At 36.0% G+C, this 72089-nt stretch overlaps 3 protein-coding genes and 2 long non-coding RNA genes across 8 annotated transcripts; 3 read left to right on the forward strand and 2 right to left on the reverse strand.

The window, feature by feature from the left end:
- The first annotated feature begins 4719 nt into the window (after positions 1 to 4719).
- LOC130054622 (uncharacterized) lies at positions 4720 to 6281 on the forward strand. The gene is made up of 3 exons (XR_008802943.1): positions 4720 to 4936; positions 5526 to 5660; positions 5840 to 6281. It is a non-coding gene; the product is annotated as an uncharacterized LOC130054622 (long non-coding RNA).
- LOC130054623 (uncharacterized) lies at positions 6054 to 10150 on the reverse strand. 2 transcript variants are annotated; one of them, XR_008802944.1, is made up of 5 exons: positions 9664 to 10150; positions 7774 to 8508; positions 7337 to 7470; positions 6850 to 7086; positions 6054 to 6512 (listed from the first exon to the last, which is right to left on the reverse strand). It is a non-coding gene; the product is annotated as an uncharacterized LOC130054623 (long non-coding RNA). The 2 variants fall into 2 exon arrangements; XR_008802945.1 differs by lacking the exon at positions 9664 to 10150 and having other exon boundaries at positions 7798 to 7970.
- A 7313-nt stretch (positions 10151 to 17463) lies between these two features.
- Positions 17464 to 20713, reverse strand: LOC125652383 (uncharacterized). Its single transcript, XM_048881578.2, has 5 exons — positions 20690 to 20713; positions 19761 to 19899; positions 19113 to 19336; positions 18578 to 18755; positions 17464 to 18144 (listed from the first exon to the last, which is right to left on the reverse strand). Exons 1-5 carry the CDS (start codon positions 20711 to 20713, stop codon positions 17918 to 17920), a joined length of 792 nt encoding a protein of 263 aa, XP_048737535.2. The 3' UTR covers positions 17464 to 17917.
- A 6612-nt stretch (positions 20714 to 27325) lies between these two features.
- Positions 27326 to 27973, forward strand: LOC125651096 (uncharacterized). Its single transcript, XM_048879688.2, has one exon. The coding sequence runs from the start codon at positions 27326 to 27328 to the stop codon at positions 27971 to 27973; it is 648 nt and encodes a 215-aa protein (XP_048735645.1).
- A 10461-nt stretch (positions 27974 to 38434) lies between these two features.
- Positions 38435 to 45439, forward strand: LOC125652385 (uncharacterized). Of its 3 annotated transcripts, none has more exons than XM_056165002.1 (2): positions 38435 to 38673; positions 43475 to 45439. In XM_056165002.1, the coding sequence occupies exon 2, from the start codon at positions 43520 to 43522 to the stop codon at positions 44207 to 44209; it is 690 nt and encodes a 229-aa protein (XP_056020977.1). In that variant the 5' UTR covers positions 38435 to 38673; positions 43475 to 43519; the 3' UTR covers positions 44210 to 45439. The 3 variants fall into 3 exon arrangements, with proteins under 3 accessions (XP_056020977.1, XP_048737537.2, XP_056020976.1); XM_048881580.2 differs by having other exon boundaries at positions 38463 to 38632; XM_056165001.1 differs by having other exon boundaries at positions 38463 to 38611.
- Positions 45440 to 72089: the final 26650 nt, after the last annotated feature.

Genomic DNA, 72089 nt, shown 5'->3' on the forward strand with positions numbered 1-72089 from the left:
CACCTGTCAATGCCGACATTTCCAAATTCTCGTGAAACGCTTTGTAAATTTTTATACAGACGTTTAACTTCGCTAAAATGAATTTATGATACAGAATTTTAAGATGAAATTGTTTTACCCTTGTAAACAAATTCTCACAATTTAGATTTTAATCATAAAATATTTTCTTCCCATTTTTGGTGTTATCCTAGCTACATTAATCATTCTAATTCTTAGATTCTTTTCCGTCTTCCGTTCCGCGTTTTAGCAACACCCGATGTAGTACTGGGTCAATGCGAGACCATCATATCGATGGCTGATGGCGGACCAGGGGAGATGATATAGGGTTATTGAACTTGTATTGGTGAATATTGGCACAATTTGGCTGGGAAAATGCACGAGCTTACGAGTGTATTTTGACAGCCAACGAGTGCTAATATTCACCAATATAAGTTCAATAACCCTTTTATTATATAGCTAAAGTATTTAGTTGTTAAATTATATCCCTTTTCACTCAAAATACTCCAAAATAGACGAAAATTCATCAATATTGGCAGTGTGCAATATCAGCATGCATTTCTTAACTGTTCAATATTAAACCAGTCATTGATGCATGAAGCAAACTGATTTTGTGAATGGGGACATCATAATTTATGTACAGTAAAACATTTTGTTTAAGTAAATATCAAATGGCTCTGTCAGATTCGGAGGACCGTCGTCTGCCATTTTGGCTTGTTTACATCGTTAGGTAGCAGGGGACAGTTGCGCACTATAGGCCCGGTCAACTTTTTAAAAAAAATGGAAATACCCCATATTTGAAGTGATATTACATGTGTTAAAATGTATACAATAATTTTAGGATGCATGTCAAATGTAGCTGAGTGCTTAATAAAAATGTTGATATACAACATGTAGGTGTTACCATGATTCCTAGCATACAGATGAGTGCAAATACGAAACTAAGACATGTGGTCAGTTGCTGAAGAAATTCCGGTGAAAACATTCAGGGTCCAGCAAAAGGTCTGTAGCTGTGAGGGAAGGTGGATGTCCCCATATGAGAGGTATATTTTTGAGAAGGGCAGATAGGGTTCTTGATTGTGCAGTGTCTAAATCCCCATGTTTGGTACTGTGATGGTGTGGGTGTGGTGTGGATTAGCCCAAATGAGAGAAAATCACAGCAGGTTCTGCTCAGAGCATGTTTTGTGCACCAGCACCAGTATTTATAGATTACATGTAATTTAGGGTCATAATTTATTAACTACACTAATATGAAATACAAGTATTGACATAAAAGGGAAATATGATTTTTCATTAGTCTGTCATAATCTGACTTTGATGTATACCCCCCTATCCATATGTTTCAGAACCAAAGAAACTGTCCCCTGCCACCTTACGGTAAGGTCAATATTGAACGCTCATACTCGGAATGTTTCGGGCGCACACGATTTACGCAATGCAAAGTTAGCGTTCAATAAATTCTCAGGATATTGAACGCTAACATTCTCTAGATTTTACGCAGCTTTTATAATCGACTATTTATTAGTTATATAATAAAAAGGAATATCTGGATCTCATCTGCATGACCTGTTGTTCCTCCTGGGAAGAGAGCACCGACCTTCCGAAAGTAAACTGGGAAACTTTCCCACTTACTGGCGCGAGCGGGATTCGAACTTGCGCCGACAGAGTATTTTGCCAAGACACATTTGAAATAATAATATTACTAGAAATGTTTCGGCGGAACTGACAGAGTTTTTTTTTTGGTCGTTTTTTTTTCGTGAATTTCGACACCTAGACAGGGGTACCTTAAACAGATACTACCCCGTGGGGATCCGAGTTCGAATAGGTCCTCAGTACCCCTTGCTCGTCTTCAGAGGCGACTAAATGGGGCGGTCCTTCGGATGAGACTGCAAAAACCGAGGTCCCGTGTCACAGCAGGTGTGTCATGATAAAGATCCCTCCCTGCTCAAAGGCCACAAGCGTCGAGCAGAGGCCTAAATTTTACAGGCCTTCCCTGGCAACAGTGACGTCTCCATATGAGTGAAATATTCTCGAAAGTCAATATTCAATCAATCAATCAAAATACTAATGTAACTTGTTCTTAAGATTGTAACCTTTCAAAATATTTTTTAAAAATCTTAGGGGCAGACCCTCCTTGAAGGACTACAAAGTCAAGATTCATGTCAAAATCGGTGTTTCCATGGGGAACATGCTGTTTAGGCCAACTTTGAAGGTTAATTTCAACATTGTAGATAATAAATTATGGGTTCTAAATGAAAATAAAACAAATTCCTGTATTTGTACGACAGAAAATGATTATAAAAATTTGATATAACAATGACTTTTTCTTAATTTTTAAAAAGTTTTTCTCCCTATAGAACTTTCCTTTTGTTAGCCTGAATTGATCATTTTCAAATATCTGTGAAAAAGAACATAAATTGATATTTATTAATTTAAAGTAATGTGTTTTTAAAAGGGTTTATCTTGGACTCGTCCCAGAAAAATTCTCGTTGAATTTAGAGATGGAGTTTATTTTGGCCTTTAAATCTTTACTGCATTTAAAATCCAAAAATTGCTCATTGGACACCTATAAAAACTTGAAAACATGAAGAATTTCTTCACAAATAGTTATATCAATTTTACATACGTATCACCAATGTGTCATAAAATAACAAACAAACTGGGTTATTATCCCACTAATATAATTAACCGAATTGTTACTACGGACATATGGTGTTATGTCTTAAAAAACTATCCTACTAGTGAAATAATTAAAATGATGAATGTAAAACGTTTAAATAAATTACAAAATATATAATGTAATATTTCTATGGAAGTTTTGCTAGTGCATCGAGTATACCCCAACATGCGGGGTGTAGGCTACCGAAGGGGCAATATCGATGGTCGAGGTTCGTTTTTGCATAATATCTCAATGTAACGTGCGAGACCCGAACGGCCTCTTATCAAACGGGGTCGTACTCGGTTTGCCCGAGTCTTACAATGTTAAACGATAATGAATATAAAATATATAGATAAATTTCACCTATCTGGTTTTTATCTAAATACAAGAAGTACAAAAAGTTACAATATATACAAATATACTTTACACCTGCCTGGTGTTTAACTTAAACAAATATGTCCCCTCTCATTGGGCATACAGTGAACACCTTGGTCACTTGTCTCTTGCTATACAGTGAACACCTTGGTCACTTGCCACTGGGTATATAGTGAACACCTTGGTCACTTGCCATGTGGCATACAGTGAACACCTTGGTCACTTGTCTCTTGCTATACAGTGAACACCTTGGTCACTTGCCACTGGGTATATAGTGAACACCTTGGTCACTTGTCTCTTGGTATACAGTGAACACCTTGGTCACTTGTCTCTTGCTATACAGTGAACACCTAGGTCACTTGGTATACAGTCAAAACCTTGGTCATTTGCCATTGGGTATATAACTTATCAGTAAGCCACTTGCCTATAGCTACTTGCTTCAATATGCTAGTTGCATATGATCACTGTTGATACCCAGAGTTTAATAAACCACAATGTCAATTACATTGACACCGGTAAAGATAATGAGTATCAACCTAATAATATGTTCAACTTACATAGGAGAGTACTTTTATTGGGATACCATTTAATTGAAGATTGCAGCCAATGATACTTGCTTTGTCTGCCATTTCACAATGTTATTGAATTATCTTTCAAGCAATTGTGAGAATTGAAAACACCAATTTGTACTTTACATAAACATATATTTATTAAACAATGACATCATAAAAACATAATACACACAGTGTTGGATGATACTGGCCGCAAAATTTAGTAGGAGTCAAGGGAGACAACTAGGATACCAAAAACCAACGGGCAAATTAGTGGCCTCGCTTAGATACGAGTGCCATGGAACCCCATGCCTGACACGCATGGTGGCTAGGCCCACAAGCTGCACAGCTTTTACACCCTGTCTCTGGCTTGCTACCAGGTTTAGAACTTTAACACCAACCAGCATGTAGCCTCTCCTCCTTCAATAGAGGTAGAGGGGGTCTGAGCATTGAAATGCTGCAGACGCCAAGCAGTTTCCAGTTATTCCAAACATTTGCTCAATGGCATTTAACTTCCATGTTAATATACACAGCCATGAGACATCCCTCATGCTTTGATGCAGATGCGCAGAGACAACAGGTTAAGCTTGTACAGGAATGATGTCTCCCTTGACCCCGCCACAAACATCGATATGATGTTCCCCACCAAAATTGCTCTGAGATAATATCTATCTACTAAATTAATGACATGTTAAAGGAACCAACCAGAAATGACAAGATCCTGCAAACTATTGAGGAGGGAAAACGTTGCCCTTTCCCCCAAAAATAAATTCCAAACCACCCTGTGTATAATTTAAGTAGGCCTTGTTTCCATTTTTAGCTTAATGAGTTCCGTCATACCTAAATAAAATGGTTTGATGAACATTGATATTTCTGTCATGAACAATGCAAGCTAATTAACTTCAGACGTAACAAATTTTGTAATAGCCTTATTAACCTTGCCTTAGCAATATTGGGTAACAGCAGATGTACTGTTCTCACCTGAAAATTGTTTAGTATTACTGAATTGAGTTTAGCTTTCAAATGAACTTTGGCCGGTCACATACATGTATAGTAGCCAAAATTCCTGACTGATAATGTAACAGGGTGTAATAATAACAATAACTCCGGTGTCGTGGGTTTTATCTTTATAGGGTCTGTAAGTCTCGTTTGGTTTCACTTTCGGTTTTACTACTTCCGGGTACAACAACGTGTGGAATATATACAGTCGTAACAGAGAGTCGGTGCTAATATGTAATTTGGTGTATTGTTAAGCGATTGGCTGCATACATGAGACTGGGAAAACTCTGCCATGTAGTTTATTTAAGTTCCTAGTCGATGCTACAGTAAGGAAGCGGTGGATACAAAGATGTAGGTACGTAATATTATCATAATTCAACGAATAATCATGTCAAATTAACACACGTATGTATAAACTGACAGAATATACTGGACGTGTTGTTTAGATAAATCAGAGGGGGAGTAGGCCTACAAAAGATTTTGACAGACGAACTGATAAAAATAAAATAATGGGAAAAGAAATTACATGTACTAAAATTTCATAAAAGGGGGGGGGGGTAAAGTTTTTCTTCGTTTATTGATTTCAACATTTATTAACGTCTTTTACTACATAATTCCCTTCTGCCTGAAAAGGGGAAGGAACACTAATTTATTGTATCAATATAGAAAAAATAACCTTGCTAGGAAAAGGTTGACAGGATACCCTTGATACTACTTGCCTTTATATAGGTTCCTGCATGATTAAATATTGTATTGTGTTTCAAGAGAACTGGCATATATCTTTATTGTATAATTATATAAAAGTGACACATGGCTTTGATAAGAATGATTGTAACACTCATATCCTGTGCTTATTTCAGAAACTATAACTTACATTTGTTGTGTAGTGAGCCATTTTAAGTCAATAAAAACATCAATTTATGGTATATTACTTTTTTTCATAGATACAAAGTTACGAAACCTGCTGAAGCAGAATCATTTGCTTCAAACGTACATGTAGGAACCGAAGTTGATCCTGCTACCAATATATCTGTACCAGACAACAATGATACAGCATCAAACCCTCAACATTTAAAAAGGTACAGTGTACGATACAAGTATTGTCAATACCAGATATTAGTACATCAAACCAGGAAGTTACAGTGGTTGTTAAGTTTAGTGTCAGGTGGTTTTCTGTATTTTCTTCATTCTCATTTCAGTGTTATCTAAATTTATATGCACACCAAATTTTATAATGGTATTGTTTTTGTTCTGACAGCTTCCCTTGAAGACTAGGATGTTGTAAACTTGCAGTGAGAAATATACCTGCATAATTAAAGGAAACCATCCATGACAATTGGGAACATCATATTTATATAAATATAAAGCCTTTTATATTCATATGAAGCCTTTTGGAACGTCTCCATCAGAATGAAATATTCTCGAGAGGGACGTTAAACAATTTACAATCAAACATAAAGCCTTTTGTTCTCCTGAAGGTTTTCAAATCTGCATTATTAAAAAAGAAGTAAAATCCATTGTTTTTAGTGAATGCATGTAATTCAATGATTTTCGTAAAGCTGGACACTATGTCTATACAAATTTTGGTTCATCTAAAATAAGAAAAACTCTGTCTATAATGTTTATTCAATAAATATACTTGTAATTACATAACTTTGATAGATGCACCACTGATATCATAATAAAGTATATGTACATGTGGTTATGTGTGTGTGTTCTAGACTGCAAAAATACTTTATTATTATAATTAAACTCTATCACGCTTAAAAAGTTGACCATAATACATCTTTGTCAATGTATTTGAGTGTCACTAGGAATCCACACTAGCAAATCACAGCATTGGGTGTCTTTCAGGTGTTGTTGTCCTTGAATCTGATGCCAATATTCATATTTTGTTTTAATGGGCAGTGAACCATCTCTTACATCACATTCTAAAATGGCAATTGTCATTACATGTATTGATAAAATATACATGATTTACAAGTGGTCAGATTAGTGGTGAAAGTATTATACTGCAATATGCATACTTCTTTTGACATAGATGTACTGCAGTATTCAAAACTTGATGCAAGTAAAGTTTATAAAGAACATTAGCAGTTCAATATCACAATGAAGCCTAAGTAGTATTTGTATTTCATTCATAAAATGTTACTTTAAAGTTATAATAAACTTGGATACATCCATAATAATATATATGAATACATATATGTACAGCTAATGTACATGTATTAGGTACACATAATTGTTCAATCTATAATGCTGACTTACCAAGAGGGAAATCCCAACATTTGCACAGGCCTCTTTAATTGTCATTGTTCGAGCTGAAAATGGGCACTTAGCCTCAATTAAGAATTTCAGGGGTTGCTGAAAATGGCCTGTTGCCCTGCGGAATGAGGATGCAGTTAATTCCTCCATTGTTGTTGTGACCTTTGACTGCCGACTTTGGATGTTTTATCCAACTACTGGCGTATTTTACATTGAACAGTTTTATTTGCCTTCTTATATCTGAAAAATTCCAATATATCTACATGTAAAAATTTTATTTTCACAGTTCGAACCCATTTATTACTTACTTTGGGTATAAATAAGTTTATTCCAATTTGGGCCCAGAGGGCATAACAGCAAGACAGTTTATAAAGAAAGAAATTTCTAAAAAGAAAGAAAGTTTACAACATATAATCTTATAATTATTATAATCATAATAAATATAAATCCAAACATGTATTGACATTATTTTTATCTTTAAATTGTGTACCTGCCTTTGAAAATTTGCTGCCATATGAAGATCGACACTTATACTGCCCCACTATGAGCATACTGGCATCAGACATCCACATTAATGATGACTGCACAATACACAACACCTTTATCCTCAGATTCAAGGCATATCTATAAAATAATTTTCAAATATTAAACAATCAACCCATCTGTGATGTAACTGATATAGATATTTACATTTAATGAGCTTTGTTTATTGAATATGTATACAACTGTACACTGCAGGTACGTACATGTAGTATCGTTGCCCCCCCCCCCCCCTCCCCCCCCCCCCCCTTCTGATCGTACATTCGTATAAACACAAAGCAAGTTTTATGCATAATCCGTTTTTATTTTCAAGTATTGATATATTTTCAATTGGAATGATTTGAGAATATAAAAACGTATCGTACATCTCATTACGCTTTTACCAACCTGCTCTTTATCTGCAAGACGTACCCTCGTCGATGCTTGTACACTGGCGGTTATTACACGTAATTCGTCAAACACGAAGCGAAGAATCCTCGACCACTCCACTAATGCTTCAATTCCCATGTTTATCTCGTTAAACTTCCACATAATCGATTGATAACGCTATATCTATGTATACCACTCTCTACACAGGTCAGTGCAATCTGAGATGTTGATGTACCCGGAAGTTAATAATCTCGCTAATTCTCGGCAATCACATGACGAGACTTACAGACCCTATTGTGGTGATGTACCTAAAAAAATTATTGTTGCGTGACCCTGAAATACAATTAAAGTTATGAATACAAGAACAATAACTCTGCATAAGAATTTTACAATCAAGGTCCTTATCAAAATATTAAAAGAGAGGTTAAAATACATAGAAATTATGAATTACAATAATTTCTTGAATCAATAATCTTTCCCTAAGCTTAGCATGAATAAGCTTATCATAGTAAAGAGTTTATGATATACACAAACTGAATAAATTCTAAATAATAGATAATTCATGCTAAACTGCTAAAGTACATGAATTGAACAAAAAGAAAACTGACTATAAATCCTTTAACAATTTGCAAGTGAAATACTGAATTTATAGTAAAACTTACAACATTTCTACAATTAACCTTACCTCCCATGAGGTGCAAAGGTCGGTGCAAATATTAAGCAATCCTCCTACTTTATAGTATGTGTTGATGTCTAAATATAATAAAATAGGTATTTACTGTAGAGTTATAATTTATTGCATGAATGAATATTTACTCTTAAGTATTTATAAAGTGTAATACATTCATTCTCTCCTTTAAAAGTTAAACACATTAATTTGAATCTTGTTCTATATCAATTATTTACAGCATTCGTGCAAACTTGCAAAGATCATTCACTCCTCATATTGTCTATCATTCAAACATTCACTCAGACAAGATAAAGTAGTGAAAATAAAGAAATAGTGCATCCTAAGCTTAATACTAACCTGATCAAATAGAATAAATCTCCATCCAATAAATCAATCCACTAGTAAAGAACAATTGCTACTATATGAAACTTTTATCCAAAAACCCTTCCGTGCCACTTAAGCATGAAAACAAGAATACCTGTCCTCAAAAGAAATTTCCCTCCTAAAAACCATGTGACCAAACTAGAGTGATCTATAAATAGTAACAATTATCCTAAAGAAAAACCTGTTCTGCATGGTAAGCAGTAAAATTTAATAAGTAATGAAATAACAAGACAAAACAAGTCATAGTTATAATAATGATTTCAATTAGATAAAACTTTATTCTCATATCAAATTTCAAAACTCTGTAAAGAAATTGAATTAAAGCAATTTATTTTCAATAAATGAAATCCCTGAAATAAAGTATTAAAACATGTAAAATTTCACTCTATTACAATAATACCCCAGGAGGATTCAGGATGGCTAGCTTTGCAGAGACGGTATTGCTCATCACCTTTGAGCGTACATAGTGTATGAAAAGGGTGCTATATAAATATGGTATTATTATTATCATTTAATAATTTTTAAAGTGATGACTTATCAACGATGCTGATTGATTGAAAAATTCGTTTGATTTCTCTGTCAAAATTTCGTTCGGAGTCCATCAGCACTAAGCACGCGGGACTACTTTTCTCTGGAATGCGTCTTCCCCGTTCTAATTTTAGCGCTATTTATAGAACGGGATTTTCCACACAAGCATTTATATAACGACATGCATTCGTTTGATTTTTGTTTTTCATTGCTATCAAAAATAAGCACAACTAAAGATATGAATAAAATACAAATTAATTTAAAGAAAGAACATACATAAGCGATAACGTGACAGAATAGTCAACTTGATGACGTAGACCACTTACTGGTAGAAGTAGACAGATTACACGAGTTCCCGGTATGAATCGTATGCTTTACGAGATCGATAACATGACGGAGCAAGTGGCGACTTCTGATCTGGTAAATATTAATGAAATTGAACTGCGTTATATGGGGCTCAGTCAACGAGTGCGTTTTAGATGAAGAGGTGTTGAACTTTTTACTCAATATTGAAATGGAGCCGAGTTGCATTCCACCGTTCTAACGACACAACCAGCGTTCAACGTCTCCTCCAACACAATGCAGCATAAATCCAGTCACCACTTGTTATCTTCCTTCATATTTAATTCAGCTTTTAACCATTGCACCTTTAATTTGGCGTATAATCCATTTAAATCTGCACAGTAACGGTTCCTGACCTAAACGCACAGCCATGCCGTTTTGTTGTTGTTTTCATTCTTACATATATGTATTCCTACGCGCCATTTCAAAAACGTTAATTCAAGCTTACACGCATTGATGAAGTTTTCCGTCCAATGTTTCGTTTGATACATGCATCAAACAAAGAATTATAAGTTTCATTTCTTAATTCGTCTTGCCCCCCCCCCCCCCCCTCCCCTCCCATACTATTGTCTATCTCTTTTGCTGATTTCAACAGCAAACTTAAAACAATAAATTGCCCATCCCAAATTTTTTGCTTAAGTTTCAAAGAGATGTGTTGATCTACATTATCAAAATAGCTAATTTCTGGTACAGGAGTGAAGTCAGAAAAACCTAAATCTAGAGAAAAAGCTGAGTTATCAATATTACCAAAGTTGGCAGGCCCAAACTCCCCCAAATCTGGTGCAGCCTCACTCCCCGGCACGCTCTCTGAGGATTCCTGGGCCTGGAAGGGGGGATGATATCTCGCTTCAACTCCAGCCTTTTGCTGCCTGGTGTTTTCGCGAGACCCCCCTTTTTTTTGGTCCTCTGCCCCGGGCTCGAGAAACCATTCCCCCATCTCTTTTCCTCTTGGTGGCATTGAATTGGCCTTGATTGTTAAAATGCTGTAACGTGCTGTTATTGCTTCCACTTGAGTGGGATGTAAAGAGAAAGAGGAATTTGCAATATTACTTAACTCCTGCTGATGCTGACTTAAAATAAGTTAGCTTGCACCAAGTTGAGTCCTATTGTATAATGCTATTCACTCAATTAAATGAGATTGTCTCATATCCATGTTAATAATCTATATTGTTTTCACCAGCTAATTAAACAAGTGGTTGTTCCCTATATATTTGTCTCTACATGCCCTATCAACAGGCTATACGTTTTTCCATATCATAATCTAATTAGGGCTCAAAAGTCTTCGTGTTTATTCACAACATAAGTAACTATTTTTGTTTTTCTATTTGTCTTATAATATTAATTCTTATTAACTTTATTTAATCAACACAGATATTAACTACAATATTTACACTGATTTGATTACATAGTCAAAGGGAGATAATTCACTGTTTGTTTCACTTCCCTTCCCCTAAGAACATGCGTCCCGCATAAGCCAAGTGACACTCGAAGTTTCAAACAAATGTCAACAACAAAAATGCCTATTTACAGCCCCATCTTCTCTCTTTTTACTGTCACAATCTTGCGACCTTGTTCCCTGACAATAGTTGTGGTCTTAATAGACTTGGTGTACAACACCGTGTCCGTTTGAAACTTTTGTCTACTGTTTTAACTGCAACATCTGTGATCACATTCTCCAGTCAAAAATTATATGGGAGTACCTTTCTCAAACTGCGAAATGCACCGGTGAGTGGATTTATTTGCAATCGGTGCGTTAACTACGGAAAAGGTTTTGTCATTGCCGAACATACATACGTAACTTAATCTTTGATTCGTTGATTTGCCATCGCGACTCTGTGCAGCAGCCAATCAAATGACCCGTGCCTATTAATTAAATACGGTGATTTTTTCGGTGAGTTTGCCCACAGGTGATGAGTAAAAGACGAGATCACCCGTGGGTATCCGACGATGAGGTATATAACGAATTGATATATGAATAAAAATTATTATTGTTAATAGATAAAACGTCGTCGATATATCTTAATGTCGCATTGAAGGCTACAGTAAGATATTTTTAACTAGCAGCAACATGGATATACATTGTAGAACTCCAGACACCATATGTTGTCAGTGAAGAGATAGTTACCACTGTATCCGAGTTGGATAGTGCAGATTCTCTCACCATTTTCTACATTATACTCATTGTCACTGTGTTACTGTTTAAATCCTTGCTCAATTTATTAATTAAGTGGAAATTATTTAACAACAACCTCATTATTAAATGTTTTTGTTGGTTTTTGTTTTTTTGTTGTTTTTTTTTTTTTTACATATCTACATGATGGGCGATTAACATTTAAGACAAGAACATGGTGAATATCATTTAATGCAATATTACACTGTAGTGCTAGTACTCTATCATCATATAACACTAAAATGATATGCATGTGATTTTTGGGGATACAATATCCACCTGATCACATTTATATTGCTTGTCACCACAAAACATCAAGGAAACAGCTAAAATGGAGGTACAGACATATATAAGAATGGAAGAAATGAAAGAGTTCCTAGACTTGAAGTCGAAATGGTGTTTATCCAGAGAGTTACATATGCATCCAGTGACAGGAGTGTGAAACAGTATACTGGAGTGCAAATGAATATTTACACGTTCCATTATCGCTGTAATATATTCGAGATCGCTACAAACGATAAGAGGATTGAATGAGAAAAATGTCAGCTTTAAAGTCCTGAAATAACAGTAAAATATTCACACACACACCTTTACCCCCCTCCCCTCCGGGGGGTGGGGTTCGAATCCCGCTCGCGCCGGTAAGTGAGAAAGTTTCCCAGTTTACTTTCGGAAGGTCGGTGGTCTCTTCCCAGGTATAAATGTATCTGGGTTCTCTCTTCCACCAATAAAAACTTGGCGCCATCACATAACTGAAAAATTGTTGAGTGTGGCGGAAATCATCAATCAATAAACCCCTCCCCCCTCCCTTGACAAATGTGGTATGTGTCAGAAAAAAAATACAAATTCTATTCTCACTCCCATTGATTATCTTTCAGTCATAGATCGTTTTTCAAAGAGGGGGGGGGGGGGGGGGGGGGCAGATGATTGTTGGTGTCCCGTCGAGAATTTTACACTCATATCGAGACATCACTAGTTGTTGGTGAATTACGATCATATCAGAAAAACCCATGATTCTTACTAACGGAGCTAGATTCTAAACCTTTAACAAGAATTATTTTTAGACGCCAATCCCAGAAGTCCTTTGTCAGAAATGGCCGAGATCTCGCTAAGTCACGTTTTGGACTATATGAATTATCATCCAAATCTTGTGGTCTCCTAGCTCCAAATTAGGCGTAATGTTTAACGAAGTGCAATGTTTATGAAAGGCAGAGTAAGATTATGCAGTCTTAAGGAAGACAAGTCCAAGTTTATGATTTTATTCAGCACAGAACCTCGGAGATTGAGGGTACAACACTGAAAGATCAATGAAAAACCAAATTAACAAGTGTGCATACAATGGCAAAATCTTACCAAAATTACAATTATGTCACCAGGTGGTTACCATACATTGTAAACCATAGAATATTCATGTGATTGATCTAACAGTAACCGTGTTCAAAATATGCGAAAAATATCACATAAAAATCACAAAATACACTTAAAACATTCAAACAATTACGATCTAAAGCATTTCAAAACATGTAAGTCAAAATTGAGAAAAAACGCACACATTTCGATTATGACAGCATTTGTGTTCCGTACAAACTGAGTAGGACAAAATTTAAAAACCAAAATTTAATAGACCTTCCTCCGAAAAGCTACATCCGGTTTGGTTTTCGCTTTTATGATATGTTTTATCACGTGATACCCGACATATGTTTACTCGATATAAAATGGACGTTAGTACAATCCGTGCATCAACAGTGTGTAATTTACAAAATTTCTTGAAAGAACGGGGGATTAGCGCTCAGAAATTGAACAAAGGACACCTTGTAAGGCTTTGTGAAGCGGTACTTCATCTTGACTTACCAAAAAATCCCGAATATATAAATATTTCATCAACTAATGACGTTATTCGCAAGCTCGATGCACTGGGGTGCAAGGATCCTCTCACTATGGATGGGTTTTCAAATACTCTGTCTGATATTCCAAATATTACTCTTTATGACGTTTTTAATTATCTAATAACATCGAGATCTGACTACGACAGAAAAAACTCAAAGCTTACAAATCATGCGAGGATTATAGACTATATTTCGATGGTCATGTGGATGATTTGGAGTACCACGGTCTCTCTAAAGAAGAACCCTTATGTCTCTTCAGAGCAAAAGTTAAACCAACTCAACGAGATAAAACTTACTTGAATGAAAGTTACTATAAATTATGGATCTGCATTGGAAAACAGCATGGCAATGTTAGATCAGCATACTGCACATGTATTGGAGGGTAAGTAGAGATTGGAAATGAATCACAGTGGGGTGTACAACATGTAATCTGTGATTATTTAATTAATGAATGGTAAATTGTTATCATATGAGGGGTGTTTACTATTTACCATTATGACTATTGGTAGTGACATATGTACATATACATACTCTCAATGTGTTTTGTAGTGCTGATGGTGCATGCAGGCACATAGCAGCTGTACTGTATGAAATAGAGGCGTATGATGAGAAGTCATCCACTGACGGGGAGAATAAATGGATCAAAAGACCAAGACATCATGATTGTCCAGTTCCAATTAAAAGATTAAAAATTATGAAAGCATCATATCATAAAAAAAGCTAACTCTAAAATATACTGTACTTTCAATATTCGTTCAATGTGTGTGATTCAACACATTTATCAAAATTAAAGTGTGGATATTGCATATATCTCCATAATTCTTACCAATATCATCAAAAGAATCAGTTGCAATATCCTCTACGTCATCTATCACAATAAATGCTGCCGGGGTAGGAACGGTTTCGATATCAACATTACGGGAAAGCTTTGTGGTGGTTGCGGTTTCGTGATTGTTAGCCTTTTTAGTTGGGGGTTTTCTCAATGGTTTTCCCTGGGATGACGATCCTGCAATAACCGGGTACGGATATTTCTCTGTAGGCTGACCTTCCACAAAGTGCTTGCTGCATACGTAGGCATGTTTGTTTACGTTTTTCACAGTGAAATGTTTCCTATTGCATGCTTTCACCCACACTAAAGTTTCGCGTAATCTTGTTTTGGGCTTAGGAATTGGCCAGAAAGTAACATCTCTCATATATTCCTTGTCTTTGTAGCGCGAATCACTGTTACAAGTGCCCCATGCACATCGTTTTACCATATTTCTTCGATTTGTACTTTGTATTTACACCGCCTCAAATGTCGGGTATCACGTGATTAGTCGCTTACGTACTTATAAAAAGCCGCTTAAGATATGTATAATTGGAGGAACGACTATTGGACGAACAGGACAGGGATTGTCAATTATCTTCATATTTTATCACAAAAATGTATAATTACTCAAAAATAAACAAATTAACGGGTATGACGAGGAAATAATCGCTGATCAGTAACACACGTTGAAATTCACCAATTTACACAAAAAATACAACAATTACAAAGCGATTGCTTATCCGGCGATCTCCTATAATACTAGTAATAACAATAACTTACTCTATGGTATCTAGCACCAAAAATAAAGGAAATTCCATAATTTCACAAGAAAATGCTTTAACACAACAAGTGGGAATGGATTGATTACACGTACAAGACGTAATGAAACATGACTGCGGAACCGTATAAGTTTCGGCGGGAGTCGGCACAAAGATGATGTGTGACGTCATTTTTACGTTTTGGCGTACGTCATAATAAGACTGACAGTGGCGGATCTAAATACTTGTTATTTCCATTTGTAAAAGTCATACTACCGGGAGAAAACATGTATAGGTAATATGGCATCGAGTACAAATTGTGTTTAATCTACTGCAAACTACTAATCTGATTAAAATACTATAGTCTCAAAAGGAATTGATTATTCTAACAACAACCAAAAAAAAAAAAAGAAAAAGATTAACTTGTTGAATTATGTGAATTTAAGCTATTTGAAAAATTACAGCAACAAAAATAAATAAATAAACAGAATTCGGTCGGATCGAAAACATTTCTTTTGAAATTATTGGGGTTTTTTTAGCGACCGTTTTTTTTAGCAATTTTTAGCAACCGGCGCGAGCCCCCCCCCCCCCCCCCCCCCCTAAAATTTTCAAGTTTAAAGTAAATAGTGGTCTCTTGTTTAGAGAAATATATACGATAAAAGAAGCCATAATTTCCTCCACTCTCAGAGAAATAAATGTCTGACAAAATCTTTTGATTTATTGAATTCCTTTTAGTGGGAGAACTGCTACTTTTTCCAAAAACCCTTAAAATTTGCGTTATTTTATTAATTTCACCTTATCAAAAATGACAGAAAATAATAAAAATGACTACATAGGAGACATATTTTAAGCCCTAAAAAATCTGTAAAATCCAGGAGTTTATGGGGAATCGCCCCCCCCCCTTTCAAGGCGGCCCCCAGACCCCTGCCTCATACAGTTGCACCCCCTCCCAACTTCAATTCCTGATCCGCCCCTGAAATAGCTTATAGAAACCTTCTTATTGTCATGTTCAATTTTCAAAGAGGTAATTTGGGAATGCTTAAACATTCTAAGTTATAAAAAGGTCAGTAGTTTATCTCTGCTGGCTGAATCTTTCTTCTCAATGCACCGAGTGCAATTCATGACGTCTATGTTCCTGCTCATTCTTTCTCCTCCATACCATGCAGTATATTAAAGGGGTTGGGATGTAATGGAGACATTTGTTTTAACAAATATAAATTGTATTTCAATTTTTTTGTGGGGATTTTTATTTGGGAAAACTCTTGATATTAATTATCAAATATGATGACGTATGATAAATCTATATTCTGAGTGTAAGTGCACAAAGGTCAACAACGAGAACTACAACAAAATATAAGCTAAAATTTGAAATACATACTTTCTGTATTATATTTATTAATTTAAAAAAGGTATTACAAAGAATCTTCGAATTTCAGCAAGCTGTTTTTGATGGATTGTTTACAACATCTTTTAATAACCCTTTTTCTTACGAAAATGTGTAGTTTGTTAAAAGGGAGTGGGGTTAGGAATTTTTTGCTAGTTCCATATTGAACCCCATTATGGTGTATAATTTTTTTCATATATTTTACTTACTAATAGACTGACCACTTAATGAAATAAAATAAGAAATTTGATTGGTAATTTTTTTGCAGCTTAAGCAAAGGTATGACCCTGTGTGCAAATATTGTGCACTGTTTTAAGGTAATTGGCCAATGTAGCTCTGTTGAAGTAATGTTGTTGCATGTTAATAATGATTGCTGAACTTGAAATTGATGTGTAATATACAATTATGTGAAAGGTTGTTTGGAACCATATATGACAAATTATGATCCTTTTTACAATAAAAATGTTATAGCTCTATTTGTATATTGCTCTCTACTTATTTTTCTTCACTTTTTACGCTTTACAAGGACTAAAGAAGGTGTTGTTAAAATCGCCATATTTCTCAAAAACAAGGTCGATTACCTACATTGATTTTTTATTATGTTTTATATCGAAGCTTCATCATAAACATATATCAAAATAAAAAAAATTCAATGGTTAATTTTTTTAGCATCAACCTATCAATCTCTACCTTAATTCGCATTAAATCGCGACGTCAATTTTAATTCGAAGTAAACTAAGGCCACATTTAAAAATATGTTTGCTTCCCCTCTCCTGACCCTAAATTTCACATATGGGTAGGTAGGTAGGTAAAAAGTTTTTTTTTTCTACAACAATATTTTTGTACTAAATTTCCATGGCAATATACTAAGACATACTACAAGGTAGTATGCTTTAAACCAATCAGTGAATACCTTTAATAGGATGACCTGTAGAAGTGTAATTGTTTGTTAATATTTGTCATTTTGTTGATGGTTGTCTCTTTGACAATCATATCACATCTCTTATTGTTTGTATTGCTTTCTGTTCATATATTCAAAAACAATTATTTTCAATGCTGATTTACCAAACAGAGAAAGAGACCTGATAGTATTTAGTCTTGTATATTGTCTTGGAAATTTACAATAATTCAGTAAAAATAAAAAAACGATTAAACTTTTATTTGATTTTATGACTAGAATGTGAATTGACTAGACAGTGTCAGACTCATGTATTGTTTCTGAAAATTCAAAACTGTCATTTTTTTGGCATTCTCGTTGGTATCCCTTTTGGTACACAGTTTTGGCAGACTGGCAAAACAACTCTGTGTGTTTTCATGGTATTTTCATCTTTTCCAGCATTTGGTGATGTGCAATGGCAACATATATCAGGTCTTCCAATGTTGGAAGAGTAAAAGGGGAATTCAATATGGGTTCCACATGACATCTGAAGCCTCACAAAGACTTTTCCCTGCATGACATCTCCTGTGAAAATAGAAGAAAATATTCATATACCTGAAACATCTGATAGTCTTATTAATAAGATTAGATTTTGAAACTTTTAAACAATTTGCAGTAAAATATTTTCATCAAGATATGTGTGATCAAAAGCTGTCAGTATTAAAAAGGAACTTTGAAAGACCAATCATGATTAAAATATGATTGCTTAAAATTTAAATGTCAGACATGATGAACTAACATTCAGACATATTACATGCATTAAAAGGTTTAGAATGTTTTTAATAAAACATTAAAGAACTTCAGTTTTATGTATTCATATCTAATTTTAATTTAATATCAAAAATGGACACATTGAACATCGTGAGAATAGAGAAAAGAAATGGGGAATGAGTCTGAAGCAGAACTTATCAGGTATAAATTTGAAATCAGAAAATGCAAATATACTTGAGAGTCTTACCATCAGGTGTGATGACTGACCCACAAGTGTAATCGTATCTCTCTAGGGTGTGGCGTAGTGACCGAATGTCTCTTGGGTTAAGCTTTAACTTTGAATACACACACCTTGGTTTTTCACATTCTTTACACTTCACCGTCATTCTTACATTTTGTGCGGTTAACAAACTATTCTTGCATCCCTGAAAAAAAAAAAACAGAAGAAAATTGTGGTTTACACACATTTGACAAATTGTAAAATTTAGTAAATGCCTGTCTGACAGATATTGTGAATCAATACCTGTCTGACAGAGAAATTATTAACACCAGAACACTTAGAGGAAAAACTTATATTATTATTTAACATAGTAAAACATTCAATGTCAGACTAATTTTCTCTCAAGAAAATCATCATTTAAAATTAACATAAAAATATGTTTATATTATTACAAAAAGGGTATTTATAAAAAAAAAAAACAAAAATGCATGTGATGTCTTGAGTAGCTCATACCTGGGTTCTGAGATCTTGTTGATATAGCCTGTCAAAATGTAAATAATACCTGTTGTTCTTGGGCTACTGCAGCTAATGTTTGGTTCTGGCTAGATGGCCTGTCCTTCTCAGAAGTTTCTGTGCCAAATACAGTTTCAAAGGGCTGGTAATGATTACCAGTGTTGTCAATCACTGGATCTGGTAACCATGACCACTTGGTTCCTGGCTGACAGCAATCAACATTGTCACACCTTCTGATCTGGAAACTGTAGTGGCGTTCCAAACAATGGGCAGCTGGAATAGAGCATTGGAGAAATTACAAATTTCTACAAATACCAAATAGCCTCTAAAATACATCCTCGTAGCAGATTTTTCTGTCACAAAAATGTAAAATTGATATGTACTTAATATTCTTAAATAATAAACAACTTAGATATAGAAGAGGGAAAAAAGCTATGGTATATATTGCAGCTCGTTATAAATAAGATGTCCTTAATATCTGGTTTATGTTTGATGGGTTTTTTTTTTGTTTTTGTTTTTTTGTTTTTTGGACATAATATCAGAATCTGTCAGATAGAACACTGAATTCAAGAGGGATACAAATTGTAATATTTTTACATGTACAGTTGTATATTAATGAATGCATCTGCAAATATACATCTAATAGCTGCAGTAAATTTTCAACTTTATTTTAATATATGTGCTTAAAAATGCATACCTAAAAACTGCTTATACTCTGCGGCATGAATAAGGTTTTGTTGCTGGTATTTCCCAATAGCAATAGCGGGATCAATCAAAGTGACTTCTGCTTCATAAAAGAGCAATTCTCTGTAAGGACCAAAATATTGCGGCACGCACTGAAATTTTTTTCACTATAAATGTCATCATTCAATTGAAATACATAAACTCTTTAAAAAATACTGTTACACTTATTCTGAAAAGTGACTCGTTTCCATAGCAACGGGCTATTTATATAGAAAAAACAGGAAAATTGGATTTTGGGAATTTTTCAATTCAATTTATTATATCACGAATAATTGACAAGGAATTTCATGTTAAATGCTGAGACAAAGTAGTAACAATCTCTATCAGTATGTAAATTTATCTGGAAATGGTATCATTATTGTAGCACAGCTCATAATTCAGGCTCAAATGACCAAAAATTTGCAGTTTTACTGTGTACTTTGACCAACTCCTGAGCAAAAAGCCAGCCATATGAAAGATAGTAAAATATAAATTTAAGAAGGAGGTAAATAAGTTATATAATGCAGATAAAAAAATCAATGGGCAAATGACAATTTATAATAGAAATTTGGCATGGAAAATACGAATTTGTTGAATTTTGCACCTTGAGTTATCTCCCTTTGTGGAATTTCTAATGTAGGAGATAATTATTAGTGGTATTGTGAACAGGAGGGAAAGGAAAGAAATGCAGAAAACATGTGTTTTTAGGGTATTTTAAACATCTTTGACCATTACTATATATGTACTGGATGTATTCAAGTGTGAAGGAGTTCATAAATGCACACTGCGTGTAGTGAAGAAGGTTTCCTGAATAATTAACTTCATTGAATATGAATTCAAAGCTCGGCTTGTGTCTACATGTGTGTATATATATATATATATATATATATGCACCCGATTTACGCTGTTATATGGTTCGTTCTGCATTTTCCCATTTATTGACGGACACTTGCAAACGGACACTTGCAACCGACATGTTTATTCAACAAACACTGCTACTACGTAAAAAGTGTATTCATGCCAGTTGGAGAACACAAGTTTACGTAAGTACTGCTTGTAGATACATTGATAATGTAAGATTACTTCACAATGACACGTTCTGTTTCTCAGTAAATTAGTGATCATGGAAATGCATGCAAAATTTATGTTATTTCACTGGGCCAGGGTGAAAATATAATACATATTTTCTAAAGGAGATAATGCTTTTGAGACAGAAGGGGGGGGGGTAAAAGAAAGGGGAGGGGGTTGTATTGTAATCTTAAAATAAGTGCTATATCTGACAGGTTTATTTAACATTAACATTGTTAATTTCACCTACTTTTCAATATTTAAGGTTATAATAAGATAAATGTTCTGATAGTGTTCCAAACATTTGTTCATCACGTACATTAAAACAGATTGTTCTATTCATGTGAATTATGAAAAGGAAACTTTCAGTTTCTCTCTCAATCACCTCTCTCTCTCTCTTTCTCTCTCTCTCTCTCGCTCGTGTTATAATAGCAGCGATGATAATAATACTGGAACAATTGCACATGTATTGGAAAATGAATTTTTATTAATATTTTTTACATGTATCAGATATAAATTTCTAGTAGAAAACTTATCAAGAATTGGAATATATTGTATGCATATGTGTATGTATGTGATATTTGTGTGCAATGGAGATATTCATTCTACATGAAGTTTTTATGTGATTTAGGTTATAGGTTACATCAACTAATGTCAACTAGCCAGACGTACATAACCAGGATGCACAGTCAGAAGGAATCCAGAGTATTCAGATTTGTCAAGTCAGTTTGGAATAACCTCAGTTTAATGATTTTATCAAGACTTAAAAGTTGTTTTTTTTCCAACTTTTGTCAGTGCACAACAATGCTTTACAGTAGCATTAGGAAGCAAAACAATGTGAACTTTCATTATCTGATTATTGAGCAGAAGACAAAAAGTGAAATCTTGCAAACATGTACTTAAGTACTTGAAATTCGGATTAAGTTCTTAATTTGTAAAGTTGTATGATAATTTTAGGTCAATATTTACTTTGAAAAAAAATGGATGTAAAGCTATAAAATTGAAGTCTAATATTCAATGCTAAAAGAAAACACAGCAAATATGCACCACTATCTTTATGTTTCCTGCACTCTTGTGTTAAATCTAATAGTTAAAAGAATACATCTTTAAAACTGATTTTGTTGAAAGGGTTGCTATGGCAACTAATTTTTTTTTTCAATTGATATGTTGAAACCTGCAATTCTGAATTAAATTTTATTTTGAAGTTGAATTTGAATATTCTGATTGTTGAAACTGGCTGGTTTATCAATTCAATATTAGACATAATTATATTGTTTTTTCAAGAGTTTTGTTGCCATAGCAACCGTTTTATCAGTTATATTTTGATCTCTTTATGTCAATTTTACTGTTGAAAAATTAGTAATCAATCATTTTGATAAGATAGTCTTGTGATTATGTGCATAATAAAAATATATTCAAACTTTAATAAAGAAGGAAATTTGAAAATTTGAATTTTATGCATTTTTTGTATATTTATAGAATTTTCGTATATGATTTGCCCACTGATTTTATTCCATAATATGCAATACTGAGCTTAGTTCTATGCAACTGTAATTTTCATATTGCTGTAAGGTGCTGGCTTTTCCTGTGAATAGGTGATGAACATAGCAATTTTCATCAATTTTTGTGCACTTGACAATGAGCCGTTCAGATGTGTTTCCATGACAACGTTAGCTAATTCGTTGTTAACGATAAACCTCAAACTTATGTGAATTTTCAGCTATTGATTTGTCAATTTACCTATACTGATTTTCAAAGATAGAGAAGAGTTGCTGCTAATTTATTTATTGTGCTTGTAAAAATGTAAGTTTTTACAATTATAGCTATGAATTAGAATGCCCCCAAAGGTCAAAATCCACTACCATGGTTTCCATGGCAACCATGCATCACAATAATAAAATATGTTTGATTTCTGTCATTTTATGGGGTATTTTCTTTAATCTGTAAGTTTTATCAAAATCTGAGACCATGTGTGCCGGACCCCTTCAGAATTTTTTTGGTCGTTACAGAGAATTGCTCTTAAAATCTCCGTGTGAACGCGGTTCAGATTTAATTTGCATTAACTTGCGTTTAATGCGAATTAAATTCTTCGTGTGAACGAGGCATTAATTCACATTAAATCGCGACGTCAATTTTAATTCGAAGTAAACTAATGCGCATTAAAATCTCCGTGTGAACGGGGTTCAGATTTAATTCGCATTAACTTACGAGAGCTAGGAATTATTCAATCATATAATAATACAAAATATATGTAGCTGCGCTCGCTCAAACGGTAGCACCGTCAACATATTAGCGAGCGAAGCTCGCGTTGCGACGAGCTCGCTTCAATTATTACGCATATGAGTCACGTGATTTGCTCTTCATAATGCTTCAGGAAAAATGTCGCCGCCACTGTGGTATACTTAATCCCGTAATCAAAATAATTAGATTGTTTAGAAAGTACCATAAACGTTTTTGAATTCCAGACAAGCTTTCTCATAGCTTCAAACGTTTTGTTTTTCCTTGGTTTGAGAGAAGCAAAAAAAAATTGCAGCTAATATGACGTCACAATGTAAATGTTTACATCAACCGCGTTATATTTTCCGCGTTAAATGAAGAGGCGGATAAAATAGTCGTTCAAACTTCCACCAGAGTTCGTTTGCTCATAAACCATTCGTAGGTGACGTAATGAGGCCTCGACGGGGAGTTTGATAGTCGTGTTGCAAGATGTTAAGGGGATATGATTGTGACGTTTTGAAGTCACTGCGCAACTCGAACTAACGTACGTAGGTCATGATTGTCGTGACATATATTGATTATGACTTTGACTAAAGTCATATTTCAGAAATACAAAAGCATAAATCATAACAGCTGGGGCCTTATTTTGATTGAATAATTTTGTATGAATGCCGTTATGACGTGTTTTTAGGAAATATGAGGTAACGACATAAGCGCATGATTTTTGACGCCATGTTTACGTTGTTTACGTTGACAACAGACAGAGTTTGACAGATGTCACGGTATTGCATGTTATTATATATTTCTAGACCTGTGTATTCTTTTCAAAATAGACTCAAAATAGAAATGAAAGACGGAGTCGCAACACGTCGAACAGAATCTCTGCACAATTTTAAAAGCACATATACCCAAATCGAACGACAGTAAACTTAGGGCTAAAAAAATCTACAAAATTTTTATCATGCTAGAGTAATAATAAATATTTTGTATTATATTCCGAGATTTCGTAAATAATAAAAATAATTGAAAAATATATTTACCCGAGGACTAAACATTTTGTCGGCACAAAGGTACATGTGGTACCGCTTACGTATATACCGGTACATGTACAATTGTATATACTGTGTCTGCGTCTTGTGAATTCATTGGTTCTATGATACATGTAACCTCATTTACCATAATAAGTAGAGATATACAAATCAGGCTACGAATTATTTAGCACTGATTTCTGCGTATGCATGGCGGAATTTAATTACCGATGGATTTATTCATCAGAGAAAATGAAGTCCAAATGAGGTGCATGCATGCATTTTTTGCAAACATAATTGAAATGTACGTAAGTTTAATTGCTTATTTGAATCAAAATTATATAGTGTTAGATGTTTGGATTTGAAATTAGATCGGCCGATACGTGTTGAAACACCTAGATGTCATAAAACGGAGGAAATGCGGAATAGGCATAATCAAAACTTACTTTATCATCCTGTTGCTGTTCTCATCAAATAATTATTGTATGCTTTAAATCTAACATAGTACATGTATTTTACCCATCTAATTTTCATTTGCAGATCGGGGGGGGGGGGGGGGGGGGGGGCTTGACTTAAACGAGTGCTCTAGACTGCCTCTCCTCTACTTTGAAACGGGCATACATGTTACCCAAATTCCATATTCAAATAGACCCAATCCCACCCCCTCCCCAGATTGCGTAGAAAGAAAACCAAACATTTGATTATAATTCTTGTATAAATTTTTAAAATAATAAAGTAGTCTGATCTCACTTCTAGTATGTCCAGGGATCCGTGTTTGTCCAACTCTTTATTTTGTATTCCTTATAGGAGTTATGAGATTGATCACTGTTTGTTTTCTTCAACTTTCATTAATAGTTTTATGAAAATGTTTAGTGCGCCCAACTTGTTACACCCCCTCCCTTTTCGAAACATTAATAGGTTTCACCAGAATATCAGTTGAAACTTTAGAATAGTTAGAATCAATAGCAATCAAATAATTTACACATACATCTAAAACAATATTTGCAGTTTAGAGGGGTACATGATGTAGATCTGCGATACGCGTCCATCATCCGTTGATTCATGTCAATTCTATTGTATTTTTCACAGTTTAGACTTTTAAATGAATTATATGCACTGATTCAATTACAACTAATGGCACAAGACTATCTTAGATTATTAAATACTAAGGCGCAATTACGGTATCAATATCGGATGTCCGATTGCTACTTGTTTGAATTATTTTTTCAAAGCAAAATAAGGCTGTGTTCAAAACAATTCGAGCCAAACATTTGATTATTGTGGTTAACGATTCACTAAAGTATTAAAGTTTTTTAATGAGATCAGAACATTTAGGTTGGTCGGTGATATGATTTTAAGTGGTTTTTTTTTTTTTTTTGGTTTGGTACCTTTAAGCATTCTCTATATGAAATTTCTAATATTCTATATACATTCATACCGGATATAATTTTTTGGCGTTTATCTGAACAATTAACGCCCAAAATGCAAAAAAAAAAAAAAAAAAAAAAAAAAAAAACACCAAAAAAAAAAAAAAAAAAAAAAAAACTGACAGAGGAAATTCAGACTGTTTTCTTTCCAAATTAAATTCGTTATCATACCAACTAAAACATTTTCAGAAATTAACCGCTTTTAAGAACATAAGATTTAAACGTTGTGTTTGATGTTTTTTTTAAAAAAATGTGTTTTAGAGAAAGAAAGAAAAATCAGTCCGATTTATTTGTAGCAATTTTCAATGACCTCAGATGACCTTCAGTTTATCATATCTTTTTAACCAATTCATTGACATGCCAATATTTTTGGTTAGTCCTTTAGCTATGGATGCCATCTTTAAATCATATTAAAATAATTAAAATCTAATTACATTCAGTAAATGTTTTTGACCTTTTCCCTATAAAACTCTATCCTCAAAAAGATATTTTTTAGAGGCGCTGAGGAAATTCGGACTGAATTTTGGGCAATTTGTTTTTGCGTTACGTGGAAAATATTTTCACATCATAGTGTCTGCACATAGACTGTTTGTATGATGGCCATTAAATATAGCCATATTACAACCTGTTTGTTGTACATATTTTTGGATCTACAACTGCTAAATTTTGGCCTTTTGTGTTTTTTCAACATTGTTAGGTTCAGGGGTTGTTTCCATGGAAACGAACTCATTTACATATATAAAAAATTGTCATTTTTCAAGCAGGAGAGACCTCCTTTCTATGATAAAATGATTTTCAGAAAAATCTAATTACTTTCATCTCAGCATCATATCCCCTTAATGGGCTTCGCTCGTTTCAACGGTCACACCGTACAACATATTAGTTATTGATACATTGAATTTTGGGAGATAAAATATTGCACCATAGAAGTCTTCATTTCAACGGAAAAATAAGTGATGGTTTATTTCATGGAATTTACATACTTAGACGGTAAGTAATACAGCATTAATAGTGATACAGATTTGGTTTAATAGTCAACTAACTGATTTGAAGCGAACAGCAGTGTCACCTACATGTAAGTGCACATTAATATGCTACAACCGGTCGAAGCTGAAAGTAAATTTCTAGACATGAATTATGAAGGACTGCTCCCAAATTCGGTGAAGGCGTCAGTCCAAATATTCAGCACAGCCGAAACTCAACCGAGATTACATTGTAGTAGTGATACGAATCCGAAAATTATGATTACGCTAATTATTGTCAAACATTGAAATACATCAATTACGAAAAAGAAAAACAGTAAAACGTACAGCACCACATTTTACGGATAAATTTAGCAGAAACTTATCCAGTATTAGCCCGCGTTGTCAATGATTGTCGAGTTAGATCTCTACTTTGAACTTCTGTATGTAATGGAAGTCCCCACTAATTCCTCTATGAAAAAGGAATGGGTCAATAACCCTTGCTAATCCTTTGTAAATCTAGATCTCCCTTGTAAAACTCAATCAATCTAACTACAATTATTACTTGGGCTTGTCAACCTTGTTTCACATAAGACAAAAAAATAAAGCCATATAAATATTTCAGAATCCTTTTCTGGTCCTTTCACTTTTTTTCATTTAATTTAATTAACTTAAATAAATACGAATGATACCAAGTGAGTGCTTAGTGTTAGATTATGATTAATAAGAACTTTGTGTTAACCCGCTTAACGTTGAAAATCTCCTTTTTATTTATCGGGATACAGTAAATGTGTCGTACCACAGGTTAAAATCATGGTGGTGTAGTTGATATTGAAAATGGCATCTCGTGCACCGACAGGATGGTCAACATCCCGGAGAGCGATGCACTACAAGGCCGTCATTCCAGAACGAGATGATGGGCTATTTTTGAATCTTCACAAAAGAGTAAAGAAGAGTCTGTTACCAAAGGGCAGTCGAGACGACGAAGAAAATGGGAAAATAGCTAAAAGAATATTATCCAGACAAAGACGGATACACGAAAAACAGCGCCAATCTAGGTGGAACAAGAGTGATTCATCTAATCTGGACTTAGTGTCATATAAACCAAAGTATGACTCGTCTGTGTCCACTGTTGCCCCGTCTACGTCACACCTGATGCACAAGCGACAAATATATCTGCCACCTGTCGGTCGGACCACGTGCATGACTTCAGATTCAAGCTACACCTCGGACGATATAGACCGCATAGTGATGAGACTTACGATGTGCGATTTAGCGAGGGTTCCGGAATCCAAAGGATACGTAAAAATCACTCCACAAACTAAACGTCGTGGTAAATTCTATAGCCAGAGGGAAGTCACAGGCATTGTGGACCGACTCTCAGACTTCGACCAGGAAAAGCACCCACCCGAATCTCGGGGAAACACTTCAGCCGTAAGGAGAATAAAAGAATGGAAAAAACAAGCAATCGTTTGTGACAATTGAATTTTTTTTTAATTCGTAAATTGTGGAATCGTAGATTGGGAACATCTAGTATTAGATCTTATTAAAAATATTGTATGTTCAGAATTAGCCATCTCGCAGGACCGTTTGAACCCGTCTGTTACAGAATTAGCCATCTCGCGGGACCGTTTGAACCCGTCTGTTACAGAATTAGCCATCTCTCAGGACCGTTTGAACCCGTCTGTTACAGAATTAGCCATCTCGCGGGACCGTTTGAACCCGTCTGTTTACAAAACCTTTTCTTTATTAATCAGATTGAGACTAATTTTGTGAAAATCTAAACTAGTTTGATACAATTTTTGTCTTGATTTCTCTTTCAAGCCGATGCCTTTTACAACATTTCTTATTTTGATTTTTGAAATGGGTACTGCTAGATGTATGCACAATAATAGTTTATTTCAATGCTATTAAATCCCAAGCGTGTTGTGTTTTTAAATATTTACCGACTACAGTGTACATGACTAAGAAATGTGTAAATCGTATTAGTCTGGGGGATTAACTGGCAGAGAAAATTCTGATCATCGACTGTGATCTGTGGAAAATGTCGTTGGAGATGATTTTCGCTGCATCAAATCAAAAGTTTTCTGTCACTACAAAACTTCATAGCCTATTGGCTTTCTGAGATGTGTACAAGATACCATAATAAGCATTGCAATGTGTTCAGTCTAATTCAAACAGTGGAGTTTTGAGTGAAACATTTAACTTAAAAATCATGCTTATGCCTTGGAATAACATTTTAAGTCTTGCTATAGTTATAAGGTCTAACTTGGAAGAATTGTTTTAACACACTAAAACTGATGTCTCCCCTTCCGTTTTCCATAGTTTTTAAAAAGATTTTTCGGGAACATCTTTAAAGTGGAAAATTAAGAGTTATGGTACATACCAGTCGCGTATATGTATATGAGCTTCAACCAAGGAACAGTGTTGTGAACATATGATAGTAAATTAAACTTACCAACATACCAAATATCAAAGGTCTCTGTCAAAAGACAAAAAAGTTATGGTTCGCAAATAAAAATGTCCAAAATTCTTTTATTTGACCTTTACCTAACAGGTCAAGGTCATTAAAATACTGTGTGACACATCGTCTTATTCACATACCAAATATCAAAGGCCTATGTAAAAAGATAAACTTATGGCCCGGACAAACTTTGCATGCGAAGTGCAAGAAGAATTCACACTAAAACAATATGTCTCCCTTCTGGGAGGAGGGAGCATAATAACTACTGTCGTTCGGGTAGAATTCGAACAACTCGAAACACAGTCACGAAAAATACACGCCACTACGCGAGTTATGCTATGAAAACTGCCCACAAATGAAAACTCTACACTTCTAAACATTTGAATGATACGACCGCAAATAAGAAGCGTATACATGTATGGCGTAGGAAATTGTCTTTAAACCCCCTATTTGTAAATTAATCATTAAAATCTGCTCTTAGCACCAACGAAATACCAGTATAATTGATTAATTATTCATTGTTGAGTCGGCAACATCTAATTTCATTACTACTAACTAGTAATTATCTGTGGCTGGCTCCTTGTACCATAATAAACACAATAACAATCCAGGTTAGCATTTTATGAGGCAAGAGGTTCATGGGTCACAATGCTCACAGTCATACTTACCATGCTGTTCTTCATCAGAAGACTTTTGAAATATTTTTACCTGAAGCCCTTTATTCCCATGAAAATTGTTGACCCCCATATAATGATCCCACAGGGCGATATCTCAACCAAATTTGAATCCACACAGCATAATAACATGGTCTTGTCGTTGTGTTCTAGAGGAGTAAAAGGATTGGTTTGTTTAATATATCTATGTACTATGTAAAATTTATCCTACCCAACTCCTAAACCAATGATCTATCATTAAAAAAAAGGAAGACTAGTATTTGCGTTTAGTTAATTTGGGAATGTTTGCATATAAAGATGATCTTGGTCTTGTGTGGTTCTTGAACTCTTAAATAAAAGAATGTTTTAAAATTCCCTCTATATATTCTCATGTAAAACTTCATCCATATTTTAGTCCCACCCTAGCCCCAGGGACCATTATTTAATCAAATACAAATCTGCACTCCATTGGAATGCTTTCATATCAATATGGCTAATGATGACCCGTGGTTCTTGAAAAAGGTGTTGCACGTCCTATGTTAATTTCCATTAAGATGTTGCGTAAAAGATCGATAAAATTGAGTTATTCAAATATATATTAAAACCAATTGAAACTTATGTCTTGATTCCAACATTTTTGAAAATAAGTTTAAAAGACGCGTATTGACAAAAAATAGCCAAAATAATTTGAGTTTAAATCAAGCAATAAGCGATTTATATGGTTTTTAGCGTTGAAATGGAGAGTATCCCCGAATTTCAGAAAAACTACCTTCATGAAACAAAATAAATTCAGCATCAACATGTTCTTCGAGATTTCCACTTAAAAATATCGTTTTGAAAGTTTGTTTCACAGGGGAATTTTGTTTTGTAAATTTCAAAAAATCGAAACGATTTCACTGATCATATTTTCAACTTTACCTGTACGTTAATTTTCCATAGTATTTCATGATTTACTTCTTACACTTATGGCATCACATTGTTTCCAGGATTTTATTCCAGACAAGTATTTTTTTTATAACCTGCTTAATGTTCCAATAGATTTGTTCCTTTATGTCTCAATTCAAGGTGGTTCACTACACCCTGAAATAGTTTCTCAAATCAGTACCAATTGATTTAATCATAAAAGATATGATATATAATAAGTATATATGCCAAAAAAGGCAGAAAATATGCAAATTTGGATAATAACACGATATACAAAAAATATTTCGGCACATATGAACAAAAGACTCTGGCGGATTTGAACTCGTGATATGCGGTTCATCAGTCCATTGCTTTCTTTTTTTTCTTTTTTTCTCTTTTATTGATTAACATTTAAACAGATATCACAGACTAATCATCAGTTACAATCACATTTAAAACACTTTGTATCTAAAATATGAACAATAATATTCCCTCTGTTTCTTTCAATAGAGGATTTCTATGTAAGAAAAACTTTTTAAACAGGTTCATTTTCTTTTCTAAAACAGTCAATTGATAATGGTTATATGAAATGTAATGTCTCAATGTATATCTACAAAGCCTTTCAATATCTATTTTTTTTTCACTTTGCAAAAAAATCTGTCTTCTTCTATAAATACAAAATCTGCATACTGATATAAAATAATTTACAAAAAATACATTCACGTTTTTGATACCCTTATGTAATGCTGTCATGAATATTTCTTCAAAGTTTAATCTGTTAAAAACATCACTTTCACAATCTTTCAATAACGATTCAAGATGATAAATAACAAAATTGTTCTTAAATTCAGCCAACTCTTTACATCTAATAAATAAATGCATTATATCCTCGCATTCTAGCATACAAATTGGACATATTTTAGAATCAGACTTCCCTATCTTAAAAAGTTTCTCATATGTAAATATAATATTGTGAAAAATTTTGAAATCCAGTTCAGTAATATCTGGTGTTTTGTATAACACCCATACCGTTTCCCATCGCTTTTCAATGATTTATCATTGATATCAAGTTTATCTCGCCAATAAATATTTGACACCGGTTCTTGAAACATTTTTTGAACTAACAAATTATAAAATATTTGTACTGTACCGGATTGGAACACTATCCTTTGATCTCTATATGAAATATCAAAATTTGGCTGAAAGCATGTTCTTTTGTACTCATTTTCATGAACATAATTTTTCCATTCTTCTGGAATAGATAATAACAAATCCTTATAATTTTTTGTAATCAGTGAGACATTTACCTCTGAATTTTGTTCTTGAAAAATCTCCACAATACATGATATTGGTAAAAATCCCGGAATTACTTCATATGAAATATCCTTGACATGTGTAATACTAGCACTAATAAAATCTTTCCAATTCAACATTTTGTTTCTTCTTTGTACTTTCGGATTAAAAAACAGACAATAATTAAAAACATCATTTTCTTTTTCTGTAACAATGATATAATCTTTTATGGCATACCATGCACAAAATAATTCATTGTAAAACTGTGGTAGACCCTCTAAATCTGTTTTCTTAAACTGTAGTAAAAATATCTCCATTCCTGCTCCTAAATTTTGAATCTTTGATAGGAAATATCTAAAAATATGTTTCCACAGAAAATCTTTATTACAACAAAAGTGCTTTGCAAGAAACTTTAGTCTAAATGATAACATTTTTAGATAGATATCAGCTATTTTCAAACCACCATTGTGTTTTTCACCAATTATTGTTTTATAAGATACCAAGTGTGAGCCAAAATTCCATAAAAAATTGGTACACTCCTTTTGAATACTGTCTCTAGCCCATTGTGGAATCGATATAACTGACAATGAGTACCATAATTTAGACATGAACAAGGTATTAATTAAAGTGGCTCTACCTTGAACTGCTAAGGATCTCTGTCTCCATAAATTAAGAGTTTGCTTAATGTTTCTAACTTTGTCTCTCCAATTTAAATTTTCACACTCTACTCCATTTTTGCCAAAATAGATACCAAGAATTTTCATGACACTTGTCTCAGAAACACTCAATGATATCTTTTCCTGTTCAAAACTTCTACCAGTTCCTATACACATTATTTCAGACTTGTGAATGTTTATTTTGGCACCAGATGCTTTTTCATACATGTCAAATACTTTGAAAACTTCAAAAACAGAATTTTTGTCACACACTGTCATTGTAGTATCATCAGCATGTTGAAACATCAACCCATTCTTTTCTGACATTGGTATTGGAATGCCTCTTATTACTGTATTTTGTTTCATGACATAATTCAGAGGTTCTGCTGATAAAACATATAATAATGCAGATATTGGGCAACCTTGTCTAACAGAATTTTTAATAGGAAAATATTTTGTTAAATGTCCATTACACTTTACACTACTGTATATATCCGTATAAAATATCTGTACCCATTTTCTAAATTGGGTTCCAAAACCAAATACTTCTAATACATCAAGTAAATACTCATGACTCACTCTATCAAAAGCTTTTTCCTGATCAATTTTAACCACATAACCCTCTAAATTATCCATCTCTACCATATCAATCACATCTCTAATGCTAACTAGAGTATCTGCAATATCTCTTCCTATTATACAACAAGTCTGTGTTTCAGACACAATATTTGGTAATACCTGTTTCAGTCTATTTGCCATAACTCTTGCTATTATCTTATAATCTACATTTAACAGGCTTATAGGCCTCCAGTTTTTCAACAATTTCTTATCTCCTTTCTTCTTGTATAACAACGTAATAACACCCATTTTCATAGAGTTAGACATCGTTTGTTTTCTGTTAATTTCTTTAAATAAATTGAGTAGAATATCTCTTAATTGTGGTAAAAACATTTTATAAAATTCAACAGTCAACCCATCAGATCCTGGGCTTTTATTATTAGCCATTTCCTTGATTGCAGTTTCAATTTCTTCTTTGTTAATATCCCTTTCACACATTTCCTTATCATTTTCTTCAATTTTTCTATTCACATATGACAAAAACTGTGCCTTACTTTCAGAGTCAATTCGCACTGATGAATATAAGTTAGAATAGAAATTGTACTCTATTTCTAAAATTGAATCAATATCCTTCTTTATTTCTTCTGTGTCACTCAACAATTCTTTTACTGAATTTGATTCTTGTCTTCGTTTTTCTAAATTCAAAAAATATTTCGTGCATTTATCTGATTCATTTGCCCACTGTGCTTTTGATCTAAGTATTGCACCCTGACACTTTTCATTTTCAAAATCTGACAATTCTTGTTTGATTGCTTCATATTTTTCAATATCAACTTGCACTCCATTTGCTAAATTTTGTGAAATTCTTTGCATTTTGTTTTGTAAACCATAATATTCTTTATTTCGTTCCCTGGCTCTAGTTTTGCTAAAACTTTGAGAAAACTTTTTGAGCTTGTATTTCAAATTATCCCACCACACCAACATTGAATTTTCATATAATATACAATTTTTTTCTCTTTCAATAATTTCTATGATTTTTGTTTTATATGTATCATCATTCAATAGCAAATTATTATGTATCCACAACCCTGGTCCTCTTTCACAAACAGTATTATTCAAGTACATCACGACCATCGAATGATCGCTTAGTGTAGTTTCAACATAAAATATATTTCTAACATATGTTCTTATAACGTGTGAAACTAGAATGTAATCTATTCTACTTTGAACTAACATGTTTCCTACTAACATTTTTCTTGAAAAAACTTTTTCTCCTCTATTTCTACTTCTCCATAAATCTGCTACACCATGTTGATTCATCATATTGAACAGGGCTTTGTAACCCTGGTCATATACATGACGTGTCTTACCACATCTATCAATCTCTGCAAGTGTGTTATTAAAATCACCTAGTATTATAAGATTCACTGAATATGGAATGATACTAGACATATCTTGAAAAAAATTGGCCCTTTCTTTTGCAACGTTAGGTGCATATATGTTTATAATATCAAAATTTTCATCATTTTCTTTGTATTTTATATGTAGAAATCTACCATCGCACCCTTTTACATATTGAATATTATCTTTTAATTCATTTCTAATCAAAAAAGCTACACCCTTTGACGACGTCTCAGAGTTATTGTACATAATACTTCCTTTCCATAAATGTTTATATTTTTCAATGAAGTCATCTCGCCAATGAGTTTCTTGTAAACCAATGATATCATACTTCCTTTCATCCAATAAACTAAATATCATTTTCATCTTATTTACATTACACAATCCATTACAGTTCCACGAAGTTACTATCACCATGATTGTAATTAAGAATAAGAGTTTGTCCATTCTTTCCATTTCATTTATTCTTTTTTGCGTTTCTCTTCTTCTTCAATTTCTTTTTTCTTTTGCCTTTCCCCTCTACGATGATGATTTCATTTTCCGAATCTGTTCCTACATTAGAGTCACTCTCACTCCGCTCTTGAATCATGTTTTCACAATCTTGAGAGGCTTCATTCAATTCCCGTTCTTGAATTTCGTTTTCACCATCCTTAGGGGCATTTTTATTAGTAGACATATTCACTTTATCGTTTTTATTCACAATAATTTGATTTTCTGTCGTCTCAGTATGTTTCTTTTGTTTTGTTTCCGCACAAATAAGTGATTCGTCTATATTTTCGTTCTCATGTTGCACACCTTCGTTCGCCTCTTCTGTTTCCATATTTGTGTTACCCTCTAACACGTCCTCTTTCTCCACCTCAGACACTTCCAATTCATTGTTTTCTTCAGAACTGTGATCACTCATGCAACACTGGCATTTAAATGTCCATTCACCACACTGCTCACACAAGTGATTTTTACAGGCCCTCGCGTAGTGACCTTGCTGCTTACACTTGAAGCACACAAATTTTGGACATGCTCTAAATAAATGATCACTCGCGTAACACAGCGAACACACTTTCATTTGACCGTTATGAATACACCTATGATACTCCTTTTGAAATTTCACAGTGTATGGAAAAGAGGGCATATGAGGAGGTAGTTTCACCCTAACGTACCTTGTTCCGTCAGCAATTGTAGTTCCAGGATAAAATCGTCTGTTAATAGGTGACAGCAATTCAACACCCATTGATGTTAAAGTTTGTTCAATCTCTCCATCATCTATGTAAGCAGGAAGGTGTAAAAAACTAACAATCAGTTAAGTCTGTACAACTTCACGACATTCAAACAAATCATTGCCAAGTCTTATTCCTTCCAGCAAATATTGTGTTGGTGCTTTTCCATCAAGAGTAAGTTCATACAAATTACCTGATTTAGGCACACATGCATAAAAAGACCCCAAACCACAGTTCTCATTGACGAATTGTATTATTCCCTCGGGTTTGATGAGAGAATTGTCTCTAACATTTACAACCACAGTGTTCTCACGACAGTACTTTCTGTCTTTGAATAAATTGTTTGATCCGCCAAGATGGCTGCCACCCGACGTGGCTGCCATTTCACGTTTATGCACAATTATTTACAATGTTCTCAAAGTCTAACTATTTTACACAGAAAATTGAAACATATATACATAAAGCCTTCTGCAGAACAGCAGTCGGCAAATATACTACTCACAGTAGACGCAAAAAGGTAAATTTTCCGACACACAAAATTTCCTCGTGCTCACTACAACAAGTAGACCGGAAGTCCTTCACTCCATTGCTTTAACCACTGAGCTACGATGATAAACAAACAAATCGATCGGTACAAATAATTTCACAAAACATTTAAATCGCCATTTTGTGACGTAGTGTCATAAAGAGTATAAGCTTTAGTGTTGTGAGCTACCTTTAAAATTTGGTCGCCTTTGGTGAGCCCACACTACTCCAAGGGCCATGATTTGCACAATTTTGAATCGACGCTTTCAAACAAGTTTTTTTCTTTTCTGGTCCAGTGGTTCTTAAAAGATGTCACCACATTTCACTATTTCTAAATCATCTTCCCTTTTAAAAGGGTGTGACCCTTCATTTGAACAATTATGAATGCCATTTACCCAAGTGTATGTTGGTAAACTTTTCTCGAGTACCACGAGATTTGGTGCCGAGCGAAGCAACATACTTAGTACATGTTTCACACGAAAAATGAAAAACTCTTTGTGGTCTCTATTTAATTTATTATAACCCTTCCGTATTATTTATCCTTTAATCAAGATCATGGGCATTTATCTTGATGGGTGCAATTTTGTATTGGCTGGGTTTGATAAATTGTGCCATCAAGGGGAGTTTACCAGTATCCAACAGCCAGATGAGGGTGCACAGTGAGTAGTTTTCAAGTAATGAATTAGGTTTTTATACATATTCAATGAATTTTCATCCATGTTTCAACCATTACCAGTGGTAACATGTTTTTCTTTAGATATCACATTTATTCTTTTTTCTGTTCAGTTGTTTTCCTCTGCTCTGATTACATATATTTAATACCAGCGTCAATGAAGCCGTGTTGACAAAGCGTCATGCTTGTTTATAACGGTCGATAACTCGTAGTCGTACGTATTGTATAAGACAAATGCCGATGTCAAAATCATCGGCATTTACCAGAAGTGCTCTGTTATACATAGAAATCCTTATCAAAAAAGAAAAAACACACACACACAAATTAATGATTAACATTCTCTATCAGAAGTAATTGTATGATAATTAACGAACAATAATCATGAAAGGAATATAATTGTCAATCGAAGAATGACCTATATATTTTCGTGAAATACACTGAGGAGGCAGCTAGCGTAGGAATATGAATACTTCCTATTTACATTTCTGGTGAAAAAGTGATTTTCTTAAAATCATTTGAAGTTAATTTTGTTTTCTTCTACGTATTACATACACATCGATATTCTAAACATTTGCTGTAATGTTGTATCTGCTGATCATGAATGGAACTATATTTTTTCAGAGCAATTGTGTGAAGAGTACCTGAATCCAGTAATAAATCTTGAATAGATAGTATGCACTGATCGAATTTATTAAAAACACCCATCCATACAAAATGAGCATAACTGACCACGCTGGTATATTTAAGGTGTTTCGACATAACGTGTGTATTTCCATGTACAATTCATGGTGAGTAGTATAACGCGGCTCGATAGGGAGTTCAACTGAGTGCAGGTTTTATAGGGAGGTCAACGGAGTGGGGTTTGGAGTGCGGGGTTTTATAGACGGGTCAAGCAGTTGGCCAGGTGGCCGGGAGGCCACCTGGCGCGGTCAAGCGGGGTTGGCGCGGTCAAGCTGAGCAGGTGGGCAGAGCTGTTAATGTCCAGCAGGCGAGGTGGGGTGATAGCGTGTGAACGTTTTGTATTCCTTGTGTATTCCTTTTTGTTAAATTTCAAATAAAAAGAATTAAAGAACAATGGTTGAAAGTTTACACATTTATTCAATGAACAATGTAATTATCAAATCAACAATTTGAATAACAATTTACTGACCACGTGATGAACACCTGGCGTTTTACGGTGAGAGAACCCGATTTTCTGAAAAACAACTGTCACGTGTGCAGAACAGCTGCGAGAAAATAAATACCCACCAGGTTTCGTTTATTTCTCGGAAACGCGGGTATTCCTTCCGTAAACAATGATTTCAGCTATTTGGAAGTTTTATAAAACACAATTTCACACGGAGTTAAAGGCTATCGAGAGGCGGGGCTAAGCAGGTGCAAAGTTGCAGGTGTCAGTTTAGCACGTGCTTTAACACCTGGTGGGGATACCGATTTTCTGAGAAACAACTGCCACGCGTGCAGAACAGCTGCGAGAAAATAAATACCCGCCAGGTTTCGTTTTCATTTCTCGGAAACGCGGGTATTTCGTAAACAATGAACTCAGGCACTTTCGTTTTGACTTCTCGGAAACGCGGGTATTTTCTGAAAATCGCTTTGACTTAGTTTTGTAAACAATGAGCTCATCTATTCGGTCATGCAAAGAGTTTATGCATATGTTCACTATATTGTGGGGTTTGAGCAAGGGGAAGTGAGGACATTCTAACTCGGATCCCATATAGTTTTACGCTATATATTTCAAAATAATTGTGAAACATGCAAACTGATAACGCTAAATCAGGTGATGGTATGTGGTGCAAATGGAAATGTGAGTGATTGTATGGTGGTGACACATGCAAACTAAAAACGGTAGATCAATCTCTTTCATTAATATTGTTATGCTAAGAAATGCAAAACTATATAGGTAGTGTTGTGAGTAATGTTAAAGAAGCTGTAAGTGATGGCATCTGGTGTGCCAGTAGTGGTCTACAGGTGGTGGTATGGGTTGTATAGGTGGTGGTATATGGTGTTTGAGTGGTGTATAGGTGGTGTATGAGATGTGGTATGTGGTGTATAGGTGGTGTTAATGGAAATGTTAGTGGTGGTATGGTGGTGTTAATGGAAATATGCATGGTAGTATGATGATAATACATGCAAACTAATAACGGTAGATATATCTCTTTCGTTGATATTGATATGTAAAATTATCAATTCTCAGACCTGTATAGGTAGTGGTGTGAGTAATGTTAAAAAAGATGTAAGTGATAGCATCTGATGTGCCAGTAGTGGTGTACAGGTGGTGGTATGTGGTGTACAGGTGGTGGAATGTGGTGTACAGGTGGTGTTAATGGAAATGTGAGTGGTAGTATGGTGGTGTTAATGGGAAAGTGCGTGGTAGTATGATGGTGATACATACAAAGTAATAACGGTAGATCTATCTCTTTCGTTGATATTGATATGTAAAACTATCAATTTTCAAACATGTATAGGTAGTGTTGTGATTGGTGTAGAACAAAAAAAACCACTTCGCGAAAGCTGGGGAAGGCCGTATCACTGGTTCTAGAACTTCCTATGGGCCCACTCATGGCTCGCTCCATTTTCTTAGCCCCTATTCCTTGTTGCAGTTCCACTAAAGTCTTGGTTCTCTTGGGCGGAGTGTTGTGAGGTGTCAGACTCATATATTTCGTAAACAGTATCTTCACGATGAGTTTAGGGGTCTTTTTCTTCTGAGGAAATTTAGCAAAACGCAAGAGATGGGGCGGTAGGACGCTGGCTTTTGGACCGGGGGTCTTGCGGTGAATGATGAGTTTAGGGACTCTCTTGGGGGCTTTCTTGGGAACTTTTTTTTTCTTTTCTTAGCGAGTTTTAAGAGGGAAGCGGGTAACACGCGGTTTTTCTTTTGCTTCACTACTCTCACTACATTACGGGGACGACTTTTACGTTTTTGAGTCCTTCCCCACTTGAACAAATGACGTATGATGGTTCCTCCCAAGAACCCGGCCCCACCCCGTTTCAAAATGGCATTTTTACATTCTTCCTCATTGGCATGCTTATCGCCAATGGCACTCAGGTCGTGACGATGTGTTCGAATGAACCACTCCGTGAGTTTATTCACGGGTAAGACCCCTTGCAATAAATTTTTAGCCCCCATGGAAAACCAGTTGAGTAAGGCTTTAATTCAATGAGATGGGCCCGTTGCGCGGAATCCCGTTCCCGCTGTAAACGGCGTAACGTTTTCACTAATTTACTCTTTGGTGATGGTCTACCCATGATGATAGATTACAATGAAATGAAATGTGGCGGTCTTTCGGATGAGATTGCAAAAACCTAGGTCCCGTGTCGCAGCAGGTGTGGCACGATAAAGATCCCTCCCTGCTCAAAGGCCGTAAGCGCCGAGCATAGGACTAAATTTTGCAGTCCTTCACGGGCAGTAATGACGTCTCCTTCTGAGTGAAACATTTTCCAGTTCAACAATAAATAAAGTGCACCGCCACGGCACATGATACGCCCGTCACATATTGTTAACAGTATAGATTGTACCCATTAAAACATTTTTTTTTATATCAACTTAATTAAATGTCACAGTGACCTTAAAGTAGGATGCGACACACCTTCTACCTAAGATGCATTAGTTGACCAATTTTGGTGATTCTAGGTCTAATAGTTTTCAAGTTATGAGCCGGACAAGTTTTTGCCATATATGGCCATATCTTCTTAATGCAAAGTCACAGTGACCTGGTTTTAATGTGCGACACACCTTCTACCCAAGATGTATCTACAGACAAAGTTTGATGATTCTAGGCCTTGTAGTATTTAAGTTACGGGTCGGACACGAAAAAGCTAACAGACGGACGGACAGACGGATATCTTCTTAATGCAAAGTCACAGTGACCTGGTTTTAATGTGCGACACACCTTCTACCCAAGATGTATCTACAGACAAAGTTTGATGATTCTAGGCCTTGTAGTATTTAAGTTACGGGTCGGACACGAAAAAGCTAACAGACGGACGGACAGACAGACAGACGGACGGACATGAACGCCATACCATAATACGTCCCGTCTTAAGACGGGCGTATAAAAATCAATCACATAAGATTCAATACAAAGGCCTAAGTAGGTGTTATGTAGGGTATAGGTGGTAGTCTGTGGTGTACAAGTGGTGGTATGGGGATGTATAAGTGGTGATGTGTGGTGTTGATAAAATGTGGGTGGTAGTATGGTAGTGACACATTTAAACTAATAACGGTAGATCAATCTCTTTCATTAATATTCGTATGCAAAGACATGCATAACTTAGGACCTATATGGGTAGTGGTGTGAGTTATGTTAAAGAAGATGTAAGTGATGGCATCTGGTGTGCCAGTAGTGGTGCACAGGTGGTGGTATTGGGTGTATAGGTGGCGGTATGTGGTGTTTGAGTGGTGGTATGTGGTGTATAGGTGGTGGTAAGTGGTATATCAGTGGTGGTATGGGTGATGGTATGTGGTGTTAATAAAATGTGGGTGGTAGTATGGTGGTGGCACATGCAAACTAAAAACGGTAGATCAATCTCTTTCGTTAATATTGCTATGCTAAGAAATGCCAAACTATATAGGTGATGTTGAGAGTAATGTTAAAGAAGCTGTAAGTGATGGCATCTGGTGTGCCAGTAGTGGTGCACAGGTGGTGGTATGGGGTGTATATGCCGGGAGAATACAGAACTATGGGTTGGGAGAATACAGAACTACAGGTGGGGACAATACAGAACTACGGGTGGAGAGAATACAGAACTACGGGTGAGCAGAATACAGGACTACGGGTGGAGAGAATACAGAACTACGGGTGGGGAGAATACAGAACTACGGGTGAGGGAAATACAGAACTGTGGGGGAAAATAGAGAACTATGGGTGGGGACAATACAGAACTATGGGTGGGGGACAATACAGAACTACGGGTGAGGGAAATACAGAACTGTGGGAGACAATACAGAACTACGGGTGGGGACAATACAGAACTACGGGTGAGGGAAATACAGAACTCTGGGGGAAAATACAGAACTACGGGTGGGGACAATACAGAACTACAGGTGGGGACAATACAGAACTACGGGTGGGGACAATACAGAACTACAGGTGGGGAGAATTCAGAACTGCGGGGGACAATACAAAACTACGGGTGGGGAGAATACAGAACTACGGGTGTAGACAATGAAGAACTACGGGTGGGGGAGAATACAGAACTACGGGTGTGGGAAAATACAGAACTACGGGTGGGGGAGAATACAGAACTACGAGTGGGGAAGAATACAGAACTACGGATGGGGAGAATACAGAACTACAGGTGGGGGAGAATTCAGAACTGTGGGGGACAATACAAAACTACGGGTGGTGAGAATACAGAACTACGGGTGTAGACAATAAAGAACTACGAGTGGGGAGAATACAGAACTACAGGTGGGGGAGAATACAGAACTACGGGTGTGGGAAAATACAGAACTACGGGTGGGGGAGAATACAGAACTACTGGTGGGGGAAATACAGAACTACGGGTGGGGAAGAATACAGAACTACGGATGGGGAGAATACAGAACTACAGGTGGGGGAGAATTCAGAACTGTGGGGGACAATATAAAACTACGGGTGGTGAGAATACAGAACTACGGGTGTAGACAATAAAGAACTACGAGTGGGGAGAATACAGAACTACAGGTGGGGGAGAATACAGAACTACGGGTGTGGGAAAATACAGAACTACGGGTGGGGGAGAATACAGAACTACTGGTGGGGGAAATACAGAACTACAGGTGGGGAAGAATACAGAACTACGGGTGGGGAGAATACAGAACTACGGATGGAGATAATACAGAACTACGGGTGGGGGACAATACAAAACTACGGGTGAGGGAAATACAGAACTGTGGGGGAAAATACAGAACTACGGGTGGGGACAATACAGAACTATGGGTGGGGGACAATACAGAACTACGGGTGAGGGAAATACAGGACTGGGGGACAATACAGAACTACGAGTGGGGACAATACAGAACTACGGGTGGGGGAGAATACAGAACTGTTAGGCACAATACAGTACTACGGGTGGGGAGAATACAGAACTCGGGTGGGGGAGAATACAGAACTACGAGTGAGGGAAATACAGAACTCTGGGGGGGGGGGGATACAGAACTACGGGTGGGGACAATACAGAACTACGGGTGGGGAGAATACAGAACTGTTAGGCACAATACAGTACTACGGGTGGGGAGAATACAGAACTACGGGTGGAGGAGAATACAGAACTACGGGTGGTGAGAATACAGAACTACGGGTGTGGGAAATACTGAACTACGGGTGGGGGAGAATACAGAATTGTACTTTAAATCCTGTCTTTTGTTACGCAGCAAAGATTTTCTTCACAGTGCAGTAAAGCCGATATCTTACCTTGGTAAAGATACCACTGATTGCAGTCTTTAACAAGATCCTGTATAGCTGCCAACTTTTATCAGGTTCACGCAAATGTTAAACCGGGCTCACACTCCTTTACATGTTTTGATTAACAATTTAATGTGACTGCGTAATCAGGCCTACCACAATTCAAGGTTTAACGGGGATTATGAACAGCTAATAGTTATAATATGCTTACGGAGTATATTGTTTTGATATTGAATTACGAAAGTAGTTTTACTTTTCAGAGAAGCAATTTGGTTCATTTTTTCGGGAAATTATCTGCTGAAATCATGGTGACTTGCGCACCTATTGGATGGTCAGGCTATGCCAATTTACTGCACTACAAGACTGTTGCTCCTTGCAAAAGTGAAGTAGGGATGTACAATACAATTTACAAAAATGTCTCTAGAAAGTTTTTACCGAAGGATGTTTACGACAATTCTCAACGGAAACTTGCCAAGAAAGTCCTCAAGAACCAGAAACGAATGCATGAAACGCAAAGACCGAAACCTGACTTGCGCCTCCGTCGTTATGTTCAAAATCCATCTAATGATCCAACTTATGCTGCAAGATCTGACAATGTATTTCATGAGAGACCCTTTTTCCCACCAATTAGAAAAAACCTCCCCATTACATCATACCTTCCTTATTCTCCCAAAGAGGTGAGCACGATTGTGAAGAGATTGTCTACATATGATAAATACCGAGTCCCAGAATCACGTGGATACCCAATACCTACACCAGAGCCTAGTTGGACAAAGGAAATGAAAAAATACAACGAAGATGATATCCAAGAAGTCGTGAATCGTTTGTCGCATTATGATCCAGAATTCCATCCGCCAGAGTCTCGTGGATCTGTGAGAACACACCTGCAGTCACGTGGTACCACAGCTGCAACACAGGCACCCTCACGCGGTAAAAGTTCAAAAGAGAAGTCTGAGGTTGATGGAAAACCATTGAATACAGCAGTTCAGAATTGATTTGGTTTCCTCTCTAATTCAGTCTTCACTATGTTATCATGTTGTGATGTGGTGTACAAGCATGACAAATCATTTTTGTTCAAATAGCAAGCCCAAGAAACTCCGAAAGGCGTAACTCACAAATCAATGAGTTCTGCACCAGTGTTGTGAGTAAACTTATCTGTATACGCATCTAAACATAAAAAAAGCCAAGTGTTCATTAATATGTGCATATTATGGAGCACATCGTTTACAGCAACTGGGATAATATTTACCTCAACTTTACAGTCACGATCTTGAATCCGAAATCTTCCTGTACGTAGCTAATCTCATTCTGCAGAGAATTACACCATAATGTTGTGTACCTATCATTCTAGCGCACATTCTCCTGTTTAGAGTTGCCGTATTGTTTCGTTTCGAAATACGACAAACTAAGAGTTTGTTTCACTTCATCAAGATAACAACTTTTGACAGGTAAAGGTTAGTGCCATACAGCTACGAAATTGGATGTCATATTAAATTATAATTCAAATTGGAAGACACAGGCGACCACGGCTATCAGCCGACCTTCTCACTTTATAATCATTCCGAGAGTGCAGGTACAAAATGGAGAATTTCTCGGTTTTTTATGATTTTAGTACGAAACAAATTAAGAGCTTTATGAACATTTAGCAAAATTTACTTTGCTCGGTCACAGTTACAGTGTGTCAATGCTCGAGATTTTAAAAACTAATCCCCATCTATTCAAAGCTTGAACGTCATGGGTTCCGCATGAAGCACGTATACATGCATGGATAAATGAAATGTTTCTCTACTCTCTACTTCAGTCGCTGCCGATAGAAATCCTTGTGTTTTAGACAAACTGGTTGTAACAATAGGGAAATAGACGTGAGCATAATCGGTTTTCTGCTGAATGAACCCCTGCACTTTGGGATTTTAGTGACCATTTTATTTGTAGTCTTTTCAAGCAGATTTATTCGGAAATTAATTTCTTTGCAGTGTTTATAGATTTTTTTTTTTTTTTTTATGTATTTCAAACCCATCCTTTCCTTTGTATCATTAATGTTTTAAATTTTTTAGCTGTCAACAAGGACACGCAGTTGGTATTCACAACTTTGATGCACAATCATAACGTTTCTATTACTGTGAGCTACCAAACCACGGCAAAGCTATTCTAAACATTGCATCTAATAAAACCACGGCAAAGCTATTCTAAACATTGCATCTAATAAAAGTTTTGAATATGTACAATACTGCCTTCTTATTAATGGTAGGTTTGGGCATAAATGTCTATTTAAATGACAGTTGACATCCCAGACTAATCAGACAATCGATAACTCGATGTCGTTGCAATGACCAAAACTTGACTTACTAATCTAAGTGCGATTTGTCTCATTAACAAGAGTCACATGGGCTTAACAGTCGTACGTACGTTAGAAGTGGTCATGTTTATGCCTCGTTCAATCTTTAAAACTGAATGGTCATTTTTATTAAAGGTAATGTTAATTTCTAGTGTCAAACGTAGGATAGCGACTGTCCCTTTGCCCTTCGGCATTATAATTGAAAACCAATGTTTTTCCCGGTATGACAGTACAAACGGAAAAACGATAAAGAACCCTCACGTCAACGACCTTTAAAAGCGCCATGCAAAGATGATAATTGATGGCACTTTATCTACAACTAATTGACGTCTCAAATGAGAGAAACATACTTGAAAGGACATAAAACAAAACAATCTAACATGACTACCGTTTGCCTTGTCATGCTAATGACGCCCTCATGCCACGCTGTTTTATCAAAAGAATGCAAGTCAACTAGAACTGTCCAAGGAGGACTAATACTCCCAGATGGTGGAGAAAGTAAATTTGTGCTCATTGAAGAATAAACACATACTTTGGAAATGAAAAAAAAGAACTCTGCTTTCTTGAGAGCAATTAATGTAAATACAAGACTATATATTCTGCAGTAGAGTATTATTCAGAATATTGAAGATATGTTTAAAGGGGGATGGACCCGGTTGAGCTGAAACTTTTATTTTCCCATTTTTATATTTTACAGTGCTTAACTAACGTATTTCTAATGGTCAACCAAAATTTGAATATCAGTTTTTGAGTTACAAGTGAGATACAACACTCACAATTCTTTGTTATGTAAACAAGGCTCGTGCCATGTTTTTGTTTACATTATATAGATTGCTTGATAGAAAATAGCATGTTTAAAAGAAAATGATTTGTGCTAAACATTAGAAACTATCGACGTCAATACAGACAGCACACAAGAAACATCGAGAGTGGTAAATAATGATTCACAGCAGAAATGCAGCATATAAAATCCACCAAAGCGATTTCCCCGGTAATGAATACCATTCCATGTGATCAAAAGTAGATAAAGTCATTAAGCGACTATTGCATTGAAAATGGCTAACTGCTACAACAGTATAAGATAGTCAACGGAATAAGTGTAAAATATCATACTGTATCGTGAATAAAACAAAAAATTAAATCATCATATGAACAAGATATGATTATAATCTACCGATTATAAAGTCTCCCAAACGAAGTACTGACTGTATAAAAGCAGGTAGCCAGTCAATTTAAACCCTGTTGATATTTGTATCTATTCATAATATTTGAAACTAGTGATGTACTCGGTCTTCATTGATCATAAACACGAATAATTAATAGAAATTAAAATATAAAGATTATCTAAAGGTAAAATTAGCTCTTGATTATTGAAAATACTACAAATGCCGAATGGGGTTTCTTACACTCGAGCGGCAGTAATGGGGACCGCGCCAGACTAATGAAAGCCGCGTAGCCCTGAGTTTACTCATTTGAATAATTATTATTTAACAGAACTGGGATGATTTATTAAAATATTTAACTAAAATATTTGTGGGGATTCTAGACGTCATTGTGTAAGTATGGCAAATCCGAGTATCAGAAATACTCAAGTAAACGTGGTAACTGATTACCACTATGATATAAGACCGAAATTCGTAAAATGTAAGTGTTGAAGTATCAAATAAAGTAATAGATATGTACAATGTGCATGCCAATGCAAACGTATTAAAACATCCCTAATTTCGAACTAAAACTTTTACCGCTTTTAAAGGTGTTTATTTACCTAAATAAAACATGCAACATAAAACATTACACAGTAATGGTGTCAAATTCATTAACTTCGATTTCTCGAACCTTTGGACATCTTGAAGTTTTTCTTCGGTCCTAACAAGTTCGAGATATTGACTGACTGATTGATTGATTGATTGATTGATGTTTTCCGCCACACTCAACAATTTTTCAGCTATCGAAGTTTACCTTATAAAGGATTTGAAGAAGTTTTCCATTTTCCGGCAATTTTTAAAGAAAAAAAAACTCCATGTTTTAAACCCAGAAGTAGTAAATCTCCCCTCATATTTATGTGAAACATCTTGCCTCAAAAACTGGAAAAGGTATCCATGCAAACAATCTGAATTATAGTTAGAAGATTACATACTTTCAGAAAATGATTGTTTTCAAAGGTCTATATTGTCTTTATAGGATCTGAAGAAGTTTTCCATTTTTCGGCGATTTTTAAAGAAAAAATCATGTTTTACCCCAAACCTTGTAAATGTCCCCACATATTTATGTCAGACAACTTGATATATAATCAAAGGGTTACATACGTTCACAAAATACTTGTTTGCAAATGTCAATGACATCTATATCAGATCTGAAGAATTTTTCCAGTTTTCGGCTATTAGTTTTCCAAATTTTAGATTTTTGCCCCACACCTGAAAAAGGTCCCCATGCAAATAATCTGATTTATAATCAAAGGGTTATATAGTTTCAGAAAATGATTGTTATTAAATGTTCACATTATCTATATACATATGTAGGGTCTGAAGTTTTCCATTTTCCGGCAATTTTTAAAGAAAAAAAATCATGTTTTAAACCCGGTGTTGTAGCATAGAATTTCCCCTCGCAGAGACTTTTCCTCCGAAAAAACGGGACCGGGATAGATATGCCCCCAGAAAGATGGGCCTAGCATAGAATTCGCCCCCAAGAAGAATTAACCCGGGCCAAAATTTCCCCCTAGGAAAAACCGCCCCAGTATAGAATTTCCCTCTAAATAACAGTACGCTCCCCCCCCCCCCCTTCTTACATTTTAGCTTTGTATCCGTTTCCAGTTCTATTACTAGATTTCTCTAGCTTATCTAGACCCAGGAATTCTTCTTTCTTTTTTTTATTTTGAGCAGGATCTTGTGTATATTGAACAATCATCATCTTATGATTTTTAAAAAAAAAAAAAGGAAATTATTGAAATAGTATAATGGTATATCAAAATTCATTCAGACATCTGAACTCTATCGTTATTTACATATGTACTAGTATCTAACATTTGAAATAGTGAAGTTGGGAAGAAGTTAATGTTTTTTAAATCTAAAATTTTGAATCTAAATAAACGAAAGAGAAAAAAACTTTTATTTGTACAGTTCATCTATTTTACTTTTCAGATATTTTAATTGCATTATACCCCATTTATACGACACGATTTGCATACATAAGTATTTTTTGCATATGTGTAAATGTGAGCAATTCTTGTCGTATGAACTGATTTACTTACATGGAAAACCTGTATACCTAAGTAAATTTGCACCTAGTCACGGATAGGTGCAAATTAACTTTTGCTTATACGTTGTAGCAATCTGCTCCTGTGTGTATTTTTTGTCGTGTGAACGCACAGTTAATTTACTTACATATGCATTTGATGTACACAATACAATTTATTGCGGAATTTTATTCCGGAGAATTTGTAGTTGCAGCGAGGTTTTATTTTTACTGTTATAAACTTCTACTTCCTTTTCAATATTTTCTGGAAAAATAATTTTTGAGTTAATGTAGTTCATCGGATTAATCTGGATACATTGATGTAGTGAAATTTAAGCCTTTAACACAAAGGACATGACTGCTGTTCCAATTAACCAGGGTCAGTTTAGAAAGTGTTACACATACAATTATCAGGGGTCCTGTTTCAAAACTCCCCGTGGTTATCTTCATTCTTGCATCAAATGTAATGGTAGTCATCCTTATGCACTCTGTTCTAATAAGGAATGGGGCCCTTCTCAAATGGGATTTGGGGGCCCTCATAATTTTCGTGCCCAAGGAAGATCAAACACAGCCCATCATTACAGCTCGAGAGGAAGGGGGGGGGGTGTATATCAAAGTAGGGGAAATAAGGGATCCTTCTAATGTTTGGTGTTTAGGTAAAACACCTATCAAAGTTGGAAAATTAATTAGTTTGTTAAAAAAAACTATGCTGACCAAAATATTGCAAAGGAGTTGGCTGATGGTTTTCGATTAGGTTATGAGGGTCCCCGAATAGGGAGAGAATCAAGAAATCTCAAGTCTGTCAGTGATCATTTTGAGGAAACAAAAAATAAAATACTAAGTGAAGTAGGACTAGGTCGTATATCTGGGCCATTTGACAGTAAACCTATTACATGTACTAATTTAACAGTTTCACCTATTGGGCTAGTACCAAAAGCAGATGGAAATGGAGACTAATCACTCATTTGTCTTTTCCAGAAAATCAGGGTGTTAATCATTTTATTGATCCGGATAGGTGTTCTGTAGCATATGCATCATTAGATCAGGCTCTAGAGGTAGTAGTTAAAATGGGGAAAGGAACACAGTTGGCAACAATGGATATAAAGTCAGCATTTAGATTATTAATCATTCATCCTGGAGACTTTGATTTGTTAGGGTTTAAGTTTGAGGCAAAGTATTACATGTACATGACAAGTGTTTGCCAATGGGCTGTGCTATTTCATGTTGTTTATTTGAAAAGTTTTCTACTTTTCTCCATTGGGAGTTGAAATGGCGGACTGGGCTTGACACAATATTTCATTATTTAGATGATTTTCTATTTTTGGGTCATGTAGGTTCAGATGAATCTTTAAGGTTAATGGAGGGTTTTTCAAACTTGAGTGATCACATTGGTTTACCACTTGCACATGACAAAACTGCAGACCCAGCAACAAAAATTGTATTTTTAGGTTTGGAAATAGATACTGTTGATATGGTGGTTAGGATTCCTTCAGACAAGGTTGTACAATTAAAAGTTTATTAAATTTTACCTTGTTGAAAAGGTCTCTTCAGCTTAAGGAAATTCAGAGCTTGGTAGGTAGTCTTAATTTTTTCAGTGAAGGGGTACCTAATGCTAGGGCATTTAATAGGAGGTTTTATGATGCCACAAGCGGCATTAAAAAATCCCACCATCATATTAAGATTACTGAGGAATTTAAGGAAGATGTCAGAATGTGGCTTTATTTCTTAGAAAATTTCAATGGGGTCAGACTGATACAAGACAAAGAATGGATAAGCAATCAGAACATAAATTTGTATACAGATAGTTCAGGGAATAGTTCTCTAGGTTGTGGGGCTTATTGTAATGGTCATTGGTGTTTTTGGCCATGGCCCACAGATTGGGGAGAGGAAATATTTAAAGAAATGTCATTCTTGGAATTGATGCCTATTTTGCTGTCTATTTCTTTGTGAGGTCACAAGTTGTTTCAAAACCAAAAAATAATTGTGTATACTGACAATCGTGCCTTAGTGTCTATCATTAATAAACAAACTTCAAAATCCAAGAGGATAATGATATTGGTCAGAAAAATGGTTCTTCTGTTGTGGGAGAATAATATCATGTTCAAAGCACAACACATTTTTGGTAAGGTAAACAGCATAGCTGATGCTTTATCTCGGAAACAATTTCAGAAATTCCGCACCTTGGCACCACAAGCAGACCAGGACCCAGAGCTTATACCTGTATAATTTCACATAGCGATGTTAGGAGTGAAGTAGATCTTTTGCTAAAATGTGCCACTGCTCAAAGTACACAAGCATCATATAGTCAGGGAATGAAGTGTTTTGAATATTTTCTTTCTTATTTTGAGCTAGAAAAGATATGGCCACCAACATTAGATTACATTGTCAAGTTTATAGCTTTTATGTCAGTTAGAAATCTTGCACAAAAGACAGCAAAATTATATGTTGCTGGAATATCATACCATTTAAAGCTTTGAAATCATTTTGATCTAACACAAAATTTCTTGGTTATAAAAATGTTGGAAGGTTATAGGAGAAAGGCTAGCACCCATGATTCAAGATTGCCAATTACTTTAGATTTATTAGAGAAAATATTACACATTTTACCAGTTGTTTGGTTCAATCACTATGAAGTTAAGCTTTTTGCGGCTGCATATTCTATGGCCTTTTTTGGGTTTTTCAGAGTGGGGGAGTTAAGAGGAGGTAGTTCTCATAATACCAACCATGCAGTCAGCTTTCAGGACTTAGAATTCTTACCAAAACAAAGCAAATTAAGAATATTACTAAAGCATTCTAAAACAGATCAAGATGGCAAAGGGGAAATTATCATGATTGAAAACAACAAGTTCCACTCTAATATCAAGCCAGTCAGCATTATATCAGATTATTTGAATGTAAGACCTCAAGTTCCTGGTATTTTATTTTGTCATTTTGGCGGTCGGCCCCTTACCAGGGTGCAGTTTACTGCAGTATTGCATAAAGCTACTAGAGCTTTAGGTCTTGATTCCAGCAAGTTCAAAACTCATTCCTTTTGAATTGGGGCAGCAACCACCGCTGCTATGTTGGGTTTGTCAGAAGATGAAATATGTCGAGCTGGCAGATGGAAGTCCAAATCATACCAAACATACATTAGGAAATAATTCTATTACATCCTGTTAAAATATGCTTTCATGCAACTTAATTCAATTTTGCCAGGTATAATCTAACATAAAGCAAGTCATTTCAGATTGTCTGATATGGTGTGTAGGATCATAAAATGTAAAGAGAGCTTTCATTGCTGCTAGAGGTAGACCAGATGGTGTCAACTTGGGTCTGGAAAGAATTGGATGTCGCATATGGTGGAAGGGTAAAGGTGGCATGATTTGGGGGGACATATACAGCAAAATCAAGTCGCTTATGAAGGTTAATGATGTACCTCGTTATTTGATTTTACACTGTGGGGCTAATGATATTGGGAATGTGGCATTAAAGGACTTGATTCAGCAAATGAAAATTCATATAATGTTATATAATGTTATAAATGATGTCACGTTTGATTCACTTTTGCCTCACGTCAACAGACAATTAGGTCCACATCATATTCGTACAAAACTTTACTCTATCCCATTGAGGGTTTTACACACGTTATTTGAAGAAGCTATGACTAGTCTATACTTGGATTTTTCAACACCTGAATATAGACTGAACTCTATGATTATGGATGTTGCCTACCACAGGCTCTATAAACCAGCATGGACCATGGATGATATTCCTTCCAAATCATGCCGCCAGTTCCTTAAGCTCAAATTTACAAACAAAGGAGTAGATGCCGTCAACATAAGCAACATTCTTCGTCATAAAAGGGTTCAGTCGTGTATTCCAACTTATTTCAAGTTCAAGTCTACACCCTGTATTTCCTACAGCTATACTTCTACTATTGCATTCAAACTTTTTAATTATAAACAAACTTTGCAGTGCTTAGATATAGACCATCTTATACGTAATCCACCAACATGTTCTTGTTCTTCATCTTCTTTCAACTATAGTGCAGCTGGACATGTCATTACTGGTGATGTTGATATAGTTGAAAATGAGGACCTCAAATCACTTATTCTTAAAGGTTCTAAATACAGAGAACCTCGGTCTTTTAATTGGCGACAGAACTTCATCTCTATTATGAGTTCTGTCAAAGATTATGCCAGACGATGGGCTAAATATGAAAAAGAAGAACTTGATACATTGTCAGAATGGGTTAAAAGCATAAGAGGGATATTAAAATCCCGCATTAGACACATGAAAACAAAAGTACGTACCATCTATCCTTCTGTGTATAGTAAACCAGAAGTGATAAAAGAATTAGATAGGTTACATGAGGAATATGTTTTGGTTCCAGCTGACAAAGCTAGTAACAACATTGTCTTTGTTTGTAAGGCTCATTATTACAACTGTATTTTAAACGAACTTGGCATTAATTCCACTTTTGGTAATCATACTTATACTCCAACTGCCCTTTCAAAAGATGAAATTCTTCAAAACCATGCTTCAGTTTTAGACACATTTAATATTCCAGTCAATGGGTCGAATGAATATGAGTTACCGTACCTATACTGGATTCCTAAACTACATAAAAACCCTTACAAACAAAGATACATTGCTGGATCCAGTAAGTGCTCTACCAAGCCCCTATCTTTGCTCCTCACAAAAATGTTAACAGCTGTGAAGGAGAAACTTCAAACTTACTGTGCGACTACATATGCCAGTATTCTAATGTGGATTCTAAAAAATTCTAAAGAACTTTTAGTAAACTTGAATCACAGAAATTTTCCCAAATCAATAGCATTAAAACCTATGACTTTTCAACACTATACACGACTATTCCTCACGATAAATTAAAGACTAGACTTTTTGACATCATAGACAGTTGCTTCTTCAACAAAAACGAAAACGGAAATATTCATATCTAGTGATCAGTCATTCAAAAACTTACTTTTTTAAACACCACTCTGATTCCACGCACAAGTACTCTGAAGTTGGAAACAAAAAATACTAGAGTTCCTCATTGACAATATCTTCGTGGTTTTTGGTGATCAGGTCTTCCAACAGTCTGTTGGAATTCCCATGGGCACGAATTGTGCTCCTTTGTTAGCTGACCTGTTTTTATATTCATATGAAGCAGAATTTATTCAAAAACTTCTACGTGAGAAGAAAAAATCTCTCGCTGTGACCTTCAATTCGAATTTTAGATATATCGATGACGTTTTGTCTACTAACAATGATAGCTTTCATTCATATGTCGATTTGATATATCCCTGTGAGCTCGAAATAAAGGACACCATAGAGTCGTCCACTTCTGTTTCATACTTAGATATTTTATTGAAAGTAGACATTAACAGCAAACTGACAACACAACTGTATGACAAACGGGATGATTTCAGTTTCTCCATCGTCAACTTCCCATATTTGTGTAGCAATATTCCATTATCACCTGCATATGGTGTTTATATATCTCAACTTATTCGATATGCAAGAGCTTGTTCTGGGTATAGTCAGTTTTTAAATCGAGGTAAGCTACTGACAAACAAGTTGATGGTACAGGGATTTCAACAGTCTCGATTGAAGTCAGCATTTCGCAAATTCTATGGTCGTTATAACGATCTAGTTCGTCAATACAACCTCGCATTGGGTCAAATGCTGTCTGACGTGTTTCATACCGATTGTTAAGCCGTTCTTGGCACACTGATTTTGACTGCGGATAACTCCGTTTACCTGATCAGGATATAGGGCTCACGGCGGGTGTGACTGGTCAACAGGGGATGCTTACTCCTCCTAGGCACCTTATCCTACCTCTGGTGTGTCCAGGGGTCCGTGTTTGCCCAACTATCTATTTTGTATTGCTTGTAGGAGTTATGAGATTGATCACTGTTCGTTATCTTCACCTTGCATGCAGAGGAATGCTTCACTCCAAGATCATACCCACATTGATAATTAAATTTCCTATTCCTCAAGATACAAACATTTTCTTCTTGAGGTTGAAGCATTTCAAACCAGGGTATCTCAGCCACCAGATCCACATGCAAAACTCCCTTAACTCGACCAAGAATCAATACACCATCCTTTAGCATTACCTGTTTCTGCAATAGTTAGGACATGATTGAAACAAGTAACTAAACAATATAGAAATTGATGCAGTAGCGATTAATAAACCACAATACCCCAAAAATTGGGTCCAAATTAAATACAAAGCAAAATCACACAAAATACAATCCTTCCCTAGTTGTCCCTATATATTTGGACAGTTAATGGACCTTCAATATACCCCATACAACGCATGATTTTAGACTTTCATCACCCCGTTTCATCATGGGGTTTCATAGGCATTGAAGTACACTGTGTTAGGACACGAAGCATTTAATAGTTGTGGACACATGCTGTGTATCCGTAAAATATGGGTTTCATCAACCTTGTCAAGATAAAACAAGCACATCATCCGAATTTTGCATTTACTAGAAATCAATAGTCATGAACTCTGGCTGCCCAATAGTACAACATGGTTTACTACGTTGTCCAGATCAGCAAATGCGAGATAACCAGACTACGTGAATGTACTAATTTTTTAATTGAACTGAGACCTGTTTTATTCAATTTCTAGCAACTGAGATACCCTTTATTTCATTGAATCTGTGAATGAAGTTAAAGGGTGACTGACTCCTGCAAATTGAGAATGGTACTCTGTATTTGGTGTCGAACACTGGAGATGACAATGTTTAATAGAAATTTCAACACAAAATGTGTCCCCAATTCTACTACCTTCTTAGAATTGTAGCTCTAATACTAAACACTAACCAATGAAAGATATTGACAAGATAGGACCACCTTTGTTGCCATAACTGCTATGGAGAATATCTTGAAAACTGTAATATTCGACTTCTACATAACATCATGATTATCCAATATTTAGACAATGGAAGAAACACACATCCCAGAAAAAGGCCCCACATCCTAGATCAGACATTTGATCCAGCAATGTCCCTGACAAATTCAAGACTGTAAAAACACTAACCACATATGATCCTTTGATACTAGACTTCTACTATGATGATGTGGTTCACGGACCCCGTACATAGGGTCATACTCTCTCCTAATGAATATATGCTTGATCTGACCGCCATGGTGGTCTAAAGGTAGAGCGCTCGTCCCACATGCGGGAGGTCAGAAGCCCGAACCCCGGCCGCGACAGACCCAAGTCACCAAAAATAGGTAGTAACAGCTACATCAACAAACGTTCGGCATCAGGCGCGAACGCCATAGGTCCCCGGATACTATCCAAAACTGATGGCCAGCGTCACAGCAGGCGTGACACACCAAAGAACCCCCACTGCGCAATGGCCTCAAGCATCGAGCACAGGCCCAAATTCAAAGCCCCCCATATCAACAAAGATTCACTTGGGTTATATGAACGCAAATGGTAATCTCAATTGCATCAAGTAAAAATTCGCGATCTTACGCTTGATTCACTCAAACTTGCAATTCAATCCAACTCATCAGAGTGGCACTACCTGAATTCCACCAATCGACAAGAATTAGATCATCCAGGTAATGATCAAAACTGTCCAAGCTAGCCTTATACTTAGTTCAATAGTGTTAAAAGGTTGCCAGATTTAGGACTACTTATGCAACCCACTGGGATACACTTATCAAAATAGCAAAAAACATTTGAAAAAATTAATAACCAGACTCCTAAATGAAATCAATTGAAAAGCGCTTCGACAGCCAGCTTGCCTAAGAGTTCCCTGTCTTAATTAGGTAATATATCAACCATTCCAACTTGTAAAATATGTAGATAACGGTATATAAATAGAGTGGGACCAGTAAACCCATCAAGAGAAAGCCCATTACAAATCTTGAAGAAAATGAGCTGAATTGATGTTTGGGTATTAAAAATAGCAAGACAGCTATGATGGGCCCCAATACATTGTCAATTTTGGGGGGACCAAGATATATGGAAGCTCCCCACTGCACTTGTGTCTATATAATGCCAAATCAGATAGATCACATGGTAACTGTAATTGAAAGCCTAAATGAAAGTCATGACCAACATTGTGTTCATGGGTTGTTAAGGAGTATATAAACAATAACAAATTGTTGATTCATTGACAATGTGACAATATAAGCATCCGTGACTGAACTGCTCATGATGTATCTTCCAACCCATAGCACCATGTTACCCCAGCAGCACCCACTCGAACATCATGCATGTATATAAACAACCACCAAACTAACTTGAGATGATATGTCAAGGAAAGCTTTGTACAGTAAATAAAACAATTTTCAACTCCCCTTTCTCACTTCAACTATATCACTATCTGCAAAGAATCTCAATGACAAGAGCAATGTACAATGTACTTGAATTTGAGACACATAACATTGCTAGACAATGATAAAGTTATATAAGAATACACTAGTATCATCAGGAATGGAAATTCCTATATATGTATATGCAACTTGTACCTGTTGACTATCCAGAGACAACAGACTTGCACGTGGTTGCACCCTTGGTATGGAAAACTATTGCTTGTCCCAAGAGTGATGACCAAATGTCACAATCAGGCATGTCATATAATAGATACAATACATCAGGCACGTATAATAGATTAGGAAAGGGGGAGGGGGTGTTGGCAATTAATTAAAACTGTTATGTTGGATGACATATTTAAAAAAAAAAAATTTATACAGAGTGGTGAACAAGAACTAAGAAACTCTTGGAATTAAGGCTTGAACCCATGTAGTGGAGGATGAGCCCCCCACCCCCATTCTTTATAGCAATGGAAACTTTGGAGGGGGTGGAGTGAAAATTTAGTAATAAAGACTCAGTAAACTTTCTTTTCTGTCCCCAATATGAAAGGCGATCAAGGCGCCTGTTATGGTGAAAAGCCGCGACTCTGCATGTCTTGCCTGTGAGAGTTCGTTTTTATTATAAAAGTATGAATCAACAGGCGGATGATCCATGCGAGTTATCTACTATATCAAAACAGGTGACACATGAAATTATTTTTAATAAAAATCACTCACCTCCAAATATTTCAAAAGAAATAAGCAGGCGAAATTATAACAATTTAGAAGGTAGAAAGATGATGGTCTTAATAATGCATGGCTGAGGATCTATGGATTACCAGTTCCAGCCCAACCAGGTAGCTTTTGAAGATGCACTATATATCACCTTAACTGATGAATATACCCGAACAATCAAAAGTCACATATATTTCATGAAACCAAGTTACTGTACATGCGGTACAATCATACCGACATATGTAATTACAACCATCCGTACATATTGATTGCCTAATATTCTAAAAATCTCAATGCGATTAATAGATAATTAGTTATATAATATCGATCGAACTAATTTTTTTGAACAGATGCCATAATACAATGGCTATCACAAAAAGATACTTCTCAAATTATTTCTTCGACTGCTCTGGTTGAAGTCAGGATCAGAAAGGAGGCCGATCCCGATGTGATGCACATTTGTACTTATTTAGTGGGGCCCCAATATCCCGCACCCGAATTTATTGCGAGTATTTCTCGTAAAATAAAGGCATCTATTTTATATGAAAAATAGATGCTCTTACTAATGATCAACAAAAATTTGACTGTCAGTAGTCAAGGTTCATGGGAGATACAGAGCTAGGTCACAAGTCCTTGTTATGTAAACAAGGCTCGTGTCATGTTTTTGTTTACATTGGTTAAATAAACTAGTAAGTTTCGTTTAAAACAGATATTTTCAATTTATAAGTGAATTCTTAACAGAATTAAATAGTTCTAGTGTTTGGAACATCTCATTTTGTTTTAAACACGATATTTTCTATCAAACGGTCTAACGTAAACATGGCACGAGCCTTGTTTACATAACAAAGAATTGTGAGTGCTGTATCTCACTTATAACTCAACAACTGATATTCAAATTTTGGTTGACCATTAGAAATACTTTAGTTAAGCATTGTAAACAATAAAAATGAATTTGAAAAATTTCAGCTCAATCGTGTCCATGCCCCTGTAAAGAAAGTTCCCTTTCTCATACGAAATTGTCATCAAAGCCTGTGAGGATGGTGCTTTTGTACCATTCAGAATAACTATTTTTCCTACGAACATCTCTTGTTCTGAAACATCTTGTTATATATCCTGCGCTTCTAGTGTGGAAATGTAAGTTTTCTATGAAAATGGACGAGTCTGAATATTTTACAAATGAGTTTTATCAGGATTTACTTACGGTATTTAAACTTCGTCTGAACGCGTAGCAAATATACTTTTACTTATGCGAGTATATTTACTCATGTGCAAATTTACATACATAAGTAAATTTTCGTTGTATTAATGGGGTATTAGTCGACTTTTTACGAAAAATCCTAATGATATTGACCATCTTTAAAGTCTTTTGGGAAGCATATTTTATTTACAACATGCATTTCAAAGTTTTCAGCGTGTAAACCCGACTTCAACATCTCAAAAAAAATTGTTTGTTTTATGAATGTCGTAATATTGATCTATTTCATTAATCTATAAGAAATGAAATCCAGAAACGGGGGGGGGGGGGGGTCTATACCAGGGCAGTTTTTCCGCCCAGGGGGAAACTCTATACTAACTTTGTACATACATGTAGGGGGAAATTATATGCTGGGGCGCCTTTTCCCCTATGGGAGAAAATCTATCTCGGGATCGTTTTTCCGGGGGAAAGTCTATGATACAACACCGGAAGTAGTAAATCTCCCCTCATATTTATGTAAAACATCTTGTCAATCAAAGGATATAAGTTTAAGTAATAATTGTTTGCAAATATCAATGACATCTAAATCATATCTAAAAAGTTTTTCCAGTTTTCGGCTATTATTTTTCCGAATTTTAGGTTTTTGCCCCAAAAACTGGATAAGGTATCCATGCAAACAATTTGAATTATAGTTTGAAGGTTACATACTTTCAGAAAATGATTGTTTTCAAAGGTCTATATTATCTTTATAGGATCTGAAGAAGTTTTCCATGTTTTGGCGATTTTTAAAGAAAAAAAATCATGTTTTAGCCCAAAACCTCGTAAATGTCCCCACATATTTATGTCAAACAACTTGGTATATTATCAAAAGGTTACATACGTTCACAAAATACTTGTTTGCAAATGTTAATGACATTTATATCGGATTGAAAGAGTTTTTCCAGTTTTCAGCTATTATTTTTACAAATTTCATGTTTTTTACCCCAAAACTCTTTAACGCCCCCACGTAGAAATGTCAAACAACCTGATTTATAATCAAGGGACTATGTACTTTATAAAAAATACTTGTTTGCAAAAATCCCTGAGGGGGGGGGGTCCCATTACCTTTACCAGCCCATGGTCTGTTGAAGGCCACAGCTTGAGATTTATTCTTCTCGTGTAGAAGCTTTTGAATAAATTCTGCCTTATAAGAATATAAAAACAAGTCAGCTAACAAAGGATTCCAGCAGACGGTTGGAAGACATGATCACCAAAGACTACGAAGATATTGTCATTGAGGAACTCCAGCATCTTTTTAATATCAACTTCAGAGTACTTGTGCGTAGAATTAGAGTGGTATTTAACAAAGTATTTTTTTAAATGACTGATTTCTAGATAAGGGTATTTCCTTTTTCCATTTTGTTCAAGAAGCAACTGTTTGTGATGTCAAAAAGTCTAGTCGTTAATTTATCGTGAGGAATAATCGTGTAAAGTGTTGAAAAGTCATGTTTTGAAGTTGATAATGTGGATAAACGAAGGAGAAAAACCATCCAATTATTTTCTTATTCTAGAGAAAAGGGATTTCACAAAAGAGTTATTCCCAAATTAATTAAAACCGAAAATGATATGCAGACTGAAATCACAAAATCAAAATGAAATTCTCTCAGATGTGGAAATGTTTTCAAAACATTATACTCAAGACAATCATTAGAAAATGAAAACTCAAATCTTAAGGAAACTCTTAAAATTCAGAATGTCCGAAAATTGGATGAACATCAAAGTTCTTCGTTAGAAGGAAATCTTTCATATAAAGAAGCATTAAACTTGTTTAAAAAACATGTCAAACAACAAAAGCCCAGGTAGTGATGATTTTACGGCTGAATTTTTAAAAGTTTTCTGGAAAAAGTTGGGTCATTTTCTTCGTTCATTGAATTATGGCTATGGAACTGGTGAACTTTTCTCTACCCAAAAACAAGGGATAATAACATGTATACCTAAAGAGGGTAAAAGTAAATATCAGCTAGGCAATTGGAGACCAATAGCATTACTCAATGTCATTTATAAAACTGGATCATGTTGCATAGCACAGCGAAAACATATTCTATGGCATGTCAAACGTTGCAATATTTGATCTTTTCCATCTGTATTGTATAATTTTTCATTTGTATTCTATGTTTTCCATTTGGATTGTATAATTTTTCATTTGCATTGTATTATTTCCATTTGTATTGTATAATTTTCCATTTGAATTTTTTATAATTTCTTTATTTTTCTTTCATACAAACAAACAAACAAACAAACATTGAAATCAATATCAATAGCATTTGTTTTGAAACACACACACACACACACACACACACACACACACACCCACCCACCCACACACCCACCCACCCACACACACACACACACATATATATATAAAGCACTAAATAATCAAGATTATTTGATACATATCAAATAGTCCACAATTAATTAAGATTGTACCGTTTACGAAATAAACCTGGTTCGAACTATCTTGCCTCTTACAATTCCGCCTAACGGGGAACGAGTTAACTTTTCATTCTGCTCAAACCTTAGATTCAACACATTGGGAAAAATGATTTTCTTAATGACAATCCATTGCCATCGAGCTAATTTATTAACATCGTGCAATCGTATACGCAGCCAAACAATCCTTTATCAGTGCAGCAACAGGATGAAGCAAAAAAAAAAAAAAAGGGACAGATAGAAGCAATACCGATCGATTGGATTTTGATTTGTTTTGTCCATGGTGAAGATAACGAACTGTGACCTATCTAATTCCTATAAGCAATACAATAAAACATCTCTTCCAACAATGGAATCGTCACCACTGTCGGCGATGGGTTGCTAAACTTTGGCATGAGTTAGGCGTTTTCTCGGCCACTTAGCGGGGAGCCTCAGCCTCAGCGATTTTTATCGTGCCACCTGTGACTCGGACCCGCGGTTTAATTTGACGACCTGTTACAACTGCGATGGGTGCTGTGGACCTTTCTATTCTGGATCCCCACGGGACTTTAGTCCGAGACTAGGAGGGCAAGGCAGTGAAGCACGGCAACGTTACGGTCACCCCCCCCCCCTCTTTTAAATGCAGGAGGTACCCATTCACCCGGTGATGGAGGTTTAATCCCGGGCGAACGCTACTAGCCTTTCTCAAGGTCAACCTGAATAGAATCGTCACCAGTGTCGGCGATGGGTTTCCAAATTTTGGCCTGTGCTCGGCCGCTTTGTGGGGAGCGATTTTTATCGTGCCAGCACACACGGACCTTTCTAACCGGGATCTCCACGGGACTGGAGCTCGAGACCAGGACGGCATACCAGCCAGGCAGTGAAGCACGACAACGCTGGTCCTCCCCCTCCCCTGAAGGCAGGAGGTACCTATTCAGCCGGCGATAGTCGTCTAATCTCTGACGAAGGCTACCATCCCCTCTCAAGGTCAACATGGTGAGTCGCTGCATTTATTTGATATTCCTTAATATTCACTTAGTTCAAATTCTACCGGCTGTCGTAAAGCACTCGCACAACATAGCCCATAGGGCGATACCATACTCAGACTTAGTTTCTGTATGTATCTTCTGGCAGCCGCCATATGTAAATTCATATCCTGGCCATGTCCTACACCACCTAATATACCTAGCATTGCCGGTGCTCTATTATTATGTATCCCAATGGCAAACCTATGGCACAATTTTGATTGTATTTATTTGGTCAAAATGCCATTCATGATTCAAGGTACTTGGTTAACGTAGGTTTCATGACCTTTCATAGGCATGGCTAACGAGTCGGTCAAGCAAAGGGCACCAGATAGTCAGATCATGCTACAAATTCCAAGGCTTGCTTACTCTTAATTCGTCCCATTCTGTAATCAGTTCATTATGTCGCGTTACTTGTATTTATTCAATTACATGTCATACACAGATGAACCTGGATAACGTTCAGGTATACCTGATTGTGCCATGTCGGCACTGCATAGACCAGGGGCTCGGACCTCAACCTACCACGATGTTCAATTTGCAATGTGGCCAACCACTACATTATCTCGCTAGGTTTACTTGCTAGGCATTATTGGGCCCAAGTTTCAGGGTAGGCATTGCTATTCACGGCCACAGGGGTTCACGGGTTTTTACTACGCACGATCATAATTTTAGGTACCAAGGACCTCACCGGTCAATTTACGCAGAGTTATTAACTTCATAGTACTTATCTATTATTAACATCCCTATGCAATTACGTGGTATTCTTGCTATTTCAGCAATTTGCCTCATTTTATTTTATGTAGTTTACAGATGATTCCGACAACGTACGTAACGTGGAGCGCTATATGCTATTTCGTACACACGTTTCAGGTTTGTGTTAGAACCAGCATCACAGCGTACGAGTCGTAGTATATTCTCACCTTGTCGTTCTTTGGATATTTAGCAATTTCCATAGCACAGAGACCCTAGTTCCATATCATTAGTTGCATTTAATTGCAGTTTTTGTTTCCGATAATTGTCCACAATCTCAATTTAAGTTCGGACTTGCAGATTGTTGATCGGTTCGTTGTTGTTTTTCTCAATGTCAAGCCTAACCAAAAGTTATTGTTTGGTTAACTTTAAGTCAAGCACACTCCATTCCATTTTCATGTAAATAGTTGACTGGTTTTGTCTCAGATGTATTCGGCGTTGAATTTTTCTTTCCATAATTCATTCAATAGGCATTTATTGGAGTTTGTATGGTTCCAGCAGTCGAGAAACCACGTCAGGAAGTTTTATGTTTTGTTATCCAACTTTTTCCGAGGAGGCGTGGCTTTGAGGGTAGAGGCTTAGGGGTGTTAATGGGCTGGGTCATTTTCGTATTTTGGCTCGAGTAATCGGTCTTAATTTTAATTCTTAGCTGAGTTTGGGTTAATTCTCACTGGCTCTGGAACGTTTGGATTAGTTTGACGAATTTATGAGGAATTTCCAGTTGAAAAAGTTTGATCCATTACAGTTTATTGTTTTATCTTAGGAATCGTCGAAAATGGTATTTAGCAATGTGCCATTCTGCTATCATTACCTTAGTTTTTACGGAAGTATTTGGGACTTGTAGTTAGATCTTTTTTGACGGAATTCAGACTTCAAAATTATTCTCGAATTTTCTGCTGAAACTCTTCAGAATCAATCGGAATCCTTTAGAGGTATACCAGTTTCAGTTATGGGGCGTAATTTTCCTTCAGTAGGACTGGGAGATGGTTTGCTAAATTGGTGTTTGGAAATTTTGTCCAATTTTTGTTTTCCATCATAGGAGTTATTCAGAGCTGACAAGTCTTATAGTCCGCCTGACCTGCGACCACTTTGTTGTTAATCTTACGTCACCTTTGAGATTACACATTTTGAAATGGTCATTTCAGAATTCAGTCTAATTTTGGTCAGGAATCCTAAGTTTTAGCTATTCCCTTGGAAAATCCAGGAAATTTAAATAATTTACAACTTTCATAATCACTATCAAAATGTGTCAATTCGGTGATACCAGTGACCTCTTGGTTAAGTCACCATGCATTGCTTGAGAGTACGCAAGGGGGTTCGAAGGGGGTAGCATAGAGATAAACGCTCTCCCATAGTGCCTCCAGGGGGCCTGGGTGACGGACGAGAGTGCACGTCGCCCACCCCGCAGAATTCAGATGACCTTGTTAATTTATTACCTTCGAGGTTACACTTTTTGCAATGATCAACTTCAGAATTCAATCTAATTACTGGTCGGAAATCCTGAAAGTTTTAAATATTCCCACGAAAATTACAGGAAATGCAGGTAATCTTCAAGTTGAGAGCGATTACCGAAATGTGTCAATTTTGGTGATAACTTGGTCTTAGTAACCATTGCTTGAGAGTGCACAGGGGGTTCGGAGAGGGGAGCGTAGAGATAAATGTTCTCCCCTCGCGCCTGCGGGCCCTGGGCGACGACGAGGGTGCACGTCGCCCACCCCACTGTCTAAGTGCCTCCAATTTCAAGTATGCATGAAGAAAAAAGGAAACAAACATACAAATATCAATTTTCGTGGGGGACATTGTTCCAATGTCTGTGGCGGACTGGGGAGTGCGTTGGGGTAGTTGATCACTAATTCTGCGCCAAAACCGGCTCTCCTCCCACCTACTACTAAAGCAGGGGGCAGGTATTTCACGTGTACCCTCCAGACGACCATTAAACTAGGTCAAGGGGCAGTGGATATTCATAGAAAATACTAATTTCTTGCATAAGTTGCTAAAGTTTAATTCGCGGGGCTCTCAGCTAGTTCATAGCTGGGGCCACATCCACCTCCTACTAAGAGAGGGGATGCTACAGGCTGGTGCATGTTGCGACAACTGTAGGAGGGTCTACAAGCTTGCTCCGCACTTGCTAATTAAACCAGGTAGCACGCAGGAGACCGGTGAGATGCGCAGATATCTCTACCTCCCTTAGAACGTGGGGACTCGTTCAGGTTCGGGCACCTATGTCCACATAGGGCCCCCTGTGTTGCCCCTACTTTGGTAGTCAAACTGGCACACTGGCCGCCTCCCCAGTTCCCCACAAAAAGTGTGCATGCGACCCTTTCCACCATATATGTAAATTTGCATCCTGTTTCTGATCCAATTAATAAATATTAAACTTGTATCACTCTTGTCATTGCAGCTGCTAAGCAGCCAATGAGGGATTACAGGGCAGCCAGTTAAGCTTCGACACACCTACTGGTCTATTCAGATATTAGGTTAAGGTCACTATTCAATTCGGGTAGTAGGTCAGATGTCTTGCGGCTGGTTGTGCTGTATATTAGGTTTATTTTAGCACAATGGATTCTCTAGGTAAATTTAACACACCCTAGGTCAGGTCATGGTCATAAAACCAATTCTTTTATTAATCAAGATTATTTGATACATATCAAATAGTCCACAATTAATTAAGATTGGCTAATACAGTTTGTACCGTTTACGAAATAAACCTGGTTCGAACTATCTTGCCTCTTACAATTCCGCCTAACGGGGAACGAGTTAACTTTTCATTCTGCTCAAACCTTAGATTCAACACATTGGGAAAAATACCCACCCACCCAAACCCATTTTCTTGTATCATTAAATTGATTTGTGTTTACGTGTGCTGCTGCTTTGTTCTTTATTTTCCAGATTCCTTACCATGTCACCATCGATAACTGCCTGTTTTCAGATCGATGCCAGCTGTCCCCATGATGCTGTCAAACTACTACATGCACTAATTTGGGCAATTTTTCTTTCTTAATTGTCGCATCTTTCTAGGGGGGTTCGGGACTGGGGAGTGCGTTGGGGTAGTTGATCACTAATTCTGCGCCAAAACCGGCTTTCCTCCCACCTACTACTAAAGCAGGGGGCAGATATTTCACGTGTACCCTCCAGACGACCATTAAACTAGGTCAAGGGGCAGTGGATATTCATAGAAAATACTAATTTCTTGCATAAGTTGCTAAAGTTTAATTCGTGGGGCTCTCAGCTAGTTCATAGCTGGGGCCACATCCACCTCCTACTAAGGGAGGGGATGCTACAGGCTGGTGCATGTTGCGACAACTGTAGGAGGGTCTACAAGCTTGCTCCGCACTTGCTAATTAAACCAGGTAGCACGCAGGAGACCGGTGAGATGCGCAGATATCTCTACCTCCCTTAGAACGTGGGGACTCGTTCAGGTTCGGGCACCTATGTCCACATAGGGCCCCCTGTGTTGCCCCTACTTTGGTAGTCAAACTGGCACACTGGCCGCCTCCCCAGTTCCCCACAAAAAGTGTGCATGCGACCCTTTCCACCATATATGTAAATTTGCATCCTGTTTCTGATCCAATTAATAAATATTAAACTTGTATCACTCTTGTCATTGCAGCTGCTAAGCAGCCAATGAGGGATTACAGGGCAGCCAGTTAAGCTTCGACACACCTACTGGTCTATTCAGATATTAGGTTAAGGTCACTATTCAATTCGGGTAGTAGGTCAGATGTCTTGCGGCTGGTTGTGCTGTATATTAGGTTTATTTTAGCACAATGGATTCTCTAGGTAAATTTAACACACCCTAGGTCAGGTCATGGTCATAAAGCCAATTCTTTTATTAATCACAACTAGGTACTGAAAATTTTCGCCCCAGCCCGGGGTCGAACCAGCGACGTACGGCACCCACCGCCTAGCAAGATTGTCAAACCAGTGCGTAAGTCCACTCGGCCACAATGACTTCCCTTACATGTATATATAATATAGATCAATATTGATATAGACCAATCAATCCCGTTGGAAGAAAAAAGAAAATAAATACATATTTTTTTAAAAAGTGCAAAAATTAACATGTACAAAAGCGCTTTGAAGATTTAATGTAGTTATGAACATGAGAAATAATTTTGCAATTCAAGTTATATGAGTACTCAGAACTGCCATACAGGATATAGTTCACCTGAGAAGGGGCATCAATGCCACAATCTTTCAACAAATGAGCATTCAAATTACTAGCTTTATTCCGTAATTGACAGAGAATAATATTTACCTTGTCTATTGCCAAAACTAAAGTGCTTTTTCATTTTTGGAATTTCCAGGTTTTTTTTTAAAGTTTAGACTTGAATATGGATTAAATAGGAGAATTGTTCCATGTTTGTAACATTTGTTACAATTCTGACACTGCTGGAAAAATTGTCTGTCATTGACTGCTTACAACAGTTACCATTAAAATATATGACAATGCTTAATTCTATCAACGTAAATCTATGAACTAAAACTGGTTTATGAACTGTCATCAAAACTTGAATACATTGCTCAAGCTTAATTTCTTGTCAAGAAGTTTTGATAATTGGATAAAAAGACATGTTGGTTTTTAATGGGAAATATCGTCTCTCGTACATTCATATTTCCAGAGGAAGTTGCATACGGAAACCTAGTTGTGATGTCATTTTATGTACTTAAACAAGCATATTGTAGTTTTCACATACGTTAACAGGTGACCTTTTATTCAAATCAATATCTCAACAAGACCGTAAACGGTACATAATGCGCCCATGAAAAGGTTATACTAAATATAGGGTGTTGCTCGTTTTGTGACAGCGATTAGCAAGCATGGCAAAAAATACCAGGAGTTTTAGTACTTTATTTATCATCAGCCATCATCAAGCTGTGACATACCTTGTTTTGTAACATATAGATAAAGAAAGGTCAGCAATATATTACCTGATCTTTTAAATTTGAATCTATTTTAGGGTAGTTTATTCGATATATAGATTAAATTACAAATATGTGCATCATATACAGTGAAACGTCTCCAACTGGCCAGCTCTCGGACCGGAAAAGAAAACACCGACCGTTTTAGAGGGATGGCAGATGTACCGAGAACGTAGCATTTAGAGATATTTTATCTCAATTTTCATTATGAAAAAGAGTTAACGTCCAGATTTATGTAATTTTTATAGGCTTTTGAATTCTTGATTCCTATACGATACTCCGTGATTTTCTTTTACATCGTTCACAAGAAACTTCTTTTACTTACGTAATTGGGAGATTAATAAGCTCAGATAATTTCCAAGTATATTCCGGTTGTTGAAGACTCGGTGTTCAGAGCGGATGAGGTGTGAGATCATGATGTACTTTACTAAAGCTATTCAGTTCTTGCCGGCTTTGAAGAGAGCTTCTCCATTCTTCATAAGAATTATGAATGAAATTGTTAACATATTGATTCCCACTAATTTTGCTGGTCTTTGAAGATCTACAATGTACTAGAAAATAGCTGAAATTTTAGGAAGACGTAATGCTTTACGGGAAGGTTTGTGTTATTTGTTTTACGATAACGGATTGCTTTACGGGAAGGTTTGTGTTAGTTGTTTTACGATAACGGATTGCTTTACGGGAAGGTTTGTGTTATTTGTTTTACGATAACGGATTGCTTTACGGGAAGGTTTGTGTTAGTTGTTTTACGATAACGGATTGCTTTACGGGAAGGTTTGTGTTATTTGTTTTACGATAACGGATTGCTTTACGGGAAGGTTTGTGTTAGTTGTTTTACGATAACGGATAATCCGACTTAACTCACTATGAGTTAAGTCCAGTTATTGAAATGAACAGAACATGTATTTGTCCAGGCAAAGAAACATAACTCTCGCATTCGATAGAATTGCGCGGTTTTGACACTATCCCCCCAAACACCTATCGTGACACTTTCCCTTTTCTAACCAGCGTATATCTACTGCGCAAGCGCGAATTGCTAGTTCTTTTTGAGTTCCATGTCGACGAAAATACAAATACTTCAGAAAGGATGATGGAATCTAAAAATTAATACAAAGATCAAGTGACTCCAGTGACCTTGACCTTGAAAATGCAAATTGATATAATTTTAGAACTGGAATTGATAGAGACATTGGATCTTCAGAAAAGAGGATGATAAGATCAACAAACTAGTATCAAGGTCAAGTGACTTCAGTGACTTTGACCTCTGACCTTAGATCATAAACTTGGTATTACTTAAGAACTAGGTCTGATGAAGAGATGGGATCTTCAGAAATGATAAAAGGATGATGGGATCTACAAATTGGTATCAAGGTCATGTGACTCCAGTGACCTTGACCTTTGAACATGAATCTGGTGTAGCTTTAGAACTAGGACTGATAGAGACATGGAATCTTCAGAAATGATAAAAGGATGTAGTGACCCACAAACTAGTATCTCCAGTGACCTTTTACCTTGATTATAAAAACTTGTATATATCCTTAGAACTAGGACAGATAGAGACATGGAGTCATAAAACATTATGAGAGGATGTTGGGACCTACAATTTAGGATCTGAAAGGTCAATTGACACCAGCTTTACTGAAGGGAAAAAAAAAGGATTTTTTGAAAAAATTCAAAATCAAAGCCTTTGTGATCTAGATTTGTTTGAATGAAGTTAGATTTGGCATGATTTTTTTTCAAGGGAGGAAAATAGTAGTGCTCAGAAAAAGTAATATTGGGACAGATAAAAAAAAAGATCTTATAAAAACATTCGATTTACGGCGCACTAAAAGGTGCGCACAGTTGATGCCTCATATCGTTGTATTCCTGTATATCCGTCTCATAAATTTTATATGAAAAAATTCCTAACATGTTTTCCTACTATACATGTGTCCAAACATACCTTTAAATATTCATTAAAGCCCCATACGACCCGAAAACTCACAGCTTTCAATGATTTCGTTCGTTGGCATCGCCATGTTAGGTAGCCAGTCAATTCGAGCCTCCCTGCACAATGGCCACGAGCGCTGAGTATAGGCCTAAATTTTGCAGCCCTTCACCGGCAATGGTAACGTCTCCATACAAGTGAAAAATTCTCTAGCGGGACGTTAAACAATATACAATCAACCAACTTATTGTGTCATGGTCACTTTTATTCTTCGCAGGCATTTTAATGGCTTCTTCTACTGTTTTTGTCATATACTAGTTTGTGTTTTTCCATTGTACTTGAGTTTCTTTATTACAAAACATACACTTCTGGGTGCGGGAAAGTGAATACAGGTTAAGTGAACTTCTCTTACAGTCAAGACTCGGCGTAACTTCCTCAATGCTTAAGTTTTACTTCTATTTAGTAACAAATATTTGTAAATTATTGATAACACTAGCAATAGAGGTCATGTAAGGCACCATTTTTAAAGCGCTAAGCGTAGTTACGCTTAGCGCTTTATTGTTGCCAGTTGGACTTTGCTTTCATCATCACGTTTCCGGTTTATCGCCACCTATAGGCAAATTTATGCATCGCTGTAGTAAACAAGTCGTGTTTAAAGTAGTCGTAATTTTGCGACCGATCTAGCACGGGGATAACATTCATATCCGCAAGGACATTTCCCCCCGGAAATACAGTTCGTTGAACAGTGGATAAAATATGTATTAAAAAGGTGACATTTTTGTCCTCATTCTGGGGAAAGTGAAACACAGATGCAGGTCATTCTTCAGTTACAATTCCTGTTTGAATCTGCGTCTGTAATACTTAAAGCTGTATGGTCCGAATTACAATATTTTTTCCATCTCGTAAGAACGCTATTAAATCATCGGACGTATGTAGTTATGAGGCTGTTCGACATATCATAAATTATTTCACCTGTTTTAACCCAAATTATTTGATTTTAAATCGATGTTTACAAATAACCGCGTCACTCTGTCATTTCAAGTGACAGTCACGTGACCAGTTCAAACTTTCAAATCATTGGTGGTCTTATCTGTGTAAAGCTGTGTATTTTGTTATAACAGTACCGTACCATAAGTTTAATATGGCATGTCAAACGTTGCAATATTTGATTTCTTCCATTTGCATTGTATAATTTTTCATTTGCATTGTATAATTTCCATTTGTATTGTGTAATTTTCCATTTGTATTGTATAATTTTCCATTTGTATTCTATATTTTCCATTTGCATTGTATAATTTCCATTTGTATTGTATATTTTTTCATTTGTATTCTATATTTTCCATTTGCATTGTATAATTTCCATTTGTATTGTATATTTTTTTTAATTTGCATTGTATCCGAGGGATTGTTTAGTTTGATTTGTTACAAAGGATTTCATTGGTTTGATTTTAATGTTTATCGAATAAGGTAATGCGCGAGGTGTTCCAAATGGTTTACACGCGGTCAAGAAACATGCAAACTTGTATGGGTGGGTGGATCGAGTAATCAGTGAGTTGAAACATAATACAAGGGTTTGAGTAGTCCAAGACTTCGTGGGTTTTGTTTGTTTGTTTGGGGTTTTTTTTGTATACAGAGGAATACTGAAGTATAGTTAGGTATCCCCCCCATTTTATTCAGCCTTGCCAATATTTTGGCTCCTTCTAGACTATACAAAAACACAGGATAAACATTACAGCGAATTACAAAAAGACTGGTTAAGTTTTCAATTGCCTGCTGGATTGATCAATAGACTTTACAATTTGGTCAGCCAAGAATCACATTTGGTCTGAATTTAGGTTATAAAGTTACTCAAGCGTAGATTGCTTTTACAGGTAAATCTGAGTTGATTTTAGTATCTTTTACAGCTATTTCCCTAGTTATTTTTTAAAATGAACATCAATAGAATTTAAATTTGATTACATTTCTCTCTCAAATTTACATTTGATTACTTTAA

The sequence above is a fragment of the Ostrea edulis genome, chromosome 5 (assembly GCF_947568905.1).
Source record: "Ostrea edulis chromosome 5, xbOstEdul1.1, whole genome shotgun sequence".
In the NCBI taxonomy this organism is placed as follows: domain Eukaryota; kingdom Metazoa; phylum Mollusca; class Bivalvia; order Ostreida; family Ostreidae; genus Ostrea; species Ostrea edulis.

Excerpts from the sequence above, each read along its gene's own strand:
- LOC125652383 (XM_048881578.2), bottom strand. The coding sequence starts at position 20,713 with ATGCAGAACGAACCATATAACAGC. Across the intron at positions 19,337-19,760 it reads AGAGTATAAGCAGTTTTTAG|CTGCCCATTGTTTGGAACGC; the intron begins GTATGCATTTTT and ends GCTCTATTCCAG. Across the intron at positions 18,145-18,577 it reads GTCAGTCATCACACCTGATG|GAGATGTCATGCAGGGAAAA; the intron begins GTAAGACTCTCA and ends CTATTTTCACAG.
- LOC125651096 (XM_048879688.2), top strand. The coding sequence starts at position 27,326 with ATGGCATCTCGTGCACCGACAGGATGGTCAACATCCCGGAGAGCGATG.
- LOC125652385 (XM_048881580.2), top strand. The coding sequence starts at position 38,609 with ATGGTATGTGGTGCAAATGGAAAT. Across the intron at positions 38,633-43,474 it reads TATGTGGTGCAAATGGAAAT|AGAAGCAATTTGGTTCATTT; the intron begins GTGAGTGATTGT and ends TTTACTTTTCAG.